The sequence below is a fragment of the Pseudochaenichthys georgianus genome, chromosome 5, assembly GCF_902827115.2.
Source record: "Pseudochaenichthys georgianus chromosome 5, fPseGeo1.2, whole genome shotgun sequence".
Taxonomy (NCBI): domain Eukaryota; kingdom Metazoa; phylum Chordata; class Actinopteri; order Perciformes; family Channichthyidae; genus Pseudochaenichthys; species Pseudochaenichthys georgianus.
The window spans coordinates 28,562,905-28,634,993 of NC_047507.1; the positions used below are offsets into that span (position 1 = coordinate 28,562,905).

Below are 72,089 nucleotides of genomic sequence, written 5' to 3' on the forward strand. Positions count from 1 at the left end.
GTACTGTTACTAGACTACAAAGCATTAGTCAAAAGCTCTTGCAGCAGAAACCTATCTGTTAGTGCTATAGCCACATTTAAGGAAGAGATTCAACCAATACTTAACTCGATAGCATGTCTGCATGTAGGGGAGGAAACTTATACAAAATGTACACCACCCCAAATTGATCATGTTGTTGATAGTGCTATAGATGCGCTGCGAATAAAATTAGACTCTGTTGCTCCTTTGAAAAAGAAGAAAATAAAACAACATAGATTAGCTCCATGGCATAATGCCGAAACCCGCAAAATAAAGCAAAAGTCTAGACAACTTGAAAGGATATGGCGTTCCACTAAACTTGAAGAATCTCGTTTAATTTGGCATATTACTCTCAATGAATATAAGAAAGCACTGCGTAAAGCGAGAGCAGCCTACTACTCTTCATTAATAGATGAGAATAAGAATAATGCAAGATTTCTTTTCAGCACTGTAGCCAGGCTGACAGAGAGCCACAGCTCGATTGAGCCTTCTATTCCCTTAGCACTCAGTAGTAATGATTTGATGTGCTTTTTTAACGATAAAATTGTTACTCTTAGAAACAAAATTAATGACCTCTTGCCTTCGACCAGTATAGTGTTATCAACAGCTCCCGGAATCGTAAGTTCTAATATTACACTAGATAGTAAACTAGAATGCTTTTCAGCCATTAACCTTGAACAATTACATTCAATGATTCTCTCTTCTAAACCATCAACGTGCATGTTAGACCCAATTCCAACTAAGCTGTTGAAGGAAGTTTTTCCATTAATTAGCACTTCTTTATTAAATATTATGAATCTGTCTTTATTATCAGACTATGTTCCACAATCATTCAAAGTAGCAGTGATAAAACCGCTTCTTAAAAAGCACAACCTCGATCCAGAGGTTTTAGCCAACTATAGACCTATTTCTAATCTTCCGTTCCTCTCAAAAATTCTTGAGAAAGCGGTCGCAAAACAGTTGTGTGATTACTTAAAAAACAATGATTTATTTGAAGATTTTCAGTCTGGCTTTAGAACACATCATAGCACAGAGACAGCTCTGGTTAAAGTCACAAATGATATTCTAATAGCCTCAGACAAGGGACTTGTCTCTATTCTTGTTTTGCTCGATCTCAGTGCTGCATTTGATACTATCGACTAGGGTTGCCAGAAACTGACCATGATCAAAATCGATTATTCGGCAGCCCTGGCGAATAATAATCGATATATTTTGGTTGAAACTAAGCCAGAAAAAAAAAAAAAAAACATAAATAATAATAAAACAAATTTAAATAATAAAAAAAATATATATAAATAAAATCGATTTTTAAAAATAATATTCGATTATGGAGACTGTAACGAATATTCGAATAATCGAATAATCGCTGGCATCCCTACTATCGACCATGATATCCTATTGCAAAGACTAGAGCACTTAGTTGGCATACAGGGAACTGCTTTAGGCTGGTTTAGGTCCTATCTATCTGAATGCTCTCAGTGTGTACGTGTTAACGATGAATCTTCCACGCAAACCAAAGTTAGCCATGGAGTGCCACAGGGCTCAGTGCTCGGACCTATTTTGTTCACATTATATATGCTTCCGTTAGGCAATATTATAAGGAATCATTCTGTAAACTTTCATTGTTATGCGGATGATACTCAACTATATTTATCAATCAAGCCTGATGAAATTAATCATCTAAATAAAATTCAAGACTGCCTTAAGGACTTAAAAACGTGGATGACCTTAAACTTTTTGATGTTAAACACGACCAAAACTGAAGTTATTGTACTTGGCCCGAAGAATCTACGAAACAAATTATCTAAAGACATACTAACTATGGATGGCATTAATTTGGCCTCCAGTGAGACTGTAAGGAATCTTGGTGTTATATTTGATCAGGATTTATCCTTTAACGCCCACATAAAATCAATTTCAAGGACCGCCTACTTCCATCTACGTAACATTGCAAAAATCAGGCATATCTTGCCTCAAAACGATGCAGAGAAACTAGTCCATGCATTTGTTACTTCTAGGCTGGATTATTGTAACTCTTTATTATCAGGGAGTACCAAGAAGTCAATCAAGTCGCTTCAGCTGATTCAAAATGCTGCGGCTCGTGTACTAACCAGAGTTAGGAAAAGGGACCACATTACTCCTGTTCTGGCTGCCTTACACTGGCTCCCTATAGAACACAGGATAGAATTTAAAATTCTTCTTCTCGCCTACAAAGCCCTTAATGGGCAGGCGCCATCTTACCTTAAAGAACTCATTATACCCTACTGTCCTACTAGGGCATTGCGTTCCAAGAATGCAGGGTTGTTGGTTGTTCCTAGAATCTTTAAAAGTACAATGGGAGCCAGAGCCTTTTCTTATCAAACTCCACATTTGTGGAATCAGCTTCCAGTTTGTGTTCGGGCGGCAGACACCCTATCCGTTTTTAAGAGTGCGCTTAAGACCTTCCTTTTTGATAAAGCTTATAGTTAGGGCTGATTAGATTCAGCCCCTAGTTTTGCTGATATAGGCTTAGTTTGTCGGGGGACATCTTACTTCTTCCTTCTCTCTGTCTATACCCGTGTACACTCATGTTCCGATTAACCCAGCTTCCCCAAATGTCTTTCTTTTTGGTGTCTATATACGCTGGGATCCGGAGTCATGGATGATCCTGCGGTCCTGTGTCCTGGATCGCGAGCGCTGGATCTTGAGTCGTGGCTGTGGTCCTGGATCATAGGTCCTGGATGGATATCCTCGTGGATTCATCTTCCTATTATACACACATGCATTTCCAAACATTTGGACTACCTATGTTGCAAATGTATTATCTTTTCAATTTACACACGGCATCTATTGCACGTCTGTCCGTCCTGGGAGAGGGATCCCTCCTCTGTTGCTCTCCCTGAGGTTTCTCCCATTTTTCCCTTTAAACTGGGTTTTCTTTGGAAGTTTTTCCTCGTACGATGTGAGGGTCTAAGGACAGAGGGTGTCGTATTGTCATACTGATATTCTGTACACACTGTGAAGACCACTGAGACAAATGTAACATTTGTGATATTGGGCTATATAAATAAACATTGATTGATCGTCTCTCTCTCTCTCTCTCTCTCTCTCTCTCTCTCTCTCTCTCTCTCTCTCTCTCTCTCTCTCTCTCTCTCTCTCTCTCTCTCTCTCTCTCTCTCTCTCTCTCTCTCTCTCTCTCTCTCTCTCTCTCTCTCTCTACACACATAGCAGATCCGCTGCCCGTTTAACAGCCTCATCTTTGTCAAACTTTCTTATGTTCTTTCTCTAACACGTAATGCAGGTTATTAAGCGTTTTAACTCCTATGTTGTTAATATTGACCACCATTTCCTTTATGAAGTAAAGCAGCCTCCCTGTCTGTGTCCTCGCGCTGTCCTCACATCCCCGGACCCCCAGACTCGGAGGAGCACAGGGATGTCAGTATTGTTTATGAAGCAGGGTAAAGAAAGTACATTATTGAAATGAAAATACTATTTATTTACTTTTACAAACCGTGAGCAGCTGGGCAGCTGCAGCATGTGTATTGCAGGACATGTGTAAGCGTGCAAGCGTCTTTGAGTTGTAGAAAAGTGCTAGGCCTATAGACTATACATCTAATGTGTCATTATTATTATTATTATTATTATTATTAGGTTATGTCCTATGTGTTGGACATGTGTGGTTGGACTCTGTCTCACAGGCAGGTTGCAGTGTAACATCAGAGGACACTGGGCCAATTGTACATTCTCAAACTGCACCACTTGGAACTAACTAAACAATGCAGAGATTATTTTTATATAATTGTTTTCAATAACCGTAAGAAATGCAACAGTATGAAGTGATTTGTTTGTTTGTCATGGGACTTATTTACCCTCTCAAAGAATCGGAATCGAGAACCAAAAATAACCTCAATCGAAAAGCAGAACCGGAATCGTTAAAATCCAAACAATACCCAACCCTATGTGTGATGCAGTAAAATCTTACCGCTCGCTTACGTTGAGCGGTGTCGTAAAAACCGTGGGAAAATGTAAAATACGATGACGAAAAAGAAGATGCCAGTGGCCCCAATTTTTGTCCATTCTGGACAAGTGAAAAATGTAAAGTAAAGTAAATTGCCAAACTCACTTGTCCATGGACAAGTACTCTCTAAAAACTTTTTCTCACACTGCACTCAGTGCAGGCAGCTCTGCTGATCTCTACTCCCTGGCTGCAGGCTGATAACAGACAGTTGGGATCGCGGCGAAATTCTCTCTGCAGACCCATTCTCACAGCGTTTATCAACCTTTTTCTTTCTCAATATCAAGCCACACTTATTGTTTTTACTTCGGCTGTGACTTTGTGTGTGCTCAGGATGAGTTTGGCTGTGTTTCGCTGTGTATCGCTAAACAAGGAAATCACACCTCCACGGAGCTTAGCGCGATTCACAACGTCCCGACTGGTCCCGACCAATCGGAGCACACTGGGCTCACAGGGAGGGGGGCAAGAGCTGCAACGAGCCGTTTAGTGGAGAGAGTGAATACACATACTTTACAGAGATGCTGTATGCGGAACCAATGTGAGTTTGGAAAATTGCACAGTATTTTTCTATTTTAGTATACCTCAACAATGGAATTATGATCAGTGGAAATGGCCATGACATGGGACCTTTAAGATTTTAATTTATCACTAATACAGTATGAAAAAAAAGAAAAGTAGGGGAACTCTATTGATCTCACACTGTAACATTAAAGCTGGATTTGATGGCAGGAAAAAACCCAAGAGTTAGCGATTCTGTATTAAACTCAAATGTAAAAACAGTGGTCTGCACATTAAATCGTACCAGTTCCAGAATGATGTATTTATTAAGAATGTCTAACAAGGGTTAACATCGCAACTTCTGTTCATTAGAAACAACATCATCCGAATAAACACACCCACATGTTCATTTCACCTTTAAAGGTGGGGTAGGTAAGTTTGAGAAACCGGCTCGAGATACACTTTTTGTTATATTCCATGGAATGCTCTTAACATCCTGATAGCAATGAATATCTTAAGTGCTTTGACAAAAAATCCATAATAAAATATCATCTGTGGAAGCCGTAGCACTGTAAAAAGCACGACCAATCATTTTAGCTGGCCCGGCTAAAATAATAATAATTAATTCCTTACATTTTATTATAGCGCATTATCAAATAACTGGATGGCCTACCTGCCTGTCAGCCTTCCATCTGTGCACAAACTTATCTCGTGCCCTCATTGGTCATGTGTGTGTTGGAGGAAGGGCTCTGTAAGGAAGTGGCAGATTGTTTCCAGTTGTGTATTTTCAATTTCTAGCGCACTCGAGCTGGTTTCTCCAAAATTACCTACCCCACCTTTAGATAGTCGTAAATGATATATTTGTCTATCATAATCTTAATTTACAGATCATTGCAGAAACATTGTTCTGATAATTATAGTGTAGATATTATAATGTGACATTATTACTAAAGGAACTAAAGTATTATTTATTCGATATTTTCATTTTATTCAACTTTATACTTAAAGGTGGGGTAGGTAAGTTTGAGAAACCGGCTCGAGATCGCTAGAATTTGAAAATACACAACCGGAGAACATCTGCCACTTCCTTATAGAGCCCCTCCTCCAACACACACGAACGCGCACATGACCAATGAGGGCACGAGATAAGTGTACTTGTTGTACTTTTTACAGTATTACGGCTTTTACAGATGACATTTTTTTTATGGATTTTGTGTCAAAGCACTTAAGATATTCATTGCTATCGGGATGTTAAGAGCATTCCATGGAATATAACAAAAAGTGTATCTCGAGCCGGTTTCTGAAACTTACCTACCCCACCTTTAACTAGATTACTAAGGAGATAATGGAGTACTTCATTATTATTATAGATCAGGGGTCTCAAACTCAAGGTCTGGGGGCCAAATCTGGCCCGCGACTTCATTTTATGTGGCCCTGCAAGAGCTTGCAAAGAATATAATATGTTTATTATACGGTTACATGCCACTTTACAGAAGGAGGTTGCCCATAAACTCCATGTCCCACAATGCATCTCGTTTTGTGACATGCACACTGAAGAGACTTGCAATTATTTGCCCTGGACTTCTGCTTTCAGACGTAGTTAATTACTAAGTTATTATCCTATCCGATAATAATCCAATTCAGAGGCAATAATGTAATATAATACATTATTTTATATATATATTATATATTTATATAGTTACAACCGGCCCTCTGAGTGCAACCTTTATGCGAATGTGGCCTGCGATGAAATTGAGTTTGACACCCCTGTTATAGATGTTGTGTATAAAACAATTAATACAATATGATGCATAAACTACTGTCCAGTACATGAGGTGGTTCAAATGAGCTTCACCTTAAACAACTTTAACAATAGAGTCCTGCCTCAATAATTATCATAATATAACACTGACCATTCTAGTAAACCAACCATACTGCGAAACAAGAACGTTTTTCCGTTTATTCTGTACTTTGAGAAACATTTTGAGTAAAGAGCTTTTTATTTTTATTTTAACATTTGGTCTTGCTAGTTTAGCTTGAATACATGAATGAACTGAATACTTTTTCCACAACTCAGCAGCACATGGAGTAGCAGTGGAGGCCTCCTGAATGTTTAAAAAACCTTTAGGCTCATATAGTATGTACTGCACATAGAGGACATTACGGCCCTGCCCCCCCAGCGCCCGGCCCTGCCCCCCCACCACTCTGCAGCCTTGTTCCCTGGAGGCCAGCGTAGCATTATGAGCTATGAGAACAGCTCCTCTCCAGCCATTTGGCTTCCTGCAGAAAGGTTACCACGAATCCTCCACGCGCACAGACTGGAGGAGCTGTGAAGCATGCCTGGCTTTTACAAGAGGGTGGGATTTGTTGATGTTATTGTTGTTTTTTTCTAAATAAATCCTCAGGCTATAAGCTGTTGTCCCATGCATCTTTCCTCTGATGAATATTGCATGGATTCCAACCTGACTGGCCAGCCGCAGCCCTTAATAAAATCACAGCGCAATGGTGAGGTAAATTATGCCCTAACTGCATTGGCAATAATTAATTATTCATCAGGAGCTTTTCAGATAGCAGAGGCCTTTCCTGACAAAGCTTCTGATGTCAGCTCACAATTAGCATTCAGAGAAAGTTCTTTAAGGCAGAAGTAAAGGATTGTATGTACCTGTCATAGGAACAGATGTACGAAATGCAAATAGTAATATATTACAGGCTTCTTCACCTCCTCAGAACTTTGCTTTCATCCTGTTTGTCTACAAATTACCATTTTTATTATCTGAAATGTGGTAAATTAGGATGATGGATGTGTGCTTTGCATGCTACTGCTCTTTAGCTAAAGAGGACAGGAACACACATTGCACACGGAACTGCAGTGTAGATAGGAAAGAGTGGGCTGTTCAAATCAAATGCATCATGGGAATGTGTTGTATATCAGGAATGTGTTTTGTGACAAAAGAAGTACACCTCCGTAGAAGCCAAGCATAACCTGTTTTGTCCTTTCGGGTATGCAACAAATTGCGTTTCAGAAAGAGACTGAGGTAGCGCTTCGGCTGCATAATCCATTATTTTACTCAAGCATACGCAGCATTTTTATGTGTCTCCGCGGACGAGAAGCTGCATCCTAAATTCCTGAACACACCTCAGTACATTAATTCAAGCGAGGAGTGCTGATGGCTTTTATTTGCAGCCCTTGGTGTCCTGCGTCGCTGAAATCCATGCATACCTGCGCCACACTCCGATGCCCTTTGTCTAACCATGTGAGTGGAAGGTGCAGCTACTTTACATGGAGCAATTCTAAGTCAATTTTGCCAACTTCCTCAAGCGTAAAATGAGAAGAGCACGGATAAGATGCGAAGGTGCATTGTCGACTGTGTAGTATATCTGCTTTACGATGGCATACAGTGAACACCCTGTTTAAGCAGGGACCGACTGTAAATCGAATCACATTGCATAAATATTCTTCCATGATCTCCACGGTAATGTGCCCGGCTCATCCAACCATTTCTGGCTCTGATTCTATTTGTTGTGCTTTCATTAGGTATTAGCCAGTATATATATACTTCAGTCTTCAAGCTGACAAAGCTATATAGTCATACATTCATGGATAAATGGATTTACTTAGCTCAGATAAATTATTGAGATGCAGCCGTGGCATTGCAGAGACACTAATGGATGCAGCTACAACCAACACCTAACTAGAATGAATGAGTCATTGACCCAAGCAGTCACACAGTGATGAGATTTAAATAAGATATAAAGGGGTTTTAAACTGTAAATCTACACTTAAAAACTAAAATAGCTACTGAATTAAGTAAAATGTGTTCTTGTGTTTTAAGAATTGTCAGGGTTTTCTCCTTTTTTGCCACGCTACAGGATGAAAATAATTGCCATGAGATTTGCACATTCTATCGAGTTGTGTCCCCTGAGCTTTCATCTACTGTACCGCCACAGGCACGGTTGATATATCCATTTTTAGAAACATGTCTTGATAACTATTGGATAGATTTTCTTGAAATGTAGTTCACACATTCTTTCCCCCCTCAGCCTAATAATGTAGTGTCCACTTCTAAGGTTTCTACACCAAAAGGGCAAGGGATTAACAGGAACACAAATCAGAACACGCAGGCACATTGTTAGGAACCTTGACTCAATAACTTGGAGGACTCAAATGCACGACCCAGAGACAAAAAGGTTTTGAAGAAAAAATAGTCTTTACTTGAAAATAAACAAAATCACTCTTTTAGAGGAATGAACAAACTGACAAACGTAAAGCGCTCTCGTGGAGGGTAAAAAGCAAAACACTGGCTTTCATTAAACAATGGCTTAGATCTTACCTCTTGGAGCAATGAACAAGACGAACCGACAACTAACAAGGGGAGACAGGACAATATATACATGAGGTAAGTGGGCACAGGTGGAAACAATCAGGGGCGGGGCAGACACTGATGATGGCGGGAAAAGGAACCAGAGCAGGAAGTAAAGGGACCTGGAATGAGACAAGGTGAGTACAACATAAAACAGGAAGTGGAACATAAACTAAACTAACATGACAAAACTTAACATAATTGACGGGACACAACACACATGGTGTAAGCATAGCAACTGCAAGCTAAAGACCATAACGAATTATTACAAAACATAATAATAATAATAATAATAATAATGATAATAACAATAATAATAATGATAATAATAATATATTTAAAATTTAAAATAACAAAAATGTGTTTAACAATTATTAAACAAAACCAAATACTTCTATTGCTATCTTAAGATAGTAAAAATGAATACAAAACCTAATAATACGATATAATAATAAAATATATTTATATATAAATATCAAATCATGTACACAATAAATACATAAATAACAGACTAAACAATTATTTAATAAAACGTAATACTTATAGTTTAAAAATAAATGCTGTTTGACAACGTGCTAACTCCCAGTTGCTATCTGTTATAAAGGGGGAAAAGTGGTATCTGGAGGGTAAATATTGGCAGTGACAAGAGAGACATTTTGAGTCACCTGCCAATGACAAACCAAGTGAAGGATTAAGGTAACATGATATACTCCATATTGGAACTGTCTGGTAACACTGACTCAGTGTTAAATATTCTAAATCGTTCTCCATACATTTTGGAAGTATAATTAATACATTGAGTGGCTGCTAGAAATGTAAAATGATCTGCCATATCGAGGAAAAAAATGCAGACCCTGTGATAAGTCTTGCATTATTTCTATTACCTTTATAGGAATTCCTTATTTAATATTTGAAACTACTTCATTTTCTTTTTACTTTAGGATTGAATTAAGATAACATAAGGCCAAGCTACACCCTCCCATGAGTCTGTAAGCAGGTAGTGCTGAGTATAATTGTATCTATCGATGTATTGAAGCTTCCAATTTTCTTTTTTGGAACATCAACATGGTGCAAAATAAACTTTGTCCACAAGATGTCCCCACATAATCATTTAGTTGATGAGCCTTCTTATTGGAATTTACACGAGAAACACCTAATTTCCTACAAAAACAGTCGATTCAGTTTGGAACAAATTGCTTGAGGATGTCCTACATAAGTCTCCATTTGCATTAAATGGACTGGCCACTCTAAAAACTGCAGAGCATATGAGCCGGGCTCAGTCTGTTGGCCGTGCAGGAGGAGAGGATAATGAAGGAGAATTCAAATGTTATGCTGGAGTTATGTTCTCATTCCAGCCTTCACTGAAGCTGGGGCTCGAGCCAAAGAGTCCCGTGGTGTAACAGTGCTCTTGTCTCTCAAATGTTATCACTCAATAGACCTGCCATCTGGCCAGTCTCAGAGGTGCAGAGTGGCTGATCCAAAATAGAAGCAATAGAAAAGGTCAGACACAGAGTCAAGGCATCTGTAAAATTACTCTCTCTTGGCGTAACACTGACAGATTTAGCGCCGATCTTTGATGTATTTTCTATAAAGAGGAGGAAAATGCTTAGGTCGCAAATGGGGGGTGTTCCGTTTTATAGCCGGTAATAATAATAACATTAATGCCTGTATCATCTAGATAATAACCTGTTTCATGTCCTTGATATGTACAATAATTGAAAGGAACATTGGGAAATTGCCTCTTACAAAAGATTTGATTTGGAACAGAGCCAGAGCAGTAAGGCCACAAATAGCAGGAGATAAATCGGCTGAAGCACGTTTTCCTGCATCACAAATCCTCATGATTACCGCAGTCTTCTGTGTTTTGTGTGAATGATTTGCTTCGGCTTGATCAGCAGCTCAGTCATTCAAAAATGGATCCATCCTAACCTCTCCCCGTGAAGGCACGCTCGGGCTCCGAAACTCTGATCTATGGTACTGCAGCAGGAATTGACCCTCATCGGATAAACCGCTCCAAATTGCCTCCCTGATATATAGCTGGCCCTTGTTACCGCGCTCCCCCCTGTCAATTTTCCACATTCCCCTCAAGGTCAGCTCTCTGTGCTGTTGGACAAAGTAGCAGAACAGCTCTCCTCTTACTGCCTGCCTCACATCCAGCTCTGCAGCCCGCACACCTCCACCCCTCTGCACCTGGGCACCAATCACATATCAGATACATTAATGACAACCCCGCCTTCCTGCATCAACACTGGGGTTAGAGGAACATGTTGACATCACTTCAAATCAGTGTGACACAGGGTGTAGAAATACTATTAAAGCCTAAAGGCATTTAACCATCTCTGGAATGCATGTGATTCCCCAGATGAGTTTTACAGTATAATGGCAAGTCACAAAATAAATCACATTAACTTAATAATTTCTTATGTCAGTGTAGTCTATAGGGCTGCGGCTAGTGATTGAAGCAACATTATGACACTTTAGTGTATCCCTGAACGTATTGAACTAAACAAGGGTGTGTTTTATTGCTTATGAGTTTGTTTGTAATAGGGAGAATGTGTTATTTTTGTATTCTCTTGTTTGAAAATGATTTACTATAAAACTAAAAAAGCAGATAACTTCACTGTGGTGTACAAAGGATCGATCAGGAAACAGAACTCAGAAGGGGATTTGTTGCCCACCCACTTGTTCAATCTATTACAGCAGTCCTCGGCTCATTTCCCTCACATGCTCCTTCATCAGACAATAGGACCCCTGTGATGACAGAACATGCCCCGCCATGCTTATTTCATCTGTGTACACAGGAGCTGCAACAGTGTTTGATGTGACACATCTCCACTGGGCTGTACACCCCCCACAATAGATAGATGTTAGATACACTTATTCTAACTTAATTTAACTTTATATCTCTTCCCTGGACAAATATTTGTGTGTGTTGAGATTAGATTAGATTTCAAAATGTTTTCAATGATATTAATCTGTTATGATCCCTGTAGGTAAATTGGGTTGTTGGAGCTGCAGGAAATCTGTTATAGATAACACTGAAGCAAGAACAGAGAATATTGATATTATAATACAGATAAAAGTGGCAAGTAAAAACAAGATATATATTGTGCAGATTAAGGAAGGAAAGAGGGAATCTTTTCTTATAATATGAGTTACACTTATTAGTTTTTTACCCCTAGATGCAAAGAGGAACGTTTTTTTTGTCTGAATCGTGCATGAGTGCATATTCCTGTCCGTGGTTTTATTTCACTGGTTTTAACGGTCTTTGTGAAGAACTGCATTTGATAAAGGGGGTAATGGGGCATACTGCAAGCAAGCATGGATGTAATAACTTTTTTTTAATATGAAAAATCTTTTATATTTATGATATCAACTTTTCAAATGTTTTTAGGTTTGTTTTATTTAGTAAAAATGTGTGTCATATTGCATTTTAAGTCAGAAGTTTCCTAATATACCTTAACTTTGTATGGAATATGAGCCCCTATGAAGAAAACTGCTCTAGACTTTGATAACATGGCAGATGTACAGAGCAAGAGAATAAGGAGAAGTCAGCCCAGCTGGAAACTAATGCACATGCCCTAGGTTCTGCCCAACTTTCAGTGGTTTGAGGTTAAAGGGCCCATGTCATGCTTTTCCGGTTATTTGCCTGTAAACGGTCTGTAGTGTCAAAAACCCTCAAAGTACACCCTGTTGCGAGTACAACTCTAACACAGTCTATGCTGCCCCAAAACGCCTCGTTGGAGATTTCTCATTTTCCATTGTTTACTTCCTGGGTACTCTGACGTGTGAATACTCAGAGGCCACACCCTCTGCCAGCATTTCACGAAACAAAGCTTCCCAAACCTTTCAGCGATTCATGCCGGATATGTACAGCGTAGGGCACTGAAGAACGATGCTGTTCCTACTTTGTTTGGACCAGCGGGAGATTCGGGTACACAACCTGTAAGTATTCATTGTTGTTTGTGTATTTATGATGTTTAAAACAAACAAGGTATCTACTACGACTGTTTAAATGGGTAAACGTTTTTCGGACTACTAAATTGGGATCGCGGAGAAATGCTCTCTGCAGACCCATGCTCACAGCGTTATAAACCTTTTTCTTACTCAATATCAAGCCACACTTATTGTTTTTACTTCGGCTGTGAGTGTTTGTGTGTGCTCAGGATGAGTTTCGCTTGTTCTCGCTGTATCGCCGACCCGGAAGCCTGTCCGCTCCTCGTAGCAACGAGCCTTGCAACTTCAAGACCAATCAGAGCACACTGGGCTCACAGGGAGGGGGGGCAGGAGCTCCAACAAGCCGTTTAGGACAGAGAGTGAATACCGGTGAATACACATACTTTACAGAGATGCACAGTATAAATCTATTCTAGTAGACCTCAACAATGGAATTATGATCAGTAGAAATGGCCATGACATGGGCCCTTTAACACAGGAAGTATTGTGGAGCCTGATACCTGACAGCACAAAGCAGTGCTTGAAGTGCTCCATAAGAGAAGAAGTGTCCTGTTCGTGTTTGATGCAAGGGAAGAGGCTTGTAAACAAACTAAAGATTAAAACAAAGTTCGTGTGACCAGTGTTTTTACCAGAAACCCCTCGAGATTTGAAGCTTCCAAACTTTTCAATGGTCACCTCTTTGCGCCTATCATCACCAGGTCTAAAAAGCTTGCGTGATAACTTTTAAATATGATCTGACACGCAACACAGCTTTCAAAGACTCCCTGGAAAAATGCTTTGTTATTTGATAAAATACCTCCGTGCATTTGCCAGAGGCCAGGCACGGGCCGGTCACATCAGGATGCACAGTGATCCTGAGCCAAACAACATGGAGCAAATTAGAAAATGTAATCGTGTATTAGCGTTAATGCACTCCGGTGTAACCAGAAGAGAACCGAGTGCTGTAGCTGTGGTAATCATTATCCAGGATGCCCCTCTCACTAACCGTTGACACATTTGGCTGTGGCATGATTATACAGTGGCCCACAGGTGCAAACGTGTTTTAACGGCCCAAAACATTTCCATTAGGAGAAATGTGCTGCAGCTTCAAAAACTATGCATATAAAAAAACACAAATGTGCCAAAACACCAACTTGACGATACATACGCAGCGTTTACTAAAAGCATTTACTAAAAACGCTGCAAATACTAAACGCTGCAAATAAAAGAAAGCTGTCACACAACGAAAACAGCGACACTAAGAACTGAAGTGATGCACACAGCTGACCACTGGGATTATACATTTGGCACAGTTAATAATTAGTTAGCCTGTTTTATAAAAGTGTTTTGTCAGTATATTTGAAATGACTAGGATAGCTATGTTAGCTAGCTATCTTACAACATCTGCAATATTATCTGGAAGAAATAATGCGATCAAATTGTTAAAATACCAACAGTGACAGTTGGTCAATTTTATATTCCCCATGTCCCGGTCCCAGCTGTGCGCATACATTTTTAGTGTCCCTGTTTCCATTGTGTTTTGAGCTTCTTGCAGCATTTTGTATTTTCAACGTTTCATATGTGCAGCGCTTTTAGTAAATGCATGTTTCGTGAAGTTGGTGAATGTTTCCTGAATGCTGAGCCTTGTCATGTTGGTGACGACGCTACATTATGTGCATGTGTTTTGGCACATTCGTGTTGATATATTTGCCTCGGTTTTTTAAATGGAGCGTGTTTCTCCTGATGGAAGTGTGTTAGGCCTTTGTAGAGTGCTTGCCCCTGCTGGCCACCGTACTGTATGATCAGGTTAATTCTAAGAAGTATCAGGGGAAGTATTTCGAAATTGTCGTGTAATCTATAGAAACTTTGAAAATAAACAAGTTGGAGTGAGAGTAACAAAGTAAGAAAATAAAGAAGAGGCGTTTCATTATTTACTCAACATGTGTCTTGTTCAACATTATTTAATTATTCAAATATGACTGATATCCCAAATGAATACTCAACATTATGGACAAAGTTAATAGCAGTATAATTATTAAGCCAGCAGCCAGCATATGCATATATTTCCTTAAACCATTAACATCTAAATATGTAGGGACTCTCAAGGATCTATTAAGTGCATTACATCCTGAAGTAGACCATTCAAAAGACTAAAGTCTGCTTTCCTGAGAAAATGATACATTTCTGTCGAGGCCGGAGCTGGATAAACCTTCAGCCTCAGTGTCTCGGTGACTCTGCTGCCTGGCATTGTTCCACAGCAGTAAGTGTCTGCCAAAAACTCTCCTCTGTCCTGAGAAAAACGGGGAGAAACACACATACAGATATGTGAGTGTGCGTTTGAGCTGGAGGTGCAGTAGGTTTTGTTATACACTCCACCTGGTAAAGGCTACAGCCTCTATCTGGAATAGATATTTCCCCCTCCTTGTATGTTTGAGCTAATTGGCTTCTGCAACAGTGTGCCCTCACCCTGACCCTTAATGAAGATCCCGCTCTCTCTCGGTTCAGCACGCCTGGATTTATGCCACTTTCATCTGCACCACCATGCCTGGCAAAAAGGTAATTGCAACTGACTTTTGACCTGCTAGTGTCAGTTTGTAGGACACGGTGCAATTACCTTTAGACCAGTCAAAGCTGGAAGTGGTGCAATGTTTATGTGGTACCTTGTTACTCTGCTGGTGTTGTTTTTGTAAAAATAACTAACCTTTATAAGACACCCGCTCTTATAGGGCAGATTTATTTAGTAATAATCTGAGAAAGAGTAGGGGTACCTGCTGTGCACTTGATGAGGTGGGTATACAGTACAGCAAAGCATTGTGTCTGAGATCAAGGCAGCTCCGTAAGGAACAAAGAGCATGTGGAGTGTGTGCTGAATGTCCTAGTTTGATAGAGACAGTATAGCAGTTTTATAGAAGCTGTGTTGCACATTGCTGAGCTAATCAATTGTAATCCCTCTTGCACTGCTATAAGGTCATTTGTTCCTAACCACAGCGCTGCAGGCTAAAAAAGACCTCTGAACTTTTCCCCTGAGGCAGTACATTTGGTTGTCAACTTATTCCTCTCAACTTTCTTATTCTTGCAACCGGGAAGCTAACATTGTGACCATATATAAAGATGGATGTGCAACTTCTCAAAATATTGACATCATTTTGAACCAGAATTCATGCATTAGGGATCTGGGGGCTGGTAATGTAATATCTAGGTCCCAAACATACATCAGCCTGCACTTATCATGAGCGAAGCAAGGCACAGCCTGTTAGCATGAGCCAGCTAGCTGCTACTTTAGAACCACGATAGCTTTTTGAAAATAGAGTAACCACTAACCATAATATCTCTATAATTATATTTAGCTGCAGTTTGTGGTATAAACTGAATGCTATCATTCTCACAAATATACTAATAAATACAAAGTGCAGCAAAGGCTGATGGGAATTTTTTTCAGGTGGTCATAAACTGCAATGTGCGCAAAATTAAATGTTTATGTCCCAAAATCAATTCCCAATTCACACTAAATACCAGCCCAGGAGAAAAGCCTGAATTATAGGTGGTGCTCCACTGCATCCTCTGTTTGAAAAGCAGTTAAAGTTCTTATTGGAATGGGAAACATGAGGGCAACAACATAAAACAACGTAACAAAGAGACATAATGTTTAGAAGGTGTCGAGAATTTCAAGGCACTTTGCAAGTAGCCTACACACTGTTTCAATAACGTCCTGTAGTGATGGCAGTTTGACACTGAAGCTTCGAAAGGAGCTTCAACCCTGGACTTCCTATTCCATAGAAGCAGTGCTTCGAAGCTTGCTTCAAATCACGTGACATATGACGTCCGAAGCAGCAACTGCTTCAAATCACGTGACATATGACGTCCGAAGCAGCAACTGCTTCAAATCACGTGACATATGACGTCCGAAGCAGCAACTGCTTCATTTCCTGAATGACTGGTTCGCAGTCCATTCACGCGATTCAATGCACTGCCTCGTCTCGATTCTGACAGGTGACAGGTTGAAACAGTTTCAAATTTGAGCGCTTCAACACTTTATGACCGCTCTAAACAATGCGCAATGTGTGGGTTGTTGTCGTAGTTTGCGTTGTTGCTGTTGGTATTGCATTTGAATTGTAGTATCATTATAGAGCAAACCAGGAAGAAAGATAGGTCGTTCTGTCTCGGGAAACACTTCGAAATGTGGAGAAGTTGTGAACAAAAAGACAATTATGAGTAATATAAAAACAGTTCAATAGTTTGAGGAATAGATAGCCCAGTGGGTCGAGCCGGCGGCCCGAATGCGGCGATGTCCTCCGCGCAGCTGGTTCAAAGCCCGGAATGGATATATTTTTAATCATTGCTTTTCAACTTTAATAACTGATAAAAGGCCCTCTCCCCCAAAAAAAATTCCAGCACTCTCTAGTCTCTTCTCAATAACCCAATACACACAATTATCAATCTTTAATTGCAAATAGAACATCATATTCAGTCTTAGTGTGTGTGTGCATCGAATATTTTTCAAGGCAAAGATACGTTAAACCCACTGCAGCCTTGCACTTCGCCAGGAGAGGTCGCTGTAACTGAAGCTTCGAGAAATGAACCTATTTCGGACACAATTGTCCAAGTGGTTCGATGCTTCGTTCAAAGCTTCATTTTGCCATCACTAACGTCCTGTACTCATGCCTTTCCTTTCCCAAGCTCTGATACAGACTCTCTGTCACGATCTGTCTGTGTTGTGTTTTGTCTTTAGATCTGTCTGTGGTTCCCTGTCGTTAGTTTCCCTGGTGTGTCTAATTTACCCGATTGTGTGCACCTGGTGTCCCTGTGTTTTCTCCTCCCTCCTCACCTGTGTCTTGTTTGTATGATTAGTCTTGTGTGTATTTAAGTTCTGGTTTTTCTGTCTGTCTTTGTCGGTTCGTCTTGTGTAATGACTTGGTCTGCGGTGAGTGTTCTGTTCAGTCTTTGTTAATAGTAGTGATGGCAAAATGAAGCTTTGAATGAAACATCGAACCACTTGGACAATTGTGTCGGAAATAGGTTCATTTCTCGAAGCTTCAGTTACAGCGACCTCTCCTGGCGAAGTGCAAGGCTGCAGTGGGTTTAACGTATCTTTGCCTTGAAAAATATTCGATGCACACACACACTAAGACTGAATATCATGTTCTATTTGCAATTAAAGATTGATAATTGTGTGTATTGTGTTATTGAGAAGAGACTAGAGTGTGCTGGACATTTGTTTGGGAGGAGAGGGTCTTTTATCAGTTATTAAAGTTGAAAAGCAATGATTAAAATACATCCATTCCGGGCTTTGAACCAGCTGCGCGGAGGACATCGCCGCATTCGGGCCGCCGTCTCGACCCACTGGGCTATCTATTCCTTGAAATACTGAACTGTTTTTATATTACTGATAATTGTCTTTTTGTTCACAACTTCTTCACATTTCGAAGTGTTTCCCGAGCCAGAACGACCTATCTTTCTTCCTGGCTTGCTCTATAATGATATCAAATGCAATACCAACAACAACTCAATAGCAACAACGCAAACTACGACAACAACCCACACATTGCGCATTGTTTAGAGCGGTCATAAAGTGTTGAAGCACTCAAGTTTGAAACTGTTTCAACCTGTCACCTGTCAGAATCGAGTCGAGGCAGTGCATTGAATCGCGTGAATGGACCGCGAACCAATGCATTCAGGAAATGAAGCAGTTGCTGTTTCGGACGTCACATGTCACGTGATTTGAAGCCAGCTTAGAAGCACTGCTTCTATGGAATAGGAAGTCCAGGGTTGAAGCTCCGTTCGAAGCTTCAGTGTCAAACTGCCATCACTAGTTAATAGTTTAGCCTTGAAATAAAGGAGTTATTTTTGTCACTTTAATCTGCATTTAGGTCCTGCTTCCTACACACACCATAACACACTCAGACTGAGACTATAATAGCACCTCGGGGAGGTTTTGGAGAAAGGCTCAACAATTTCTGTCCCTAAAGTGTTTAGAAATCTTTCTCGTAGGTGGGTGAGGTTAACAAATGATGTGCTGTTTAAGTAAACCAGATTTCTTAAAGTGCTTATAAAACAGCTAATGTGGATAATCAACGTAAGAAGCATCTTATCTGTGAGGGCGCAGACATTATTCGATATCCTCTCAGGTCACATGTACTATAGGGCCGTGCAGTGAACTACCCTGACCTTGTGTGGGACCTCGGCACATGACAGAGGGGTGGAGAAAAAAGAATTGTAGGGGCACGGCACAAAGCCTCCCACAGCCAATAAGAACTTCACTGACCTCAACATTTAGCCCCATAGTGTCCACACAGTTCATCTGTGTGGTCTGGACACTGAATAAACTCAACCTCTCAGCTTCACTTTAGTCACTTTAGATGAAGAGTGAAGCTGAGATGCCACTGGCTACTTTTGGACTGTCACAGTGGATTTAGACCCACAGATAACATCAGGAGTATCTTAGAAACATATAGAGTGTTTTTTTATATTTCGTAAATATTCAAAGACATTCAGTCCCCTTCAATGATGTCTGCAGTTTGTTAACGTGCCGTGGAGACGGGTGTTTATCTTCAAAGCTCATCTGGCCTGTTCGAGAGCTCCTGCCAAGGTAAGACACTTGACACACACACATACTATGCACGATTACCATTTATTACCAGTTATCTCTTTAAAAGTAATTACTTGCATAAGTAGGCTATTTTCAGCTTGATACTCATAAAAGATGTATTGCTTTGTCAGTTATAACAATACATTTTGTGTGAGGGTGAGATTTCCCTCTGCAAATATTTAACAAGCTATTCTCATCCATAATTAATCAGCCAAATTCACTTGATCTAATAAGTAGTATGAGAAGACCTGGGGTCATAAAAGGCTCAGAGCATTGCTGCAGGGAGAATGAATCAAACATATTTAGCTGGAAGCACAACATTTTTGCCAAAGTTGTAAAATGTTATGTTCATTCAACAACGTTTAAACGACTTTTTCTATAATACTTTACAACATTAACTATCTATTTAATTCAGTGTAGTGTTCTATTGATCCAAACCAAAAATAACTCTGAATTCAACAAAGTAAGAGGTTATTTTTAGACCCTAGAATGTACCACATGGAACATATTTGTATTTGTATGCATGTTTATAACATGTTTAATGTTATTCAAGTCCAACAATACACACTGAAATCTAACCGAGTGACCAATGTTAGTTGAATTATTTCCAGAGAAGAACGTATCCTTTTAACAATGACACCTTTTCATTCTGCGTCTCTATTGTCCTCAGACACACCCACCATGCTCTGTGAGGGTATCTCTGTATTGTCAAGTGGCACTTTGACTGCTTTTTTTAGACCTTTACAATGTGATTTGGCTTAGCATCAATGCCTCTGCCCATTCATTGCATTACATTACATGTTACTCGTTTGACGCTTTTATCCAAAGCGACTTGCATACATTCAGTACTGTGGGCATTCCCCACAGGACCAATTTGGGGTGAAGTGTCTTGCCCAGGGACACAACGACATGCTGACTGCAGTGGGACTCGAACTTGCTATCCCCTGATTCAAAGTTCAGCGCATTAAGTTCAGCGCACTATCACTGAGCCACAGCCTCCATTCGTCCCACTTGTTTCATTTTCCACTACCAGGTATAAATGAATAGACTCTGCAGTTTTCACTGAATAATTTGATGCTATTCTCTCCAAATTAGAGCGTAGCAATCGATCAATCAGTATGAAATCATCCAGTTTATTTATTATTCCTGCGATTACGCCGCTTTATCTGGTGTCCTGTCTGTATTAGCTACTTCCTGGATTCATCATCTAAAGCCATACAATGAATGTTTCATTCTTCTAAACCCCAATGCTGTCTCTGCTGTCAGTTCAGAGCACTTCCCCAGCATACTGTCCTATTTCAGAGGCCGCCGGTGAATTTGTGGTGACTTTTCTCAGACAGTGATAATCTTTCAACCAACCGTTCTTGTAAACGTGTTAACCCTAACATTAACAGTGATGAATAAATGTTTTTGCTCATCTAATACCAGGAGTAGGTATTAACTATTAGATTGTTACATATGTTAAGATTAAAACAATAGAAAAACATGGTAATTATTTGATGTGTTTCCCCCACCATTAGCCTTCATGTTAAGCTAGGCCATACACAGGTCCATACAACACGTTTTTGATTTATATCAAGGTTCTCTTCATGCAGTTGAACATTTTTATGAAAACACCATCAATCCAAAAAAGATTTGACTATTTCTTTATCGCTGTCATTAGTAGATATAAACTGTTGCTGAACACTGACCTGAACGTTTCCAAGATATTGAAGTTTGCTTGTTTATTTATGTTGACAAATCACCAATGTGTATATTATTACATTATTAAACAATAATCAGGGGACACATGCCAGATTACACTTCCACCTCCTCTTGATGATGGTTATGTTAACAGCAACATATCCATGAACTCGAGGAGCTGTTACGTGATTGCAGCTTTAACAATTGTTGCGCTTTCTTTCTATATATTCTATATTGCAAATTAGATTCATTACACCTCAGTGCTTATTATCTTATTATTTAAAGTCACCCTTAAGGTCTATTTGAATAAATGAAAGACATAAGTTCTCAAATCTCACCTTCATTGACTATTGAATATGTAGAATAATGCAGGAGGAACATTTACAGCTCCACCGCTGCAGCTAAAATCCCAGCTCAATGATAAAAGTTCTTTAACTCATTAAATATTCACCACTCGCTGCACTCAACTGGCTTCTCCAATACATTTTCAGAGCACTACAACAATTCATCAACAAAATCAAGTCCTCCTTTGCTGAAAAACACTATATCATCACCCACTCCTGAGCGTAGCCCTGAGCTATTGAACAGTGTGAATTCAACCAGTGTTCATGGTCTGATCAATGTTTTCTCTCTGTAGTCTCCCCAGTGTAAACAATACAGTAAGTTGTTTGACTCTGCAGATGGACTCTTATTCATCATCTCTAAAGTGAGACTGTGGGAGATCAGCGGGTGGCCGCTCAGTGAATACATGCAGAGAACAATTCAAAGCCAAAAGAAGGCCAAAAACGGCATCCCTCTTTTATCAAGTTGGGGAAATATTTTAAGACATATTTTATCTCTTTCCAAATACGTACAAATTATCAGGTACTCAGAGGTTTTTATAGGTCAGTGTACAGAGCATGTACTATATTTGGCAGTATATGAAGGTGAAACAAGCAGAAATGAATCACATCTGATCTTTTCTACCATCATGGAGAGCTGCATGTTGACAATAAAAGCTCCTGATATAATCCCAGCCAGACTGTCGCAACAGTATTAGCAAACCTTGCTAATGAAAATACCAAAGTGCATTCAAAGTGCATTTATAATGTTACCAAATAGGACAATGATAAACCAACTGGTTAAAAACCATTTTTAACAATAAATAAAATCTTTTCAAAATATAACACGTTCCATGTTACAAAAAAGTTCCGAGCTGTTAATGTTAAATGTTTCAAAGCAGAGGACAAATCATCAGGTTTGAAAGGACAATTCATCCCAGGATAAATATTGTTCAGCCTACCTGTACGGTGTAATCTAGAAACTATCTCAGTCCATAAAGATGTCTGCCTTCTCTCGAATATAGTGGAAGTAGATGGGACTCAGTTTGAGGTGCAAATAAGCCCCAAAAATTACATTTGAGAAACTTAACAACAATGTCTCCAAAAATCTTGACCTAGTTACTCAAAATAATTCAGTTTTGTTGTGGGCAGTTTCATGTAGGAACTATTTTCTTCCAAAAAAACTTGCCAACAGTGCTAACCGTATCACCGCGCAGAAGAAAGCATAAACTCTTCAATAAGAAGCTCTCCTGCTAACTCTACAGCTCATCTGAGGAAGACCCTTTTCATATTTACATTCCAATGTCATGAGCACGAGACTCTCGTTCATGAGCGACAGGCAAAGTCCTATCTCTTTTCCATAATATTTGAGTGGGCTGATACTCGGCTGATAAAAAGTACATATTTGGAGTCCTTTAAGTAACATTTGTTTTCATTCTCTCCTGAACAGGTCCTTGTATCAGTAAAACGTGATATATTGAAGAGGACTTTTGAGAGTACAAATGGCGCCTGCCGTTGGTGGTCCTGAAGGCTACACACCCCCTGAGGGTGGCTGGGGATGGATGGTGGTGCTTGGGGCCTTCATCTCTATTGGCTTCTCCTATGCATTCCCCAAGTCCATCACTGTCTTCTTTAAAGAGATTGAGGTGATCTTCGACGTGACCAGCAGCCAGGTGTCCTGGATATCTTCCATCATGTTGGCCGTCATGTACGGCGGAGGTGAGCTACAACCCAAAAATACGACCTCCCAAAAATGAGTTTGTTAATACTTGACATTTAGCACAACAAGAAGATGTATACATTAAATCAATCTCTGGCTCTTAGCACAACGGTAAAAGATGTATTCCTGGAGTGTTAAAAGCCGATTAATTGCTCCAGAACAGACTTGCATTGTTGCATTGTAGCCTTTCAGCGTGTCTGTCCACAAAGAGGCCACAAAGAGTCTCAGAATTATAGTGCGGCTTAAATCAAACATTTCATACTGAGATAAAACAAAACTGTAAATCCTCTATTGAAGTGTTGTTTATAAAAGTGCAACATTATCTGTCCCTTGAGCACGTTAATGGGCCGTGTATACCGGCCTATTGCTGTCCCATTGTGCTGTGAGAGCGGGGGACCAGGGGGGGTAGCGTGTGTTCCTGCGCTGATGAGATGAATGAGGCGCTGGGTGATGTTACACAGGTCAGGTGATGATAAGGCTCTTTTCATGTTCGTGATATTCAACACGGCGCGAGCGGAGTTCAAAGGAGCTCTCCTCGTCCCTCAAGACCGTCTGCTCTGAAATCAAAACACTGCAGTTCTCTTTTCTCTTGCATCTGATAAACTGGGGAAATTATGACTACGGCATCTTTTCTATTCTCTAGGAACTTTGAGAAAGTTGCTGTAGAGTGGCTAACTAATCTGAAGTGGAAAATATTACACCATAATATTCTATTCTGGCCTCAGTGTAAAATGTATTTGCAAGATCTAAAAGAAATATAATACAATTAGATATGGTGTTTTATTGCTAGCCTAGTATTTCCTCCCATGCAAAGTGTTGAACATATTACATTTAAACTTATCTTAACATCATATATTTGCGGCACAACCTCTGTAAAACCAATGGGCCAGATGAAGAAAGCAATATAAAGAGTTTGTATAGTTTGTATCCACGATTTGTTCTCAATTGTTTTTCTTTGATTCATGTTATTTATTTTGTATTTCTTTCTTATTTTCTAAGGTAAGAGAAACCTTTACAAGCAGCCGAGAAAACTCTTTACAAAATAAGAAACTGTTTTAGTTTATTCAACATAAACTTGATTTCAATACTGGTGACGACTTTCTTAGAGCATTTTTTTTGGTGGCATCTCCTTGATTCTTGTGCATGTGCACAATGTATGAGTCGTTGCACATGACCTGCCCTTATATTGTGAATACTGGGTGTTTCCGATGCTAATTATATAAAATCGGCCACACGTCTCCAATCTATTATCAAGTGAGATTACAGTAAATGTTTAGAAGGTTTGGTGCGTCGGACTTCTCTTATATTTTTCTCTTTGGAGAACATTAAGAGAACTTGGAAGAGAAAACCATTGGCTGCTTCTAACTTCCAACTGTCACAGCATTACATGTTAAATACGTGCAAAACCTCACATCCAATTTAAAACCCTCAATACAGAACAGCAAAAGTATGTGTAAGGAATCAAAGCTGCTTATTGTTCAGCAACACAATCCCTGCAGTGGTTAAGGGTCACAGGGTAACAATCTAATCATTCTTAATTTTCTTTCACTTTACAATGGGTTCACTCACTGTAGACTCAATATGAACATCCATGTGTAACAATGTTAATTAATGCAAATATTGAGAAGTAAATAAACTCGAATGAAAGCAAGCTATGCATGGTAATTGAAAGTCAGCGAGGAAATGTTTGTCATCAGCGCTAGTAGATGACAGCTGAGTCTGTTGTTGTGTTACACATTCTGAGCACATCGGCAGGAGAAGTTCATTAACAACCTACTGTTGCGTACGTCTGTACTCCTTCAATTTTTCATTCATTACATTCATAATATTCTACATTGGTTTGTCTCCAACCTTTTATCCTAAGCAACTCTCGCTGCACGGCGGACGGAAAGAACTCATTGTTAGTGTGGAGACCGCCTGCATTACAATTTAAAAACCCTTTGTCTTGCACCGGGCTGGCAAATGATTCTGGACAACCTCTAAACAAAAACTGTCACTTTCCATTTAGGCTCATTGGATAGTGCAGGGATTTGGCAGGAAGGGAGAAGTGTCTTCCATGTGGGTCCTCATACTCATTTAGGCTGGTGGTTATAAGCCGTAGATGGAGATGGAAACCTGAACCCTGCATGTAATTTAGTCATTTGTTTACAAGTCACACCAATTTTGCATGAATTGATGTAGAATTCAAGGTGAATGCATATAAATATTACCTGATTCTGTCACTTATACCAATACTGTATGTCAGAAAAGTGTACGTAACAAAGTACCAGTTTATATTTTAACCCCAAACACACAAGTCCCCTTACCCGCCCCCACTCCTCTCATTTAAAAACAACAGACATCCACTTATACTTAGATTATCTGATAATCATTTAAATGTATTTGGAGAGCATTTCTGAAGAATCCACTAACAAATGATCCCTCCCTCTGTCTATGAATATCTGAACCAAATAGATGCTTAATGCACTACAGCCTTCATGGTTTTTCTGACACATCACATTATTAATGGCATGAGAACACATCTACTGCAGTGCAGCACTGACAAAAATGATTGCAGAAGTTGTTGGATTTTTCTGAGCCACAGCCGTGACACTGGAGCCCTCTTGTGGTTAAATATTAAAAAATAAACACCATTGCTTTGATGATTGGAGAGAAATCCCCATCATTCTGCTTCTAATACGTGCATATTGTTATTTTTCTCCTCAGGTCCCATCAGCAGCATCCTTGTGAATAAATATGGGAGTCGTATCGTCATGATGTCGGGAGGACTCCTGTCCGGATTGGGCCTCATTGCTGCGTCTTTCTGCAATTCTGTTCAAGAACTGTACTTTTTTATTGGTGTGGTGGGAGGTACCTATATCAACTTTCTATATTCTGAAGTTTAACAATGAGTCACCCTTTCTTTTCTCTGTCATACAGCACACTGTTGCCCCCTAGTGGTAAATAATAAAAACAACCAGGGAATTTAGAGACATTTTAAAGCACCAACATTTATTCCCAGCCTTTTATTCTTTCATACCAGCAACTACAGAACTTGATCTACTAATGGGATTCTTTCAAATGCCCTACGGTGCGCTCTGAGGTTTTTAAAACTGCTTCTCTTTCTGTGAAACTTGGGCATGGAATGAGATGCAATATATCATCGCCTGAAGTAGTCCTTTATTTTGATACCTTTAAAGGTCTAAATATGTTGCTGTTTAAAAAAAAAACACTTGACTTCTGGAATAATGCTTGTATGGACTGTGATGGTCTCTCTTTTTTTCACTATTTCTCTTGTGTTGCTTTTATATATTGTATGTGTTCTAACTTGTGACAATCAGTTTATATCAAACTGATTACGCTGCAATCCTTACCAGGAGTATCCCTAGAAGAAGAAATGTATCTCAATGCGCTAAACATGGTTCAATCGAGGACAAAAATGCTTCGTTTCTTTTAACTGAATCTCCAAACACTGTTGAATGCTCAAATCCTTCTTTTTCAACTCATATTCATAGAGGTCTAATACATTAACGTATTTATTTCTATTGATTATTTTAGGTTTGGGATTGTCCTTCAACCTCAACCCCTCCCTCACAATGATTGGAAAGTACTTCTACAAGAAGCGACCTATTGCTAATGGAATAGCTATGGCAGGCAGCCCTGTCGTTCTCTGCACCATGGCTCCTATAAACACCTGGCTTTTTGAGAAGTTTGGCTGGAGAGGAAGTTTTTTGATCCTGGGTGGAGTGCTCTTTAATTGCTGTGTCGCTGGTTCCCTCATGCGGCCAATTGGACCCAAACCAAAACCTCCAGAGAAGACCACAGAGAAGAGGACTGTAGTCCAGACCATTAACAGCTTCATCGACCTGTCATTGTTCAAGCACCGCGGCTTCATGCTCTATATTGGAGGAAATGTCATCATGTTTTTCGGTCTCTTTACACCACTTGTGTACCTCAGTAATTATGCAAAGAGTAAAGACGTCCCTAAAGACAAGGCGGCTTTCTTACTGTCTGTGCTGGCTATTGTGGACATGGTGGCCCGGCCATCAATGGGGGCCTTGGCTAACACTAAGTGGGTTCGACCCAGAATACAGTACTTCTTTGCTGTATCTGTTCTATTTAACGGCGTTTGCCACATTTTATCACCATTATCAGTTGACTTCACAGGCTTTGTGATTTATTCCATCTTCTTTGGGTTTGCTTTTGGCTGGCTGAGTGCAATTCTGTTTGAGACGTTGATGGACCTGGTGGGAACTAAGCGCTTCTCCAGTGCTGTTGGGCTGGTCACCATTGTGGAGTGTGGTCCTGTGTTGTTGGGACCCCCTTTGCTCGGTGAGTAAATTGACTTTTATACGAACTTCCAAGTGCATTGGCCCTATTTTTTATTTGTTCCACTTCTCTGCATGTGATTTTATTCGAGTTTATAAACATTAAGTAGCCTACAGTATAAAAAAATGTTTTGAAACAAAAAGCAGCATGAAACAATGCAAAGCATTTCCAAACCTTAATAATATCCATATCCATTACCCAAAAAACAATAAAGAACATTTGAGTTGTATAAATACATATGGGGTGTAGTACAATCCTCTTTTGTGTTGGTGAAATGTTGAGCAGGTCAGTTTCTGTAAAGTCATTAGAGAGAATCTTAGTTTCTCAAGTTCAATATTAATAGGATCATTAAAAACACACACAACAAGCGTGAAGTAGATCGGTCCAAGGGTTGGCTAGATAGTCAAAAGCTGAGATATCCAATAATGTCAACATCTCTGTGGTAATACATACTGTATTACCACAGAGATGATAATGATGTAGAACTTGCCTAATCTATCAATAATGTCAGGGAAAGAAGCTTGCTCCCTTTGAAGTAGAGTAAAAATGTGGACTGGTAAAGTTGTGAAGGCCAGGACTTGTTGTGTAACAACAGAAAGGCACCAATGATGATAGATAAAGACGTATGGGCAATGACCACATTATAAACCTGGTTTAATTGTTCAGATATTTACAACCTGAAGGTAATTCATAGGGAAAAATATCAAAGAATGTATCTGTTCTGTATCGGCAGTGTTACCAATTTCAATGTATTTCTGTGTTGTTAACTGCATCCTAATGTTGACAGTGACTAACAACTATGCAATGCCCTTCTTATTCTCTTCACAGGGAAGTTTAAAGACATCTATCATGATTACAAGTACACATACCAGGGCTGCGGGATCCTCCTCATCGTCTCCAGTGTTATTCTGTTTGCAGGGATGGGACTCAACTATCGACTGCTGGACAAAGAGAACAAAGAGGAAGAGAGACTGGCCAGGGTGGAAAGTGAAGAACAAAAGTGCATCAGGGAAAATACTGCCAAGGGTGTGTCAGAGGCTAGTAACAAGGAAGACACTGTCTAATATTGTGTAATATGTTATGTTACATTTAAGTTCAGTTTTAACAGTGCCTGTGAGGCAAATATGCAGTCGAAGACCACCATAGAAAACCTTACCTTCAATGCAAGTTAAGCTATTTACACACCTATTAAAGGCCTTTTAACTCAAATAAACAATACACATAAAAGGCCTCTTATATTCATAGGGACTGTCACATGAATTTGGTAGACAATTCAAGTGTGCGCTTATAGGAAATATCTGTAACATCTGAGATGGTATCACTAACTTTTCTGTTACTGTTATTGCAGTTCACCATTTTGGGTACTTTAACCTTCTTAAATGTGCCATCAGATTATTAAAGTTATTTTTCAAGAGGGAACATTTGAAGGGTTGTGCTCAATTTAGGACAATACAAAAAACTGATTGCAAACATTCTCTGTCAAAGTGCATCAGTACATCACTATTTTTGACACCATCTTTCAAACACATTGTAAAGGCCTTTTTGCTGTCTACAATTATATTGTAGCTCTCCGCAGTTTTTGAATGTTTGAAAACATCTACTTGTATGGTAAACTATAACTTTACATATTACAAAAACATATTCATAGCCTACTCTCTATTTCTCCTTTTATGTTTTGCTTGGTTCATTTTTGACGATGGATGATGGGAAATATCTATTATACTGAGGGCATTAAACCTTTGAAACTGTGTGTTTGCATAAGAAAGAAAACAAACTACAAGTTCCTATATTGAACAAATCCAATAAACGTTTATTCTTTGATTAGGATAAAAATGTTTCTTTGTATTCAATGTTTTTCATAAATTGGAGTCGAGATAAGACTGAGTATTCATAGATGCACTCAATCTACTTTTCTTAGAAACGACACCAAATCTAATTAACCTTTATTAAGCAGCCTTGGGGGGAAAGTGTAATAGATTTACTGTCCTATAGTCAATTGTTACAAATGTTTCCACATTCTATTTTATTCATGTTCTTGCCATTTAATAACAACCACATTAAAACAAAATCAAACTATAAAAAAGTGGCCCATATAGGCTTAATAGAATATTGCCAGACAATAGACAATATTAACCTCTGACATTTTCGCTGGTTGAACAATGTAAGTGAATTTAGGGGCAACTAGTTATTTGCACGTCAATTTGGCCATAGGCTACCTATTATTCGATGTTATATTTTTCCTACACAAAATGTGTGAGGTTTTTCACAGTGACAGTAATATAATAAACTGTCAGTCTATTATATTACATTAAACATTAAAACAGATGTTTTTGTATGTATGATTATTGTAATAAGTATAAACCCAGACCAAAACAAGCGCCTTCTCTGACTGTCACTTCAGGAATATTATGCTCCTTGTTGTCCGATAATGGAAGTAATGCTCCTCGTGACGGTTGCACAAAGTTTGAAATAAACTGTTGAGGTCACGCCACAGGATTATTGCACGCGCTCGAATACGGTGGTCAGATAAAAACCGTTAACGGACGTTTTGACGTTAAATACGTCATACTCATTACAACCAGGGACCGGAGGACAGGTATGTGACTGCCCGTTTGCCAAATAACTGCTTGTTAAGTCAATTGTTTTCCTGTTAGTTATTGTATTATTGTGTTGTTATTAATGTTCCTGAAGGTAAGTTAGGTTAGACACTTAGTTAGACACAAGAGCTTGCGCAAAGTGCCGTTAAGTTCATAGCTTAACTGAAGTAACAAGCTAACTAGCTTACTTAACTTAGCCAACGGTTTAAACTAACGGCTGGGTGAAATAAATAACGTTTATGTGAAGTTGTATAATATTATCTTTCTCAAACGTTATGTTCCCTGTTGATAAACAATGCATTTCCTTTAAATGTTTAAGCTTAATTAACTGTACTTTAGGTTTAAATATGGACCTACGTGGTGTTATTTCAGGATGGACAGAAACCGGGGATTTAGCTTCAAACTGTTGGTGCCTTCCAGGGTGAGTAACGGTCAAGTGTCTGCTGTTCGACCGCAGGAATTCGAGGAGACCTGTGGGGACTTCATGGTGCAGCAGGTAACTGTTCATTCAACTAGCAAAGTGTTAACTCATTCAAGGCTTAACACATATGCCAGCTCAGCACTGACACGGCCTGTCAGCACAACAATAAGACAAACTTTTTTCAACCAGCAATGAAAGTCTACAACATACACTATCTACTTTTGAATGTACAGAGCCCCCTAGGGGACATGGAGAAGAAAAGAAAAATAATTTGAAAAAAATAAATAAAATGTTTTTGCATATATCGCAAAAGCCCTTCGCAAGATCTCGCAAAACCCCGTTGCAGTTTGTAGACGGTTCCTAAGCACTCCTCTCCCTCCTCCAGCTGCAGATTGTGACCGTTTAGCTCTGATGACAGCGCATATTCTTTCACACACACATACGGGTATTGGGCCGAGGGCGACACCGTACTTCCGGTATCCGCCATTTTACGCGAGGTGCAACCAGGCCGAGGGTTTAGCCGTACACTGTCTAGGTCAGGGGTGTCAAACTCAATTTCATCGCGGGCCGCATTCACATAAAGGTTGCACTCAAAGGGCCGGTTGTAACTATATAAATATATAATTTATATATAAAATGATGTATTATATTACATTATTGCCTCTGAAATGGATTATTATCCAAGTCTCTTCAGTGCGCATGTCACAAAACAAGATGCATTGTGGGACATGTAGTTTATGGGCAACCTGCTTCTGTAAAGTGGCATGTAACCACATAATAAACATATTATATTCTTTGCAAGCTCTTGCGGGGCCACATAAAATGAAGTCGCGGGCCGGATTTGGCCCCCGGGCCTTGAGTTTGAGACCCCTGGTCTAGGTGTTGCTAAGCTTCCTGTACTGAATATCACAGCCTGTCCTCCTACAAAAAACGACCATATAGGTCGATTGTTCAGCAGCTAAATACGACCCAGAGACACGTTTTAAAGTGTAGCCCCTCTAGTGGTCGTGTAAGAAACAACATGCTCCTGTCAATTGCAAACGCTCCGGAGGGTCGTTTATTCACAAATAACCCTCTCTGGAAAATCCTAAATTGTGGAATAGTTTGGCCATTAAAATGCTTTTTTATTAGATTTCTAGCGAGAAGTGTATATTGTACTTTTATAATCCAGGTCCAGTGGATGTGTAGGATCTACAGTTTGATAGATATACGAAGATGATTTGAGGTCTCGCCAGGAGAACGTGTACTGTATATGGGGCAACTTCCATGTAAAGTTAGCGTGGGTGAAAACAGTATTTCCGGTCTCGAAGTTTTCATAATAAAACCGGAAGTATTCCCCACACTGTCAAATGATTACGCAGTGATATCTCCATTACTCATCCACTAAAAAACATCAGTTTATCCTTGTTAATTACACAATATTGATTGGTTTAAATTGTGTACAATGCTTTTGTGTTTTTAACTTTCGATTCGGAGAAACAAATTGTTTTTTCGGAGTTTAGACACTACAGAGTTTCCGAAGACACTACACTACCCAGAATCCCCAGCTATTGTTTGGGACTACAGCATCTGCCTTGCTTTACAAACCCCGTGATTAGCCCTCAAGCTCTGTGATTGGATATTGGAGTGGCAGTGCGACAAGGTTACGCTGAGCGTCAAAGCTCTTTGAAATGGAATGGAACCACGCCAGACTATCCAAAACTGGACTTGGACGGGTCCAGCCCAGCCCTCCCCCCCAGAATTACACTTGCTGGCTATTGTGTGTTTCGCAACATGTTCTATGGCACGTCTCTACTGGGAAATGTAGTTTTAAAAGACGTTTTCGTATTTCCCACAATTAGAAGTTGCCAGTAGACATCCCTGGAGGTTTAGGGGACACGAAACACATTGGTGTTATCAAATTTAAAACATATAATTAATACATGGGTGAAAATTGCTTGTGTCCATAATGGGCAGCATTAATACCACATGACAGCTGGTCTTATGTCTGTGACCCCTCCTGTTGTTAATTGATAAGCCTGAAACATGCACTTGTCAAGGTTCAGATGCACATTTAGCAAATATGGCAGTAGCCATCGATCATCTTAAGATAAGATACTTTATTGATCCCAAGTTGGGAAATGTTTTTGTTACAGCAGCATGTACTACTTTGTTCTACTCCACTACAATTCAGAGGTTAACCTGGTATGTTTACTCTACTACATTTATTTTTGTTACTTTGCAGATTCTGATTAATGATGTGAAATATAAACAACCCTTAAATCAGACTTTAGTTACACCTGAGTAAAATTCAGCCTTATCAGTTTGTCTGTTTTGCACATCCTCCTGTTAATATCTTTGGACGTCCTGCACTAAACTGTTTTATTGTAGAGATCACTACAGTATCTTCTAGATATTTTCCATTCTATATTTCTATCATTGACCCCTATTTTATATGTAGGCTACTCTTAATATTTAAATGTTTTCATCAATAACTAAATAAATATAACTTATTCAACAACTACATTCAATAACGTGCTTTAACCACTAGGAGGTGCGGTTTAGACCAGTGGTCTAGTTAATAAAACATAATAATATCGTACATAATATGACTATTCACTTTATTGTGAGTTTAAAACAGAACGGTAAAGGAAAATACAGTTTCAGTCTCTCGATGTGAAGCTTATGCATTGTACCATGAACCTGTATAGACCTGTAACAGTCAACTGCATGAGGAGTTGGAAAGGTAGTTCAGAAAATCAGTAATATCTTTAAAAACTACAAAAAAATCCCTTTCTATCAGCTGTGCACCGTTATGGTGTAAATACAGACTATCTACTAATTGGATCAAATATAAAAGTCAGCCGAATTAGTGTTGATACTGCAAGGAGACATATTGTGTGAAAAGAAATGGAAGATGTTGTTTAATTGTTGATATATTTATGGTCCACGTCACATATTCAGTTTTGGCGGCATCTCTTCCAGTTTGTCAAAAGGTCTTCTGATCAGGGCTCTATAAATACATATCTAGGGCAGATATGTAATATTTAATGCAGCCGAACCGTGTATTACAATGCCGTTATGTGATGACTTTCAAAGAGAAAAGCAAGAACACTCGGAATAAAGTATTATTTTTTTTTTTAATGTTTTCCGATTTCATATCACATAAACACCATATCCCGACGTGCATTGCGGCGTGATTTTAGCCTATCAAAACCTCTGAAAAAAGAAATGTGTCCAGAATCGAAAGAGAAAAACCTATGGGAAAAACACAAAAGCATTGTACACAATTTAAACCAATTAATGTCGTATAATTAACTAGGATAAACTGATGTTTTTTTAGTGGATGAGTAGTGCAGATATCACTGTTAAATCATTTGATCATTGTTTTATTATGAAAACGGCGAGACCGGAAATACTGTTTTCAACCCGTAACTTTACATGGAAGCTTGCCGCATATACACGTTGTCCTGACGAAATCTCAAATCATCTTCGTAATATCTATCAAACTATAGATCCTACATATCGACTGGACGTGGATTCTAAAAGTACAATATATACTTCTCGCTAGAAATCTAATCATAAAGCGTTTTAATGGCTAAACTATCCTACAATTTAGGATTTTACAGAGAGGGTTATTTGTGAATAAACAACCCTCTGTAACGTTTGCATTCAACGGGAGCACTCGAGGCCGACAATTTTCAAACGTAATTATAGGTCGTATTAAGCGCTTGAACAAACGACATATTTGGTCGTAATAAGGGCTTAAACAATCGACCCATTTGGTCGTATGAGTTGGAGGACTTGTTGGAATATCATAGTCTATTGCCTTAATCAATATCTAGTCAACTCTAAAATACCACATATATGCAATGGCATGATAATATTATTGTGACAAGTGGGGTATTCACCTGGTGTTTCCAGAAATTAGACGTAGATGCAGCCAAAATCGACGGAGGCCACTTTCGAGGGTCGTTTTTCCATACATCTGCAGGCAGTCTGTAAGGGCAATCCGACAACCCACACAGCTCTAGTTTATGCTGGTAACGACCTAGAGCACACCCCTCAAGTCCAGAGATGTAATCCGAAGACATGCAGCGATTTCTTCGGTCGTTAATTCAGAAAAAAAAACTAGTGCGCTCTGCCTGGCTACGTTAGCTAGCTGTTTATATTTGCACCTCCAGGAAAATGGCGTATTTATATGGCGCGCGTTGCATTGTGGGTAGCTCGTGACGTCACTGTGTGTGAAAGAATCGAACTGTTCTGATAAAAAACTACTCTGTAGCTCGTTGTCTACCTTGCTATGATTGTAAAGTCATGTTTGTATTTTAACAACGTTATGTTCATGAGTTATTGATCTACTAAATTCGAATCTGTCAATAACTCAGCTCAGAGTATGCTTTGCGATTGCGACGTGCATGTCCCCTCGCTCTGAGTGTTCTCTTGAGGTGTATTTCACTTATGTGAAACCCGTGCCTATTGCCAAGCACTGATGTTATATCTTTATATTTAAGGCCAAGCTCAAAGTAAAATCTATGAAACGCTCCATTGTTGTGGTTTCTGTGTTGCCGAAGTGACCAGGAAGTACATTGAGCTAAATGACAAGTGTTGCGAGTTCTCGCAAAGGGGTTTTCAGTGTGCGAAAAAGTACACGTCCCACCGTCCGGGACGTGTTATTTACAATATCGGACAAGTAGATCTGTCAATTGACTTGTCCGGCGGACAAGTGACGTTTATTGACAAATTATTGATACATTCAGTTTACAAAAGGCAGAACTCATTCGCAAATTGTACGTGTCCGCCATTGTTCGTTTAGAAATGTTAGTTTCGGTTCTGCTTGTCGATTCCTAAGGAAATGCATCTCGCTGCTTTCTGTACAGTTAGACAGGGGAGGGGCGGGAAGTGTAGCACAGTGGCAGGGTTGGGAAGCAAAACTCGGTTCCGAGTAGGAACAAATAACAATTGTCCGGTACCGGGATTAATAAGAGTTGTGAGGACAGGAGGCGAGGCCGAGCCCCGCGGACTGCAGCTCTCTCATATGCTCCGTATCAGCTGATCGCTGCACGGTGCAGCTCATCGTCTCTCTCTCTCTCTTTCTACACACAGCGGATCCGCTGCCCGTTTAACAGCCTCATCTTTGTCAAACTTTCTTATGTTCTTTCTCTAACATGTAATGAAGGTTATTTAGCATTTTAGCTCCTGTGTTGTTAATATTGACCACCATTTCCTTTATGAAGTGAAGCAGCCTCCCTGACTGTGTCCTCGCGCTGTCCTCACATCCTCGGACCCCCAGACTCAGAGGAGCACAGGGATGTCAGTATTGTTTATGAAGCAGGGTAAAGAAAGTACATTATTGAAATGAAAATACTATTTATTTACTTTTACAAACAGTGAGCAGCTGCAGCATGGGTATTGCAGGACATGTGTAAGCGTGCAAGCGTCTTTGAGTTGTAGAAAAGCGCTAGGCCTATAGGCTATAAATATAATGTATTATTATTATTATTATTAGGTTATGTCCTATGTGTTGGACATGTGTGGTTGGACTCTGTCTCACAGGCAGGTTGCAGTGTAACATCAGAGGACACTGGGCCAATTGTACATTCTCAAACTGCACCACTTAGAACTAACTAAACAATGCATAGATTATTTGTATATAATTGTATTCAATAACTGTACGAAATTAAACAGTATGAAGTGATTTGTAAATAGAAATACAGATTTGACTTAATGTTTTCATAAATATATTTTTCTCCCAGTTTGACTTATTTTTACCCTCTCAAAGAACCGGAATCGAGAACCGAAAATAACCGGAATCGAAAAGCAGAACCGGAATCGTTAAAATCCAAGCGATATCCAACCCTATGTGTGATGCGGTAAAATCTTACCGCTCACTTACGTTAACGGTGTCGTAAAAAACGTGGAAAATGTAAAATACGATGACGAAGAAGAAGATTCCAGTGGCCCCAATTTTTGTCCATCCTGGACAAGTGAAAAATGTATTCGGACAAGTAAATTGCCAAACTCACTTGTCCATGGACAAGTACTCTCTAAAAACTTTTTCTCACACTGATTTTGCGAGATTTCGCAAAGGTTTTGCGAGATCTCGCAAAACATAATATATTTTTTTCCAAATACATTTTTTTTCCTTCTCCATGTCCCCTCGGGCGCAACAGCGGTAATTAAAGTTTAAAAGTCTCAAAATGCTACAACTACTGTCACAAACTGAATGAATGTGAAGTATTTTGTTAAAGGAGGATGAAAGCGTAATTAAGGAGCACTATGGAGTGACTTTGATGGTTATTGGACTCAGGATTAATTCATTTGGATTCCCGCTGTATGAAGAAATTAAAGGACGGCGCAAGTGGAAACAATTCACAAAGGGATGAAACTGTTTAAAACACATGCTCAAAGTAAGCCGGATTTTGCCGATGTGCTTGTGTGGATTCAAAAGTCGTAAATAATCTACAAAATGGAGGAGACCGATCTGATCAGAGAAACTCTGTGACAAATAATCCAACTGAAACCGGCATGGACAATGACTATGTTTTAAAAATGTGCTTATCCAGAAAAGCCTGGTTTGGACACTTTACGGGCAGAAGAAACATTTCTATTAAAGAAAGAATTATACATTTCTGTCTTTTTATGCCTTTAAAGGTGGGGTAGGTAAGTAAAAAAAAAAGTCTAAATATGATATTTTGCCTCAAATCATCTGAGGCCTGGCGCCCCCCCCCTGCAATCTTTGGCGCTCCCCCAAGGGGGGCGCGCCTCCCAGGTTGGGAACCACTGCCCTAGGGGGCTCCGTATTAATGCAATTGTTGTTGTAGCCTGACAATATTTAGTTATTTCTATGAAAAAGCAACATCACTATATCACAATGAATTAGTTCCACTTATTTTTCTTTAAAATGTGTCAAATATGTGTAGCCTAACATATTGCTTAAATTACAGATGAAGGTTTTACAGAATAGTTCACTTAAAATACTTTTTAAAAAACGTTATTGTATATGTGCTTGATCGAGGTAAAAAAATGTTGCCGCATTACGGAAATGGCACATTATTACATACATGGATATCTTTTCATAATAAATACACAAAATAACCAAAGAATGCTGTTTTCCCAGGTTATTAGTAAAGGTTTCGAAAAGGAGCAGACCATGCCATTTCCCAATACAAGCATGGTTGCACCAACTAAACCCACCGGAACAGGTATTTTCTACTAAACAACACTAGCTAGATAAGTTCAGCACACAAATATTTATGTTAAACCTTATACATTGAACATTGTCTCTTCTCTACAGAGTTGCCAAAGATAAAAGCTGTGTCGCCAATGGAAAAAGGCGAGGTAATACTTTCATTGTATAGTGAAGCATAAATAGGATAGATCTGGCGTATGCAACAAGTATTAATTCAACATAATGTCTACCTTACCATCTTTGTGTATATCCCACAGAATAATTGCAATCCTGGACAGCTTTATTCAAAGTTGTTTGATGAAGTTGAGAAAGTGAAGTCTTGGAAGGTCAAAGTTGACTCTGACACTTTGCAAAAGGAAAGGAGACTCCAAGAAAACAAAAGAACAATTGAAACTCAGCGCAAAGCCATCCAAGAATTGCAGGTTTGTGCCTCAGTTCTTGCCTCTCTCTAACACTATTTTCATTTGTATCAGAGGATTATTTTGATGATATTGTTTGTATTGTGTGTTCTGTCTTCACAGTTTGGAAGTGAAAGTCTCAGTGTAAAGCTGGAGGAACAGATCAGCGAAAATGAGGATTTGAGGAACAAGTATGAGTTTTGTTGTAAAAACACAATTTTTAAATGAAATGTTTTGTCTCTATAAAATGTTCTGTTAATAACAGATTTTAATTATAAAAAACAGAAACAACGCAACGAGGAATCTGTGTAATATACTCAAAGACACTTTTCAGCGGTCAGCTGAAAAGATGCATTTATGTAAGTTAAAAGTGCTTTTTCTTCTGTATTCTGTGTCTTCACCAGTCATATCAAGTGTTGAACAAATGGACACATGGCTGCTTATTTGCTGATGTCTTTTTAAATGTTTTAGTTGAATCCGAAAGAGAAGAAACACATCACCTGCTTATGGAAAATAGTTCAAGTATTCAGGTAAACACCTTTAATGTTATTAACTAATAATGTGATGGACAGGAGTAGATTAAACAGCGGGATTAAATGTGTGATTGTCAGTTTATATGGAACTTCTTTTTCTTGCAGAACATGGTTGCAGCATTTGAAAGCCTTCGTGTTCAAGCAGAAGATGATCAACAAGAGATGCAAAAAGGTTTGCTTTGATCTTTTTGTTTGCCGTAGCCTTTTCACTACAGTGGAACCAAATCTTAACTTTGAATGACCTAGGATTAAGAGATAATGTCCAACAGCAAGAAAACATTGCCTTCATGTTTTCAGTCAAAGAGGCATTGCTGCAGTTTGAAGATCTGAAAGAGAAGTACAATCAAGAATATGACGTGAAAGAAAAAGAGGTTAGTAGAAGGAAATGTAGGTCCGTTTATTTAGGAGTTTATGAAACTCAAGGCTTATGGTTTGGCAATCGCAGGTCGCAGAGCTTCAAACTCAAATACGGGATAAGGAACATGAACTACAAAACCTCCTGCTGGACCTCCATGAAAACCAGAAGCACTGCAAACAACTCCAAGAAGCAACAAGTACGATCATTTCTTTTCTGATCATGTGCGCTTGGCTTGTTTCTTTTTAGATTCAGAAAGTTATTTTTTATTAACTTTGTTTTATAAACATTATTTTTTTTACCAAAGCATTTTGGGTTTATATAATCAATGTTTTGTTACGTTCTTGTGAAACAACATTCAATGTCATTTCAACAATGTTTAGAAACATCTCAGCAGTTGTAATAAAGTAGAAATGTTTAAAGATAAATAGGTTTGGATCAAATATAATAATTATAGTGATAATGAAATGATCATCTAGGGAAGAATACCTCATTAAATAAGTGTTTACTTTACAGATGAACAATGTGAACTTCTCAGTAGCTCAAAAACTGAACAAGAGTCCCTGCTTCAGAAACGTCTCACTGCAGAGCAGCGCTGCACAGAAGCCGAGGTGAGTGACATGAAACTGGGCTCTGTTGTGCCTTGTTTGCTTTGATTAAATATAGTTGTCTATCCTTTAGATAAAATGTGAAGCTCTTGCTGCAATTCTGGAACAAACTAAAGAAGAATTTACAGAGATGATTCAAAGCAAAGACTCAAGCTTGCAGGAACTCAGCAAAGTAAAAAATGACCAAGCAGAGACGTTGGAGCAGATTCAGACGAACATTCAGGGGCTCCAGGATTCCCTAGCCTTAGAGACAAAGAGGTATACATGTCATTACATCAAAACATATCGGGGCATGTTCCTTCCTTCCTTCATGTTTCCTATGCCATTATTTTCCTGTTAGGACTAAATATATATAATATCAAATTACCATTTTGGGAACTAATATTGGTATATTTTATTTTCAAGGGCTAAGGAACTTGAGGATAAGCTCATGGCCAACAGTGAGGAACTGGAAAGAAGAAACACACTTTTAGGTAAGCCTGACTTACATGTAGATCACATCACTCCGGTTCTGAGATCATTACACTGGCTTCCAGTCTGCCAAAGTATTGATTTTAAAATACTACTGCTAGTTTTTAAATCACTAAATGGCTTAGGACCGAGGTATATAGACGACCTCCTCCATCACTATGAAGCATCCAGGAGTCTCAGGTCTTCTGGGTCGGCTCTGCTCTCTGTTCCGAGAATAACAACTAAACATGGAAAAGCAGCTTTTAGTTATTATGCCCCAACAATTTGGAACAAACTGCCTAAATCGTGCACGTCTGCCGAAACACTTCCTATTTTTAAAACTAAAAACGCACCTATTTGCCGCTGCTTTTAATTGAGCTGCCCATACTCACACGACAGTATGCCTTTTTAGTCATGTATTCTGTACCTGCTGTGTTTATTTATTTAATTTCATTACCTTTGCTTATTATGCCTGTTTTTAAATGCCTTTTTAATAATGTATTTGTTCTTAAATGTCTTTTGCTTTTAATCTGTAAAGCACTTTGAATCGCCATGTGCTGAAAAGTGCTATATAAATAAAATTGCCTTGCCTTTCATTTGAAGCCTTTTGATGCTGTTTTCATCTACAGGAGAGAACATGGAGCAGATTGCAAAGAAAGAAGGGCAGATCAAAATACTTGAAGATGAACTGGTAGGGTATATTTATATTTTCTAGAAGAGTATATAACTCGTTTCTAAATCATTCATTGTAGCCCGCACTCTTCAGAAGCCCATTTGAAGACACTTACAGTACGTTTGTGTGGTTCTCAGGAAAAAACATCTAAATGTGTCGAGTCCATGAAGGAAAAGATCGAGGTCACTAAAGTCAAAGTGGAGAAACTCACCGCTGAGCTTTCAAGGGAAACCGAAGAAGCCCAGCGGTATAAGGTGAGCCAATAGATCATTCTTCTGGCTTTTAATACTAGTTGAGCATTACATTTTTATATTTGTATGTGTTTTTTATTTATTTATTTATTTATTTGTTATATGTTTCTAGTTATTGTGCTTTTTATTATGTTTTTAATTATTGTTTTTATTATCGTACTCCCATTGGGTTATTCACTATTGTAGTTACTGCCTGCCCTGTACAGCACTTTGGTCAACCGAAGGTTGTTTTAAATGTGCTATATAAATAAATAAAGATTGAGATTGAGATTCTTCTCCCAATGAATAGGGAGTCGATTGTGTGTACCTTCAAAATGTAAGCCCTATTATATTTGTGTTGATACAGAATGATGCAGAGATTGAGAAAGCAGAACATGATCTACTAAAGGAAGCTTGTGAAGCTGCTGAAAAAGCACAAGAAGATTTGAAGGAGAAATCCAGAGTGACTGAGGTGTAGATATCTTTCATTATCTTGCTGCACTCATCATCTCTAACCCACTGAGGGGAATTTGTCTGGGAAGTTGTTTTTATTATGAAAAACAAATGCATTGATATGGTGTACTTTACTCAACACATAGCTTCACCACATTATGTGTTATATACCCTCAGATCAAAGTGCAGCAGCTGGAGGGGAAACTGTTCACAGAAGTAAAGACAAATAAAGAACATACCTTCCAGATGGTGCAACTGAGACAAGACATCCATCAGCATGAGTGAGCTCTTAGTAGCCAGCCAGCACATTATACAGTATAAATACATGTTTGTAATGTTGATGTTTAATTGATGTTATTTCTTAAGGGATAAGTACACGGAGCTATTGGCCAACTTTAATGAGCTGCATTGCGAGAAGACGGTCATTCAGCAGCAGTTTGTGTGCGGATCTTCGAGTGTGAAAGCTGTTGAGGAAAACTTGAAGGTATGAATTACCCAATGTAGATCATTGTCTTGTGTATATCAACTTGTTTGCATTATGACTGGCTGTATCATGAAGGACACATTCTGAAAGTGGGTCTGACTAAACAGGTTAGTGAAAAGAAGGCTGTGAAACTCACAAAACAAATCCAGAGATTGGAAGAAGAAAACCAAGGTCTACGGTGAGTTAGCACGTTGAAGACCTAAGAGGTTAGACGTTGTGTCGTTTTTCAGATAAAATGGTATTTATCTTTGTTAAATAGAGAGGAAGTGAAGTCCATTGAGAACAAGAGCCAAGAGAAATGTCAAGAAACTGAGACTCTGCAGAAGAAGTTTGAAGCAAATGTAAGTATGCCAACAAACCGATGAACAATAGGGTTGTTGTGAAGGTGTTACAGCAGGATGTGCTTGTGATTCCTGTTTATAGTATGAACGTATGGAGGAAGGAATTGCAGAAAAAGAAAAACAGATCAAATCTGTGGAAACCAAGGTGATTGCATTTTGAAAATACTGAACATGAAAAACACTATTATTATTCATTCATTTTTAAAATAACAAGAAATTGTTTTGTTTTTTTAGCTGCGCAGTTTCAGGAAAAAGTTTGAAATCAAACTGAAAGCCCAGGAGGAATACCAGAAAGAGGTTAGTGAGTGCCCTGAACCTGAAGTCAGTCATTCAGCGAACGGCTCAATCGTGTACTTTCACATGTAAGAAACAAATGTCATAGGAGAAGGCACAATCCAGTCAACTTGAAATGGTGCTTTCCCCTACTGGTTCTACACATTGATATAAATGGTATAACCCTGCATTATGTAAATGATTGTTTTTGTCTTAAGATCAACAATCTCCATGAGGAGGCCGAAAGCCTTAGAGCACTGAACGACGAAAACCGGCAGAAATTGCTAAAGGAATTTGAGGCCAAATCAACCTTGGCAGCAGAGCTTGAGATTGAGGTTGCTTATTTATTGTTATGTGATTAACCACATATTCAACTCCTCATAATTCAAAATAAAGAATAAAAACACTTTGTCTAACAGGTACAAAAGCTCAAATCAACAACAGCAGAGGCCACCAAGAACAAAGAAGACACAGAACTGAAGTGTCAGCACCAAATAGCAGATATGGTCGCTCTGATGGAGAAACATAAGGTAACCTCATCAAAAAGCACATGTTGTGCTTTCTAAAAATAGTTTTTTTACAACATGATTGTCACTCCAAACACATGTTGAATTGGAAATGTGTTTGTTATCATTAGAGCCAGTATGACCGGATGGTTGAAGAAAAGGATGCAGAGCTTGATGAGACAAAGAAGAAAGAGATGCAGGCTGTTGCACATCGGAAATCACTGGTATGGTGTTTTTAAAAAATCACAATTTAATACATAATTGAACATATATTTATATACATATTTATATTTATATATATATATATACAATGAGATCAACGATTATTTGATAACAAATTAATTATGTAAAATCTACATTTAAAAAATGAGGACTTGGAACTTGCAAAGCACAAGACGGATAACGATCACCTGAAGCAACAGCTGGTGGCAGGAACAACAGAAAAGGTATGTCCTAGTTACTGCAGTAGTTGGAATCAGGTACATTATATCGTTCCCCTTTCTTTCACTGAAATAGCTTTTGAGAGAGTTCTTTATGAAACACTTTTAATCCTATTAGGAAAAACTGCAGAAGGAGCTGGCTGACTTCAAGAAAGAAATGTCATCTATGAAAATGACTCTGCTGTCAGAGGCAAGGAACAAGCAGGTACAAATATCCGTTCATCTGTGAATATGCTAGCACTGATGAGGTGGTTTGTTCTCACATGTACTTGGCCTTTAACATTCCAGGCACCTGCCTTAAACTGTACCCAAGGGGAACGTTCTGAGACTCCAAGAGAGAGCTCTTCAACGAGACACGTGTTTGACTTCACCAAAACCAGGAGAACTCCCTCCTCCAGCAACAAAGAGGGAAGTTCTGCATTAATGAAGAAAGCTGTGAGTTACCTACCAGATTACTTTAGACAGATAGACTCTTATTTCAGACACATCCCTAATTGTTTAGGTGAGTTAGGAATCAAATCATGAAGTTGTATTAACTCAAAGACACTGCAGATCCTTTCTTCAACTCACCTGTTAGTCCAATGCAGACCATCTTCCTGCCTTGGATGTCAAGTTGTATCCATTCAACAATACAACGCATACTGAAATGATAACTCTCTAGCACATGAATACACATCCAATGCAGTTTCAGGGCTGTGTATTGTGTTCATGTGCCATAATCACTATGGACGGCATGTCCATAGTGATTATGGTCAGTAAGGCTGTTATGGAACGATATTGCGATACATGTTTGGTTGTCAAGGAATCAATTTAACTGCATTAATATTATACATATGTTGTTAAGGAATCCTACACTGAATCCATCAGAAAATCCTCTCGAACAACACCAAAGACCAAGGTAGACAACAGCACATTTACACACAAATGTTTACTGATGATGATGATGATGATGATGATGATGATGATGATGATGATGATGATGATGATGATGATGGTGGTGGTGGTGGTGGTGGTGGTGGTGGTGGTGGTGGTGGTGGTGGTGGTGATGATGATGATGATGATGATGATGATGATGATGATGATGATGATGATGATGATGATGATGATGATGATGATGATGATGATGATGATGGAGAGTCTGTAGTTGCTGTCATTATAACTCAGACTGACCCTGATTTCCCTTTGAAGGAATTTCGTAATGAAGACCTAAAAACCCCAAGAAGTACTACAAACAGACTTGGCGGAACATCAAAGATCAAAGTAATATAGTGGATTATTCTGACATTTTCCATAAAGAAAACAAATATTTGAATGACGTGCGGACATTAACGCTCTGATTTGTTTTATTCAGTCCTACAGAATAAGGACTCCTCCTTCTTCTGAAAAGGCATCAGGCTGGGGAAAGAGCACCTTAGTGCTGTCGGACAAGTCTGACAGCTCTGATCAGCATGATCTCTTGGTGAGTTGTATTGATTGTTGGTTTATTGAATTACACAGTAAGTACATAGTATCATTGTTGTTGTGAGTTGTATCTGTTACAAGTGCATGATTATCTTCTTGGCAGAGCTTTGCTAGTACACCTATACCAGATGTTTCCGCTCCACACCGCAAGTTCAACATCTTCAAAAAGGTAACATGCTATTTAAAAAAGTTGATGCATTGTATATAGAGATGTCCCGATCCGATCACGTGATCGGGGATCGGAGCCGATCACGTGATTTTCAAAAGATCGGGGATCGGGAGAAAAAAATCGGGGATCGGGATTTTTTTTTTTTTTTTTTTAATAAAATATTTTTTTTTTATTTAATGTTACAAAACAAAAATGACCATGTTCACGTCTTAAATTCATCCTGAGGACTTAGTTTTGGTTTAAATTACACAACATCATGTATGTGTTGCTTTCTTTGGGCTTGTTTTCATAAACCTGGTTGCTTATTTCTCTGAAATCTGGCAACAGAGTGGGCACAGTGTCTAATAGTAGCAGTAAGCTATCGAGAGGCTACGTTCAGCTGGTGACTCGGGAGTCGGGACAGAGAAAATGTCAGGAGTTTGGAAGTATTATAAAATTGAAAGCGAAGGCCGTGTAACAGCCAGATGCAATGTTTGCAAGGCAGAGGTTCCGCGTGGTGGAAAGAACAGAGCTACGTTCAACACGACCAATCTAATACGCTACCTGAGAAACAAACACCAACAACAACACGGCGAGTACACAGCGGCCACTCAGGTAACGGCACTGAAACAACCGACACTTTCAGAGACTTTTAAAAGGAAAGAGAAACTGCCCCAGAACAGTGAAAAGGCCAACACAATAACAGCCAAGATAGCTGAATTCATCGCGTTGGATGACCAGCCGTTATCTGTTACCTTTTTTTTCTCTTAATGCATTGCATAAAGATCGGATCGGGAAAAATCGGTATCGGCATATTGTCAAAATCAAATGATCGGAATCGGATCGGGAGCAAAAAAAGGTGATCGGGACATCCCTAATTGTATACATAGACATAAAAACAAACATGTCATTTTTATTTATACAAAAATGGATCATTGTTTTTTCAGATCCAAAGCCCCATCTCTCAGAAATCACCAGGGAACTCCTTGAAGGTAGCAGCAATGAAAAGGATGCGAGATGCTGGTTGGACGGCTGTCACGGGCTGTGACAAAAAGAAGAAGACAACCAATGACAAGATCTTTGCATAAATAGTGCGCTCACAGGACAGATAACCCTTACAAGGTTTTAGTTCAGATGTTCATGTTTCAACTTTGTTATCGTTCACAAATAGCATCGTAAGACTTTAACACACTGTGTCATTAATAACAAAAGGCCAATTTATTTCTTTACATACACAAAAGATTAGATAGGTTGATCAGTTAAACAGTCTTGTTATCAAAAGTGTTCATTGTCCAGCTGTTCAAGCAAGTTTGGCTATAAAGTCATTTAAATGACTGCAGAGTCCCCTTCAATGCGTTTAGGTGCTTTAGAAAGAATCAGTTTGTTGTAGTTCTGCTGTATGTAAAGACTAATCTTTACTGGTGTTCACATGAAATGGATTTGATCTGCACAAGTTGATATTGTTGTTGTGAGAAATAGTATAGTTATGTGTTGCTATCTATATATTTAATGTATTTCTGTATTCTAGTATTGACAGCTTAGGGAGTAAAATTGATGTTCAAATCAATCAGCATTGTCCTTGTTTCAATGTTCTGCCCATCATTGTTGTGGCTGTCCTCTCTGCTGCCAGACTCTTATGAATCATTTTGACATTTCTCATGGGTGAAATGTCAGTCCTGAAGTTCTCTACTCATTTGGAGAAGAGGAAAACACTTTCAATCACCAAAGCTGCAGGAACTCGGTCCTTAATGAAAGAACTGGAGACGGAATTGAGATCGGTCTGCTGCTGGGGCTTCTGGAACGTTGTCGTATATCGGGTGGCCATCATAAAGTCCTCCAGAAATCACGAGTGTGTCATCGTCTGCCACAAATGCATCTGCTGAATACCAGGTATGTTAAACTGGTAATGATAAACAAAACAGAATATACTTATTGTGTGAGGAAGGGAAAGTCCTTACCCGTGTCATCAGTGTTATTGAGAGGTTGATGCAAGTATTGGATGTTATGTTTGCATCTGCGAAACATGAACCCAACCAATGCCAGAGCAAATACTCCGAGTACAACGCTGAAAACAATAGTCATATTCTTTTCTGAAATGTTCAGTCGCAAACCTAACAACAGGGGAAAAGGAACACATTAAAAACCTACAATGAGCAATTCAATCAAAAACTGAAAAACTCAAGCCTGCTTACCGTGTGTGGTTCTGTTCATTGAATCTGACGTTGTGTTGACGGTGTGTGATGAAGTCGCAGTTGTAATTACTGTAGCAGTCGGTGTACTCATGTTACCTGCTGTGGTCTGTGTTGCTGGTGTTGTCTGTGCAGTGAGTGTCGGTGTGCGATTGCCAGGTGTCGTGGTTATTTGTGATGTAGTGTTTGTTAGAGCAGTCGCCTGAGATGGGTGACTTGTGCTCTCATTTGTTGCGGCTGTACTTCCTGTGAATGTCTCATTGTCTCGGGTTGTGCTGGTGAAAGGAGCCGTGTTTCCGGTCAAATTTGAGATAACAGTAGAGTTAGGTGAAGGTACCATTGTTCCGTTTGTCATGTTTGACCTGGAGGTTGGTATTATGGGTCTGATAGTAGTGATATTCTCCGCTTGTACCACAGCAATAGAAAGAGCCAGAAGGCAACAAGTCAGACCAGCAGAGATGGTATCCATGACTATTAAGTCCTGTAATGGTAAACAAAACATGAGCACTTCCAGAAACAGTGTAAAATATGTTTCCTGTATCTTGGTAATCTGTTTAAACCGTAAGCCTGTGAAAACAACATCTTAAACATGGTGGTTGACCTTTTAATAACTAGTTCATATCTACTACATTAATAAATATAATCCAGCAAAGATCAGACACATTCAAACACATAATGGCATACCAACTCTGATTTTATTTAAATATAATCATTTCTAATCTCCCTCTTACTCTATGTAAAAAACTAAGTTCAAATCTTGATCAAGGAAGTAAATGTAAGATCAGACTCACCTTGTGTTGTCGGTGTCAGTGAAAACAAACTGGGCTCACTTCACTGGCAGCGAGTCTGCCTCCATGCTACGGCTGACTCCACTTCCTGTAAACCTTGCGCAGTGGCAGGTGAAAGTGGGCAGGTCAGTGCTTTGTAACCTTCCTCCATTGTATGTTGCCAAGGAGACAAATGACACGTTTATTATCCAGACCACAGCTCACTCTCGGTCTTTTCCTTATTGCTCAGTTCAAACACTTTACAGCCCTGAGTAGAACAGAAACTGCAGAGTACATGTAGTCTTCTTAGTTTCACTGTCATATATACTCACTCTACACACAGAGGTCACACACTCACTGGGGTTTTCTGTATGCTTGTGTACAAGGGTTTATCAAATCTTTAATAATGAGTGGAATTTGTGACAAATTCATATAGGTAGTTACTAAAAAAGTTCACAATTCCCCCCTCCCAAAATAACCAGCCACTTAACAAATACAAACACATGGCCATGTCATCATACATTTTGTAATATCAAACAGTGTTTCATTGTGCCTTTGTCAGCAGGACATGAAGGAGGACAATGTTCAGGTAGAGAACATGGAGCTAGCAGACACCGTGAAAGAGAACAATTGAACAAAGGGCAATGCAACTGCTTAACAGGAAATGAGAGCTGCTCTGTCATAGTGAGAGCAAATATGAGGTGACTGTGTGTGATCTCAAAGCCTATTCTGATGAATGCTAAAACAGCAGAAATGTTAAAATCACCTCAGTAGGGTAGTAACATCCAAAGACAGATTTGGATTTTCTTTATATTCTTAAAGCTCAATTTAAGACAAGTTGTCAAGCTCTTTCTCAATGTAAAATATACATAATGTTTTATTGAAATTCAAGAAACATGTTTATGGATGATTTGTAAAAACAATTGTTTCCACAGATGTAATGCACAGGGGATCAAGCAGCAAAACAATCCTATTAAAATCTCTCCTTTCAGTAAATATGTATGAATAGAGCAGTGTCACAGTTTGGTGGCTCTTTCGGGATCTTTGCTTTTCATTTCAAAGTCTGTGAATGTTGGGTTTTCAGCCCCCGTGTAAAAGTCTGTTGCAGACTTTTCTGTGACTTCTGATACCTGTAATGGAGTGAGAACAAACTATTATTAACACGTGACAAAATATACACATCTGCATTTCATATATCCTTACTTTGTTACTTGTTATATAACAAAGGGGTTATTCTCCTACCTTTGATTTACCACAGCAGCTGAAGCTAAACAGGTCACTCGCCTTCACAAACAGATCAGGGTTCTTTTCATCTTGCTTACATCCACCTAAACACAAGTGGAAACATATTCCCATAACAGTTCTAATTGTAGATTTACATTATACTGTTAAATATTTCACCAACATAAGAATGTATGTGTATTTGGAGGTAATGGTAAAGGAGATGTCTCACCTGTGGCCATGCTCACCAGCAGACCAACCACCATCGTGGTGAGCGTACCCAGGAGACAGAAGTAGAGGTAGGACAGAGAGTACCAGGAGTCAGCCAGAGGCGGCCTCACACTGAAACACAGAGGACATCATTGCATTATGTCCTCATCCTATTCTGCACTCCTTACGCCAACATGACACTTTTCTTCTGATTGCATACAGCATGAACCTCAGTTACAACTATCGTTTATCCTTATTATCGATTATTCATCTTTTAATAGATTTGTCCAACGTACAGTCCAAATTCCTAACATATTTTAATAAACAATAATCAGGGTTCATACACTTTTTCACCAATGATTTTCAATGACTTTTCCATAACTTCTCAATGACCTTTACCTCATTTTCCATGACCAAACAAAAATTACCACTGAAAATGGTTTATTTTAACATGGAACAGGAAAATAAGGTCTGCATATGAAACATGTAGTGCCTATCTAAAACAAATCAAATAATAGGCTTACTAGCTTCTACACGCTGAAGCAACTGAAGTCAGGGAAGCAAACTCATCAGGTATGAAAAAGGTGACAAGGATCCGAGTCCTGACGGAATATCGGCTTTAAAATAATGAATAACAGATGATGTTAGCAGTCAGAACAACTAAAGCAGCAGGTAATAACAGAAACGCCAAAGAGTCACATCTAATAGAAATATATAAAAGCATTTATTTTAATTGTGTAGCAGTCAGTTTATAATTCTGGCAGCACTGTTGAGCATTTTGAAAATGTATTTTCATGCCTCTGTGCAAGGCTTAGTCTTTCTATCTTTATAGCCAGTGGTGTAACTAAGTTCATAAACTCAACAAGTACTATACGGGGGTACAGTTTTGAGATACTTGTACTTTATTAAGTATTTCAATGTTTTGCTACTTTGTACTTCTACTCCACTACAGTTCAGAGGTACATGGTGTACTTCTACTCACTACAGTTCAGAGGTACATGGTGTACTTCGACTCCACTACAGTTCAGAGGTACATGGTGTACTTCAACTCACTACAGTTCAGAAGTACATGGTGTACTTATACTCACTACAGTTCAGAGGTACATGGTGTACTTCTACTCACTACAGTTCAGAGGTACATGGTGTACTTCGACTCCACTACAGTTCAGAGGTACATGGTGTACTTCTACTCACTACAGTTCAGAGGTACATGGTGTACTTCTACTCCACTACAGTTCAGCGGTACATGGTGTACTTCTACTCACTACAGTTCAGAGGTACATGGTGTACTTCGACTCCACTACAGTTCAGAGGTACATGGTGTACTTCTACTCACTACAGTTCAGAGGTACATGGTGTACTTCGACTCCACTACAGTTCAGAGGTACATGGTGTACTTCTACTCACTACAGTTCAGAGGTACATGGTGTACTTCTACTCCACTACAGTTCAGAGGTACATGGTGTACTTCTACTCACTACAGTTCAGAGGTACATGGTGTACTTCGACTCCACTACAGTTCAGAAGTACATGGTGTACTTCGACTCCACTCCAGTTCAGAGGTACATGGTGTACTTCGACTCCACTACAGTTCAGAGGTACATGGTGTACTTCTACTGCACTACATGTATTTAATACCTTTAGTTACTTCACAGATCTGGATGAATGATGTGAAATATAATCAAGTGTTAAATCAGACTTTAGTTCCACCTGGAGTAAATCCACAAGCTACCCTGCAGTATACAAAGTCATTCATACTAGCTGCACCTTCACCAGCTTTGAGAACACTTTCATGATCAATCATTATAAAACATATCATATATATTATTCTGAAATGGACCAATCTGCACAACGACTACTTTTACTGTCGCTACTTTTACTATATTTTGATGAGAATACTTTTCTACTTTTACTTGAGGAACATTTTGAATGCAGGACTTTTACTGAAACAGAGTATTCCTACACTCTGGTACTTTTAATCAAGTACAAGATCTGAGTACTTCTACTTTTACTCAAGTTCAAGATCTGAGTACTTCTATTTTTACTAAAGTACAAGATCTGAGTACTTCTACTTTTATTAAGTACAAGATCTGAGTACTTAGCGATTAGATTAAATGTAAATTATATTTGACGCAACTTTAGTTACATTTCCATGACTTTTCCAAAACTTTGGGAAAAATATTGTTTTCCATAACTTTTCCAGGGCCTGGAATTTGCATTTTCAATTTCCATGACTTTTCCAGGTTTTCAATGACCGTACGAACCCTGAATAATATAAAACAGAGAAACATCCGCAAATGATCACTTTAAGAAACTGGAACATGTGAAAAGTTGCTTTCCTGAGGAATTAATAGCTTGTTGAAATAGTTGATTTTCTCTCAATTGACGTATTAATAAAGCAAGTAACTGCTGCTCAAGTATATATATAAATCTAGACTGAGGTTCTTTGGATATAGTCTCTATCAATGTGCATTTTGTATTTCAGAAATTATTTTGAAAAGCATCAAAACCCTGTATAAAAATCCATTTCTGAAATGTAGTCCAGAAAAGTGGTGGGTTCAGCATATATTATCAAGTTTAAAGACATGTATTAATATAGTGATACAGCATTCAAGCATTCCCTCTGATAGCATTCATCCTTGACAACTAAATCATTTTATTTTTTATTTATATGTCTTTAGAGTTTTTACTTTTGGTAATAAACCGGAAAATTAAAGTCTTTGCGGGTCAGATATGAAGCTTGGAAACATTTCTATAATTTGTATACATTTGCAAAATGAAAATGCTAATGTTGCTTTGGCTCTGCTCATGTCATGTGAGTGGCAGCAGACGCCCCCTGAGTGTCATGAATAACTCACTGGGGCTCTGAGGTCACGGGACTGGTCCATGGAGCTGGGGTTGTGACGTTGTGACTCATTGTGCTGTTGCAGTCCACAGTGGAGAATGGGAGAGGGTTTGTCTTTTCAGCTGTGGGGGGGTAGATCTGGCTTCCAATCCCCACCCACAGAGTCAAAACCAGGCCAATGATCATTCCCACGAGCCCGCCCTGCAAAGTAAACATGGTGCAGTCAAATACCTCCTGGATGCGTCACATTCAAAAAGAATGCTAGGGTAAAAGGAAATACTCACTGTTGAATTCGATGTGCGGAATAGCATGCCTAATAGGTAAATACCCAGAAGAGGCCCGCTGATCATGCCAAATATGGACAGAGCTGCCTGTGAAAAGAAAACGATCAGAAGGCTTGTAGTTCATGGTGTTCAGCTCTTGGTGGGGCAGTAGAGCAATGTAGAGTAGAGTGCATGGTGTTCACCTGCAAAATGCTTCCCATGGCTGATGCAACTCCAGCCATCCCAATGCACACGGCACCAAAGAAAACACCTGGGAGGTGTTCAAATCAGCATTGTAAAGATCAAAGAAAGGATCTAAACACAGCTTTCAGAGACAAATGTTTTTTTATAATTTAGCGGTTTTTGGTCTCAATGTATTTTTGAATGTTGTCTTGTATTGTATCTGTTCTTGAAAAGTCATGCAAAAGCATTGCATTTAGTTAATAATGTCAGTGGCGTTGATGTTATTTCAAAAATAATTCCACATATGAGTGTGGGTGTCAGGAGACGTTACACATAAATTACATTAGGAAAGAAACACATAAGGGCACGTGTCAGTTTGAGCTAAATTAATGTGTCACTAACTACTGTAGTCATTCATCACTAGTTTTTTTGTAATCATTAACACTTGGTTATGTAACCTGTATTAAATATCTCCTATGGGTAACTAATAAAGGGTTTAACTTCAAAGTAATAATGTAAACCACAACTTTGATCCGAGTTGACCTACATGTTTCAACCATTGCAGGGTTTTTTCAGCCAATTGACCACTGTTTGTACATGGAGCTTTGCGAAATCTGCTTCTAGAAGCTTTTCTCCAATGATGGTTTCATTTATTTTATTACCACATTCCTGGTCATGTCGTAACTTGAAAAGTGCAACTGGAACCAATTATATTTCTTTGGAAGAATAACATGAGATAATGGTTATCTCTGTAACTACTAGTATCTTATGAGCTTCAAGGAGTCACTGTAAGATAATTACTGTGGTATTTGTGGTCAGAACTGACTGTATCTCTTTAGATAATGAGATATGTAAGGTTGTATCGCAAAACTGTCTTCATAAAACATTTTCTTGTGAGTAGTTTAGTCTTTATCACACTTTTTCTGATACTTGCTCATTTTTGTGCTGACGTGAAAGTATATTGAACTTACTGAGGCCCATGTTCATCCAGGAAACTTGCTTCTCTGTGAGGTTTTTGAACACTGGAAGAATAAAGTCCTCCACAGTGACAGCAACAAGAGCATTAATGCTTGAAGACACTGTGCTGAAAAATATACAACAGTTAGCTTTTAGCCTTTTAGAATAGAACAGGATGACTTATGCATTTAGATGGCCATTTAGATTACAGGTAGGATTAGTCTCAGATGGCATGCAGACGGTCGTTTCGTGCGTCATGCGTACATAAAATGGCTAGAACCCAACAATGACTTTCTCATTGGTCAGAAAAACAATGACATGGAGTTAGGAAGAAACATAACCCAGGTACTGCCAGCTCATTTTGACTCATCATCATCAGTATCTTATCTACAAGATCCTTTCCTTATTCCTTTTAAACTATAACAAATGTTCCATGTTTGTGTCAGGCCTCACCTAAGGGTACCACTGTATGCAGCAGCCACAAACAAGCCAGGGATTCCAGGGTAGGCTGCCAGGATATCCATCACAAGGTACGGCAGCATCTGGTTTCCAAAGAAGAGCCATTTTACAGTTAACAATAATGCTTTGTGACACACAGCATGATGACCATGAGATGATGAGACTATAACAGCTGTGGTTACCTGGTCAGGTGTGCCGATGTCACCGTTTTCAAGTGGGTCACAGTTCTTGTAAATGGAGAACATGGTGAGGCCGGAAAACACAGCGAGACTCAAAGTTAGCCACAGGCCCACCAGGTTCACATACAAAGACCTGAGATGAAGAAGACGCGTCAGTGCACAAACCTTTGCTCACATCTAACAATATACTTTTGGCATTGCAGGAACGCTCACATCTTGGCGTGTCGCAAGGTTTTGCAGGAGATGTAGCGTTGCACCTGGGACTGGTTGATGGAGTATATGGACACCCACATGACGCTGCCACCGACTACGATAGTCCAGAAAGTGTGTCGCTTCAGAGGGTCCGGGTCAAAGCTAAAAGTCAACAACATGTGTAAGGTTTGATTGTTTGGGGACATCAACAGCACAAACATTATGTCAACAAATTACTGATAATTGTATTAGGTAAGTTAAAAGCAATAATATTAAGTTTGAATAAAAACAGTATATTGTTGCTTTCAGCTAACCCAATAGGCATAATACAGTCAACGTTTATGTTTTTCCAGTGAATAAACATAAATGATTGATATTTAATCAACAGTTTTCAGAGAACCTTCCTTTCGTGTATACACAAGCAGTTAGTCACAGGAAACAATTGGTTTTTCTGTCACTGCAGTCTAATTGATCTGATTATGGAAGCCCCGCCCATCTGACATCATAATCTGTTTACAACAAAACAACAACAAATACTATCCTCCACAACTCTGCTGGTGTACTTACTCAAACGCATCTAGTCGGCCTCCTTTGCCAGCATCTTCCCAAATATTGGTCAGGCCTCCCTGCAGAACGGCTCCTTGAGCTATAACCGCCACAAACCCTGCCAGCATGATCACCATCTGTATTACGTCCGTCCAGATCACTGCTTTCAGACCGCCCTGAAACAAATCCAAGTTCCTGTCAGCTTATCATTTCCAAGTAATGTTGAAGATCTTTCCAATGTAGTGCTAGTTGAGGCTTCATGCTGTGAATTTCAAATGTGTACAATTATAAATCAACTTTGACAACTTTAGTTTCACAAGCAGATCTGACGGTGTAATTAACCGCACACCTAAATAGGTGTGTACAATCTGTAAAAATAAGTTTAGTTTGAAACATTTTTTTTATTTTTTGCGCTTTTATTGTCAGTACAGGTACTATGTAACGACATGGTTCCTCTGCATTTGACCCATCCTAGTGTTAGGAGCAGTGCGGGCTGCCATTAGGAACGGCGCCCGGGTTGGTATGCAGATCATGTATTTACTACAATAAATATTATATGAAATGCAGAATACTGACCAAAGTGCAGTAGACGATGCACACTGCTCCTGTGGCCACCAGCACTCCCCATAGATCCAGCCCTGTGACTGAGTAACCACAGAAAAACTCCTTTATGATTTCAGAACAAATGCATTGAGACATAACACCATGAGACATTTCAGTTAATCCGAGCCGCTCTCATAACCTCCTAAAAATGTTGTATTTAAAAGGAAAACACATACTCAGCTTTTTAGTTTTAGGTTAAATCTGTGTTGAAGTTAAACATGAGACAGAGAAACCATCTGTCCTATCTATCAGTATTGAACAGTATAAACTCTGTTTTCAGGCCAAATCAAATCTAACACAGGTTACCTCTGGACGACTGAAGAACTCTTTATTCATAACTGCTGCAGCAGACTTACTTTGATTTAGTGCAAGAGCTGGGGCGTAGATGACCATGCCGGTGTACAGGATCTGAAAAAAAATGCTCCCATTAGCTGATTAGTTGGAAACACATCAAACGTGATTCATATTCATCTTGAAATTGGTATCAAGAATCCATTTTACATGAAGCAAAACAGGTGCTTTTCACCATGTTACATTTATCATGTTATTTTGAATAACTAAATACATAGCAACAATGAATACGTTTGAAAAGCATGTTTTAGTTACCGTCTGAGCAATGTACATTGTTGTCCCAATTAGACGAACGGGCCGGCTGAAGCGCAGCTCCAGGTACTAGAAATGGAAGGAAAACAGACAGTCACACTTCAGTAAACTGTTCATTTGATTTATATATCCATATTTACACAATATGCAAAGTGTTTTTTATTCACTCCAATGTCTGCCCAATTATCGGAGGAAATGCTTTTATGGCAGATTTTGTACAGCAATGGATAACAGTAAAACCCTTTAAACAAGCTACAGCCATGTTGCGAAATAAAGTGCAGCCACATTAACTTGTCAAAGTGCCCATCAATAAAGCATGCATGCTCCAATTATTGTTATATTCCAAGGTATTTAGTACCAGCTTTTGTAATATTTTAATCATTTCCGTACCTCATAGGCACTGGTGATTGCCAGTCTGTAGAATAGTGGGACAAAGACCTCAGCGGTGATAACAGACATGATGGCATAGGAGAAGCCGAAGAGCCAGAAGGCAGCTCCAAAGCGGTAGGCCTCAGCCGGTGTGCCGATGACCGTGATGCCAGACATGAAGCTGGCAGTGAGCGACATGGCAACAGGCACAGCTGTCATTTGTCGTCCACCAAGCAAGAACTCAGAACTGCTGGTCTCTTTGCGGCTTCGGATGGCCTGGAAAAGGCCAATGCCGGCTGAAGCCAAGATAGTTCCCGCAAACACCACATAATCCCAAATGGAGAAAGTGGCCACTGGACCACCTGCACCAGTCATGGTTAGTTTAGCAGCTTTCACCAACACTTCTCTCTGAACTCTTGTTATGAATGCTTCTGAATTATTTGTTGTTTCTAACGTTGAAGGATCTTCCCTTTAATTTAGCCTGAAACTGTCTTAAACTCCAGTTGTACTCAAACCAAAACATAAGTAGAAGTCAGAGAAAGCCAGCTGTGTCAAATGTGAGACGGGTGTAAATAAACTGCACTCATCCTTAAAACGTCCTTTCAACAAAGAATAGAAAAATCCAGAGTTTGAGGCGTTAGTCCAACGCTGTTTTCCACTTTGTAATCCAACTATCAGAGTTGCTCCAGCTGATAGTAGAGGTATAAGACACTTTAACCACTCTTCATCCCCCGCAGGTGTTTTAGCCACTCTGAAGTTTTCTGCAGACTATAAAGATTAGCTTACTTTAGTTAATAATCCATCAAGGACACATGGTACTCAAGTCAGCCTTCCAGTGATTGTAAAAGGTGGTGCTCCTAGGGTTTGTGCTGATGGCAGACAAGATATTCTTTATTATCTATTGGAATGACAAAAAGAATGTACCAGAGAGACTTTAACTACCCTTGACAATCATTAAACAAAAATAAGGAAATCCATGCAGCTTTGGCTCAAGTGAACATACCGACTTGTCAGTAGCTCGAAGCCTCTATCTCTGACTTTAGAGCAGGGGTGCCCAACCTTTTTTGAACCGAGAGCTACTTTTAAAGTAGCCAGTCTGCCGAGATCTACCCGTCCAAATAGAGAGGTGTATTTACCTGGCCTACTGCCAGGTAAATACACACTACTTGTATAAAACTGACATTTGTACGATGAATACTTCATAAAATACTGCAGATCCTTTATCTTACCTCTTTCTAATCTACACACAAACAAGTATTTAACTGAAGTTACACAACAGTGTTGTTGATACAGAGTTGGAGTTTATTCACACGTCACATACTACAGTGGGTAATGTTTTCAAGAAGCATTGAACAGTGCTGCCACATGACACAGGGAAAAAAGAAAAGACTCTGAACCCTTTCTTTGCCATTATATACAAATAGAGTTGCAACAAAAGTATAAATGAGGCTTACTAATAAGACAACTCAGATCTGAAGCTACTCAGGAATCTGCTGCCAAAGTGCAATAAAAAAGACAAAATTAATAGAATCAAACCCTTTTTTTGTTGCATTTTAGTAGAGTATAAAAATAAATGCCTTTAGGATGCAAGCAACACTAGTTTGTTAACCTGAATTGATAATAGACTATAATCAATTTAAGTTTGAATTATTATACCATTTTGTACAATAATTATAATGAATAAGTTCAAACAAACTCAAACTTACAGCTGATTAATAACGGTATCTAACTTGAGTTTTTATTATATCAAAAACCTGTTGAAATGCTACTTTTATTTGTATTACGCATTGGCAGCCTCCAGGCATGCTTCTTTCACAACTTCGCCGTCTTTGAAAGACTTCATGTGTTTCGCAAGACAACCCTGTCTCCTAAAAATTACGTTCCCACAGAACTAAACTGCATTCTCAATTACGTTTAGCTAGAAACGTATTTACTCCCACGTTACGTTTGTTATGAACGTATCTCAAATACGTTTATTTTCTACATATCTTCTAGAAACATGTTTTCTCCCAGGTTACGTTCCTTATGAACGTATCTGAAATACGTTTATTTTCTACATATCTTTGCCATTTATTGTCTTGCTTATAATAATGATAATAGTCATTTATAAATATCATTTTAGAGCACACCTTTGAAATCGACAATCGGGCTCGATATATGGTTAAATTAAAATCAGTAGGCGAGGCTGTAATTTCGCCAGCTGTTACTCTCATGTGCGAGGCAGAACATAATAGTTTTAACATGCCAAAAAGCTGCTGTGTCGTTCATTGCACCTCAAACATTAAAACAAATCCAGAGTTACGTGTTTCTGTACTTCCTCTAAGAAGAAAGGACAGTAACAGAAGATCTCTGTGGCTTCAGGCTTGATCGCCGTTCAAATGACAGCGTTGGTTTCCCCAAAAGTGGGCGGGGCTGTAAAGTGAAGTAGATTTTACTGTCATCTATTATTCAAAACCATTATATTTATTCTAACGTATTACATGCCAGTGTTTTATCTTTTTATTTATTTGTTTTTATTTTAAATCGTATAATGTCGGACTTTTTTTGTCGTCTTTGAGGAAAAGAAATGGGGTTTAGAGATTCAAAATACTGAAATCTGTATTTTTTTAAAATCTCTTTAAAATTTGTTATTCTTTTCTAAATAACACACTGTTATTTACTCAAGAATAGCACACAATTATCCTTGTTTTTATTTATTCGTTTAATTCTATAATCTTGGGCATTTTAGCATGCTTTTTAGCCGTAAATAAAGTCACCAGAAACAGACGGGACATTTCGAGATTTAGGATGGCCCAAGACACTACACTACCCATAATCCCCAGCTATCGTTTGGGACTACAGTCCCGTTGACAAACCCCGTGATGTTGCGCCAAGGTTACGCCGAGCGTCAAGCTCTTTGAAATGGAACGAAACCACGGCAGACTATTCAAAACTGGACTCGAACGCCCCCCCCAGAACTACACATGCTGGCTATTGTGTTTCGCAACATGTTCTCTATGGCACGTCTCTACTGGGAATTGTAGTTTTAAAAGACGTTTTTTCCCAAATGTAGAAGTTGACAGTATTAAACTGTGTACAGCCCTGGAGGTTTAGGCGATAGGAAACACATTGGTGTGTACACATTTAAAACATGTAATTACTAAATGGGTGAAAATCGCTTGTATCCATAATGGGCAGCATTAATATATACCCACACGACAGCTCATTGTTACTTTGTTATTCTACTCCACTACAATTCAGAGGTTAACCTGGTATTTTTACTCCACTACATTTAGTTTAGTTACTTTGCAGATTCTGATTAATGATGTGGAATATAAACAACCCTTAAAGCAGACTTTAGTTACACCTGAATACAATTCAGGGAAGGTGATTGTCAAGTGCCAACAATCAGGAGAGATATTTGATAGTTGGTGCTTGAGAAGACTAAACATTTATCTGCAGATCTTTATAAAGTATATTCATTACTCGTTATTCTCTACTAATAGTTAATTAAAAACTGTATAATGGCTATTTTGCATATCCCTTTCAAGATTTCAAGGTTTTCTAAGGTGTATTGATCTTATACACAACTTGGGTCGCAGGTTCCTCAACAGACATCTATCAATATGTGTGTACTGTATACCTCCACCATTAAACTGTCATATTCTGCACATTTCTTATTCTATCTACATACATAAGAGTATAATAATGTGTATAATATCATTTAAAATAAGTGTTTCAACATAGTTAACATTGCAGGAAAGCAATATTTTAGACGTTAAGTACTTTGTCAGGCTTAATATTCATCTGTAGATAGATACCCCCAGAGCTTTTTTCTTGTTTAAAAGAAGACCTTAACCTAAAGTATTTTTTAATGTGTTAATAAAGGTTAATTCGTTTTTCTGTTTTGCACATCCTCCTATTAATATCTTTGAACATCCAGCACTAAACTGTTTTATTGTAGAGATCACTTAGTATCTTCTTGACTTTTTATATTCTATATTTCTATTATTGACCTTCTACTTTCCCCCTATGAAAGTATGTACTCTTAATATTGTTTTGATCAAATAAGATTATTCAACAAAAATAATTCAATAACATGCTTTAACCACTAGGCGGTGCACACAAGGTACACACAGCATACTAATAATAACTTTGTATTATTAGTGTAGACACTTATGTATAACATCTGAAGATGTGTAATTTTATTCATGTTTTTACATAATTTTACAGGATATTGCTATACTATTTCTCTTGTTTTACTTCTTCACATTAATATCTGATTTGTAAAACATCACAGACAGAAAGGCATAGGCTATCCTTCATTTAATAGTAAGCTATTGAAATTGTGATTCCATAGATGTGTCTCCCATCACCCAAATCCCCTGACTATTCTCTCAACTCAGTATTTAGATTCTTATATTCAAAGAAAATCAGTAATATCTTTAAAAACTACAAGTCCTTTTTTATCAGCTGTGCACCGTTATGGTGTAAATATAACCAATATACCAATTGGATCAAATATAAAAGTCAGCCGAATTACTATTGATACTGCAAGGAGACGTATTTTGTGAAAAGAAATTGAAGATGTTGTTTAATTGTTGATATATTTATGATCCACGTCAAGTATTCAGTTTTGGCAGCAGTTCTCCTGTTTGTCTCTCTCTATAAATAAAGAATTACGGCAGATGTGTAATATTTAATGCAGCCGAACCGTGTATTACAATGCCGTTATGTGATGACTTCCAAAGAGAAAAGCAAGCACACTCTGAATTAGGTATTATTTTATTTTTCGTTGTCGGATATCATATCTCCATATCATATCAACACCATATCCCAGCGTGCATTGCGGCTAAAACATCCAATCAACAAGCTTCAAGCTGAGGATCTTGGGTAATCAGTTTAGTGGGTTTGTGGTGTGTATCGCTCAAAATGTCCCGTCTGTTTCCGGTGACTTTATTTACGGCTAAAAAGCCCAAGATTATAGAATTAAATGAATAAATAAAAACAAGGATAATTGTGTGTTATTGTTGAGTAAATAACAGTGTGTTATTTAGAAAAGAATAATAAATGAGAAGGAAAAGATTTTAAAAAATACAGATTTCAGTATTTTGAGGCTCTGAGCCCCATTTCTTTTCCTCACAGACGGAAAAAAAGTCAGACATTATACGATTTAAAATAAAAACAAATAAATAAAAGATAAAACACTGGCATGTAATTTACGTTAGAATAAATAGAATGGTTTTGAATAATAGATGAGAGTAAATCTACTTCACTTTACAGCCCCGCCCACTTTTGGGGAAACCAGCGCTGTCATTTGAACGGCGATCAAGCCTGAAGTCACAGAGCTCTTCTGTTCTGATACTGTCCTTTCTTCTTAGAGGAAGTACAGAAACACGTAACTCTGGATTTGTTTTAATGTTTGAGGTGCAATAAACGACACAGCAGCTTTTTGGCATGTTAAAACTATTATGTTCTGCCTCGCTCATGAGAGTAACAGCTGGCGAAATTACAGCCTCGCCTACTGATTTTAATTTAACTATATATCGAGCCCGATTGTCGATTTCAAAGGTGTGCTCTAAAATGATATTTATAAATAACGAATTATCATTATTATAAGCAAGACAATAAATGGCAAAGATATGTAGAAAATAAACGTATTTAAGTTACATTCATAACTAACGTAACGTGGAAGAAAATATGCTTCTAGAAGATATGTAGAAAATAAACGTATTTGAGATACGTTCATAACAAACGTAACGTGGGAGAAAATACGTTTCTAGAAGATATGTAGAAAATAAACGTATTTGAGATACGTTCATAACTAACGTAACGTGTGAGAAAATACGTTTCTAGCTAAACGTAATTGAGAATGCAGTTTAGTTCTGTGGGAACGTAATTTTTAGGAGACAGGGTTGCGCAAGAACGTGACTGACACGATAAGATGCTCTGGTAGCAGCCTTGCTCTTGTTGTTGGGCCTGGTGAAAATGGACTGCTGTGCATTTAGCTGTCCTTTCAGGCCCCTCCCCTTTTGGGAGCGTAGGGCAGAATTCGAAAATGCATTTCCTGCAGAAAATGCGTGCGAATGCTGTAAACTGTGAACATTTATGGCTGAATTTAGCTGAAAATGCAGAAAAAGCTGAATATGTTATTAGCTGAATGGTAGCTGCTTTTAGCTAAAAAAAATGCAAAAAAAGCTTCATATTTAAAAGAAAAGGTTTAAAAAAAGGTATAAACAACAACATGTATAGCCTTGATGTCCTGAAATAGCTGAATAATGTAATAGTTGAATGGGTTCTGCAGCTGAAAATAGGCTGAAGGAGTTAAATATCAGATGTAAGTAGTAGTGAAAGAATTTGTATTACAGTTTTTCTCAATTGCTAAACCCACTATTTAGAATCAAAATGCATTTCTTCAAAACAAGAACATAGCCATCTAAACAGAAACACACTCGCAATAACTCTGAATATCTTTTGCAAAATGCACTTACATGACCAAAACTGAAAATACTGGTCACAAAAAAGAATAAGTCGATCGAAACAGAACAAATTGTCCTCTAATGAGACAAATGTGTTTTCATAACTGAAACTCCGGTCACCATAATAACACATTCTACCATAACAATATACATTTCTTGCAAAGTGCTCGAAGGCACTCAAAACTAAAAATACCCCTTCCAAAACCAGATACCTTCTCCAAAAACAAACATTTGTCAGCTCATTAGAAGACTATTTGAACAGTCAAGTGGCACACTAAATACTGACTACAATCATCAATACACAAACCTCAAGCTATTGATATTGGAAACTGAACGGAAAACTGACAAGTTGGGAGAAACAAACTTACATATAGGAAAAACAGTATGTTACTGTAACTATGTCATTGTTTTTATTGTCTCATTTTCAGAAGAGCACCGTAACAGAAACAAAAGATGAATAGCAATACACTGGAAAAAAAATAACATGGGTAAATGATGTAAATCAGCAGTAAAGCAGAGAATGAGATCTATATAGCTTTACTGATCTGCTCTTTGGCCTCTGTCTGGCTACATAGCCTCATCTACGTCACAGCGTATGTCTTCCCTTGCAAGGCAGCGTGGGAAATATCTCCTTGCGTGTCGACACCACCCTTGACAGGATTCCGCAGAGATGTCCCGACAGCCAGCATTCATTGTGTCCAAAAGGGGCATTCTGTCATGAGGATGATGGTCATAAACCTTCCATCTCCAGGCAGAGAAGAACTCCTCAATGGGGTTTAGAAATAGGGAGTATGGAGGGAGCAACTCCATGGCCATGTGTGGATGAGCCTCAAACCATGCCCTCACGTCACGAGAGTGGTGGAATGCCACATTGTCCCATATGACCACGTGAACCGACCTCACTTGATCCCTCTCTTCTGGTGGCACAAGTCGGTCATACAGGACATCTAGGAAGGCAAGGACACGTTGCGTGTTATATGCCCCCACAGGGATGTGAGCAAGGACGCCTTTTGTCGAGATAGCCGCACACCATGTTATGTTTCCTCCCCTTTGGCCTGGAACAAAGACTGTTGCTCTTTGCCCAATAAGGTTCCTCCCACGTCTCCTCACTTTGGAGAGGTTGAAGCCTGCTTCATCCACATATACAAACACATGTGGTAATGCATTGCCTTCCAGCTCCATCATTCACTAAAGAAAATGAAGCAAACAGAGGACCGTTTTACATTACTGTAAGCAGTCCGACATACTAAAAATATAGGCAAGCCATCACTGTGATTGAGGTCCTTACCTGTACATACCGGTGCCTTAACTCCTTCACACGGTCAGAGTTGCGTTCAAAAGGAACCTTATAGATCTGTTTCATTCTGAGGTGGTGCCTCTTTAACACCCGGTCAATGGTTGCAACACTTATAGATGGAATGTTACTGAAGACATCCTAGTCTGCAATTATTCTGGCCTGAATCTCCCTTCAGCGGATTTCATTGTTGGCCACAACCATATCAACAATGGCAGACTCTTGTTCTGGAGTAAAGGCCTTTCCTCTGCCACCAGAGCGGGGTGCTCTTTCAGTTCTATCAATAAATATTTGAGAATGTTATGTACTGTAATATAAAAACAGTGATCGAAACCTACATAAAAATAGAAATGCATGAAGTGCTGTAAAAAAGGGTTACAGTCGCTTACCTATTTTCGTGCCTGAAGATCCTAATAATGGATGCCACTGTTGATCTCCGTATATTGGGCTGAACCCTTTGGCCAGCCTCACTGAGGGACATGCCATGGTTTATGACGTGGTCCACAATAGTTGCACGGGTGTTGTCCGAAACTACTGTTCGCATTGGTCCCCTTTCAACTCTTCCACCACGCATACGTACAGCCCTCCCTCTTCCTCTCTGAACATCAGGGTTCCCTCTTCCTCGCTGAACAACAGGGTTCCTTCTTCCTCTCAGAGCTCCTCTACCTACTCGATCAGCCATTTTGTTCACACAAACATCTTACTGAAGTGAGGGACGTCTTTTATAGGATTCTCACTAATTACAATTACGATAGGAAAGTCATTGATATCAGCTAACAGTAACATCATTACTGTAAGGTATACAGTACATTCCATTCAGTTACCTTTTTCAATGGGGTGATTGACTGATAACAAGTGTTAATATTTTGCACATCAAGTGTCAATTAGTGTAGCTATGGTCCACGTTTATGAGGAGTAAGTGTTATCCACTGTGAGAAGATTATTTTGTTTTGTAGACATGAGTTACACAAAAGATTTTTGATGTTTGTGTAGAGAATTGTAACTTCAGTTAGAGAATCGTGTGATCTGTTTTGCAAAACACTGCTTAGCATCTGCATTTTGTGATATCAATGATAAATGGTATACTGTTGTAGAGAAATGGTTTTCTGTTTTTCGATGGCTGTGCTGTTGGTTTGATGAAAGGAATTTTGATTCTAAATAGTGGGTTTAGCGATTGAGAAAAACTGTAAGATGAGAAAAGAAATTAAAAAGGCTTGGGAAAGCAGCAGAATATTTTGACTGCAAACTTTTCGACTAAAACCATACGTCACCAATAATGTATAACATATGTGGATACCTGTTGAAGTCTGTATGAAGTCTCCATCAGACAGAAAAGAATAGGCTGAGACAGTCTGTTAAAGTCCAGTCTTTCAGTATTTGTTTCTGTTCCTGAGCACCTACTCATAACACCTGTGTGTGTGTGTGTGTGTGTGTGTGTGTGTGTGTGTGTGTGTGTGTGTGTGTGTGTGTGTGTGTGTGTGTGTGTGTGTGTGTGTGTGTGTGTGTGTGTGTGTGTGTGTGTGTGTGTGTGTGTGTGTGTCCAGAGATTTAAGACGACCAACTGCAGCACTGCGTCCCATAAGAATGCATTGAGTTGTATATCTGACCACCCGTTCAAACACTAGAGAGAGAGAGAGAGAGAGTGTGTGTTTGAGAGAGTGTTTGTGTGTGTGTGTGTGTGTGTGTGTGTGTGTGTGTGTGTGTGTGTGTGTGTGTGTGTGTGTGTGTGTGTGTGTGTGTGTGTGTGTGTGTGTGTGTGTGTGTGTGTGTGTGTGTGTGTGTGTGTGTGTGTGTGTGTGGATAAATATAATGTATAATGTCCTTTATTGTTTTATGTTTCATGTGGAACCTATTTGCTGCAGGTCTCCCTTGAAAAAGAGATCTATGATCTCAATGGGACCAATCTGGTTAAATAAAGGTTTGAAATGAAATGAAATGAAGTGTGTTTTTCTCTAATGAATTGTTATCCAAATGAGGGACAGATTAGGTTTGTTTTGGAAAAACAAGTACAACTCTGGTTAAAATGTAAAAGTGCTTTAGAAAATATGCATCCTTCGAAGAATGTATGCTTTTAGGCATTTTGTGACATCTATTGGACACTGAACAAGCCCAGGATCTTCAGTTCATTTAGAATCAATTGCGTCACTTTGCTTTGACGCATAAACTTTGATCATTCAAATAATTATTAATTCATGTCACTCAACTAATGGACTAAACACTAAGTCCATTAGTTCGTCACAGATAGAAGATAACTGCTACCTTGGATACGAAAAAGTTTGCATAAATACTGTTCATGAGGGATTCACAGCATCATCAGGTCCTGCATCTCTGGAGCAGGTGACTCTCACATGCAAAAAGGAGCAAATCATAATGAAGATACTACGCTTTATGTCCTTGCTGATCTCTGGTTGACAATCTGTGTCTTTATATTTCCTTTCCATGCAGATCCCAAGTTTATTTGGGAATTAAATCCCTTTGCTTGACATGGAGAGTGCAGTGTTCACCAGATGGCTCCTTTTCCTGATGTTCAGCCCAGCTGTTCCCATGTGCTTACCCACAGACTTCACCCTGTATGTGGAACGGCCAGAGTGTGGCTACTGTGTGGCGATCAACACAACCATCTGCATGGGATTCTGCTACTCAAAGGTATGTCTGATTCTCATTCATTTCTTCTGCTGGAAAAATAAAGAATGTCATATAGGAAAGTGATTGATGCAAAGGTTTATTGTTTCACCATGGCCAATACAAATGATTAACTGTGAATGGTTTCAAGTTGTAAATCCACTTTAAGAAATATTGGTTTTCAGTCAAAACACATTTCCGTTTGATCGTTAACCATTGTAAATAGAAGGTAGATTCCAAAGTATTTAAGGAAATAAAAAACACAAAAGGGTCAGAAACAAATGAAAAACAAACAGATGTAATTGTAGTATTTTCAAATGTAGTTTTAATGTAACTGAATATGTTTCATAATAACATTTAAATGTATTCAATGTGCAAAGTCCTTAGGGAAAGGAACAGTCAAATAAAAAACAAAAATATTTAAATAGGTGATCTTTTAGAAAGACTGTGACATTTAACCAACACACTTGTTGCATTATTTATTTACCTAGAAAAGTGTACATTAATCAACAATTCAGTTTCAACCTCAATGTAAATATGTCTGTTGGCAATTGTTCAAGGGGCCTAAGGGGGCCTTGACCTCAACCCTGACAAAGAGACAGAGCCACGGCTGGATTTATCCAATTTTAAGATAAAAATCTACAAAAAGTTGTTTGTTTTCAAGGATTTGAAATGTATAATGAGTTGATGATGTGTTTGTGTACTGTATGTTGAGCAGGACAGTAACCTGAAGCACCCACTCCGCACACGCTTCCTGATCCAGCGAGGCTGTACCTATGACAAGGTGGAATACCGTGCGGCCGTACTGCCCGGCTGCCCCGTGGACTCCAACCCCGTCTTCACCTACCCCGTGGCCCTCAGCTGCCACTGTGGGGCCTGCAGGACGGACAGCAATGAGTGCATACAGAGGGCCGGCCCTGACAGAGCTCGCTGTACCAAACCAGAGAGAAGTCTCTACCCGTACCCTGGCCAGAGAAACTACATGATCCCTTTCTGATTCTCCTGGTATCAGCTTATCTATTTTTACTGTTAAAACGACCCAGCAGCTGCATAAGTCATGAATGTTTTTAGATGAAACAAACACCATCCTTTAGTTGGTGATGGATACAGAGTTATCTATACTCTCTGTTCTGGTACCTATTGTTCCCGACTGTTTATTGTGTCTTTGTTGCCAAGCGTGCCTGTGCTGCAGCCCTGCTACTCACTTTACAATGCAGGGTTGATCCTGGCACACATTTTAGACAGCGTCATTATGTACCCTCCTGCACCCTTGTGTGTGTGTGTGTGTGTGTGTGTGTGTGTGTGTGTGTGTGTGTGTGTGTGTGTGTGTGTGTGTGTGTGTGTGTGTGTGTGTGTGTGTGTGTGTGTGTGTGTGTGTGTGTGTGTGTGTGTGTGTGTGTGTGTGTGTGTGTGTGTGTGTGTGTGTGTGTGTGTGTGTGTGACTCCCAGACGTATTATGTTTACTCTGAGTGGGATACTCTGAATTCAACTCAATTAAAGCTGATGTCTCTAAATAGCTCTCTGACTAAGCTGTGTTTGACTTAATCACATCCTGTACAGAGCCCCTTCCACATCACAATCACAAGGCCATGACGCTCCACAATGTCACCTCAGGATATATTTGCCACATCCGTCATTCTGAAGGCACATGATCGTTAACTCACCTCTTCTTACCAAATGGATTATCAGTGAGCGTGTTGGTCCACAAAGATAAGGCAGAATAATTACCAATCTCCAAAATGACAGTATGACAATTGTCTTTACCAATTTGTTGAGTAGATATGTCTATAACAGTACAGCATCAATGTGTTGTTTCCCGTTGTCACCGTGAATTCTGGAGGGAGACAGCTGGAGCTTATTAATAGCACAGCAGTTCAAAGTTGAAACTGACTATGAAGTCCATCGTGTGGAACTCTGTTACATTGCTCTTTCCTCACCTTAGGTTATATTCATCTCACTTCTATATTTACAACATTCCTCCGTCAGTGTACATTTAATTTTCTTATTCAAGTGTCTCTTTGTTTGTTATCTTGTAAGGCTCAGATTCTAACTGTATGTATCAGAGCATTATAAGTGTTATTCATGGTGTTGCAGCTCTATAGCAGCTTTTCAGATATTGAGATATTTAATAAAATATCAAATTTAACAGGAAGCTGGTGAACTGAAGGCCAAAAAAAAGATGTTAAATGAATGGCAGAAAGTTAATTTCTGTTTCACTTTCATCAGTGAACAATAGTTAAGCTTTGACTCTGCGCCACTTATCCCTGACACATATCATAAAGTTAGAAACCTTATATTTTTGGGGCAGAGGTGGAACAAACCAAATGTGGTCTAGCTAAGTGTGGGAAATTATGAATGTAAACCGGTTTTTAATGCTGAACCCTTGAGCCCATAACCTTGAGGAAGCTTCTTCAACTTCTCACAGACCGGCACTGTTTGCACTCTGCTGTCAAATTGAACATTCCTGTATGTATGGTCCATTGTTTATGTCTTTGTTTTTCAGTTTCAATATTGCTACTTATCCTGTAACCAACATAACAACAACAAATGGTTTCCTGAGTTCAATGAATCTATATGATCTAGCCTGACTTTACTCATAAACCCACCTCACTAGAGGGTTAATTATGCTGTATACCTTATACAAAAAGTTGACCAGACATAACTCTACAATCATCAGACTGGAAAAAGCAGTGGAGGAATTGGAATTTGCTTCCATCAGCAGTCCAGGAAAACAGCCATGTGACGCACATACCGACCACTCTTTCATTGAGACAAACCACACAGTTTTGTTTGTGTTGTGTTTATTCAACTAAAACAAATGTGACCTTTTTTCAGTCTAGACTGAAATATCTCAATGGTTATTGAATGGATTAAGATGTTTTTAGTACTCACATTCATGTTCCCTTCAAGATGAACTGTAACAAATATTATGACACCTTATCGTTTCTACTATAGCGCCTATATCTAGTCAGAATTTCCACTTCTGCAATACTTTAATTGATGACATAATCACTGCTAATAGGTAAATGATTGCATGCTTGCTAACATGCTAAACTGTGAGCATTTCGCTCCTTAAATCACTGTGCGTAAGTACACCTTAACAAAGCTATAGCGTGGCATACAATTATAGATGTTTACTGTGCCTTCGTACTGTGACACGTTTACATAACTGATGGCTTTTATCATAAGACACATGCGCACACACACACACACACACACACACACACACACACACACACACACACACACACACACACACACACACACACACACACACACACACACACACACACACACACACACACACACACACACACACACACACACACACACACACACACACACACACAGGGGCGCCGTAAGGGGGTGAAAAGTTAGGACAATGCCTAGGGCCCGTGACTGACAGGGGCCCCAAACAATTTTAGAACATTAAAAAAATATGTTTAAGTAACCAATTGTGATATCTTTTCATGGGGCCCAAAATCCCTAGCGGCGCCCCTGCGCACACACACACACACACACACACACACACACACACACACACACACACACACACACACACACACACACACACACACACAACACACACACACACACACACACACACACACACACACACACACACACACACACACACACACACACACACACACACGAATATGGAGGGGGACTCTTGAGGACAAAAGTAATGGTAATGCAACTTTTATTGTCACATTTAATAGTTTAAGCAATGTTTTTGATCAAAATAAAAGACAAAACAACCAGTGCTCGTTCATGTTCTTCAGTAGCAATCTTGTTAGATATTTGTTATTGAACTCAATATAATGTTGTCCCATGCAGCTTATATTAGGACCCTGAACTTCCTAAAACGTGTAAGAAAGCTGTCAATGAAAAAAACCCGACCTTCAGGGGAAGCACACGCTGATGCAACACTTCTATAAGTCATGCCTTGGTCTTCTTTGCCTTGCACACCAACCTCTTCGAGAAACCAGTTTACATTTAAACAAGAGCCCTCTTGCCTTCAGCATATTTACCTTGTAATTTTCTATGGCACATACCAGTTTGTGGGTGCGGTGCATTTGGATAATCTGCAATTTAAACCTATTCAGTAGAATTTACTAGATGCTCATGCAACAACACCCCTTTGAGTAATTCAATAGACATTAGTTCCTGATTTAACCTTAGCAACAGATGGACATTGTTTCATTTAATACATCAATATTCAAAAATTAAAAACTTTTAAGGTGAAGCCATTGGCTGTGCTTCTCTTTTTTTGCAAAACCTTCTTGGTATGGCCTGCATGATGAACAGATCGGATCAAATATGTAAATTAAGTAGTACCTGCCAGAGCATACAACATGACCTAGCAGATTCTTTGGTTTCCCTGACAATGTATTATACACACAATCACACCTGTGAGTTTAGGGTTTTTATTCATGCTCAGTCTCAATTGTTCCCCACACCATGTCTGTCCTGCTTAAGTTACATGGCCTATATTGTTTTTATTTTATGCATTATATCATTATGATTGTTACTAATGCAATTATATGAAGGCAGGTAAAAAACTGCATGGAGCCAATTGTAACTGTTGCATCCTGTAGGGTAGTTCCTGGTAACAATGCACTGTATTGTTTAAACTTGTGATATATGGTTTGTATGGAGAAATATGTATATGTAGTTGGTTATAGCAACTGTGTCTGTCAGATGTATGTAGTTGGAGAAAAAAAAGTTATGTTAAAATGTTACATTCATGCGTTTAGTTACTTTAACCCCAACATAGCATCAATTAGAATAAGGTAATTAGGATCGTTCTAGTTAACCAGGTAGTTACAACAAGCCCAAACAAGTTCACCAGAATGTTCCAGGATGATCTTAAGGCCAGGGTGATCTTAACACAGAGACAATGGATCATCTAGTAAAGGTCTTTTAGTAAACCGCGTCTTAACCCTTCACCGACATTCGGGATTACCACTCCAAAAGATTTATCATGATTAAATAGCTGCTAAGTGTTTGTTTACTTCTATTTTTAACAATACTAATTCAAAAGAATGTTCGCCGAACAATGGTTTATTTTATCTTCTCTTCACTCCTTACCCATTTGTAGAAGCATGATTGGTGCATTGGTCGATTGATTGGTAGAACTTCCAATTAAAATAGAGAAGG

General features: G+C 38.9%; 4 protein-coding genes across 6 annotated transcripts; 3 read left to right on the top strand and 1 right to left on the bottom strand.

Moving 5' to 3' along the window:
* Positions 1-19,086: 19,086 nt before the first annotated feature.
* Positions 19,087-29,749, top strand: slc16a1a (solute carrier family 16 member 1a). Its single transcript, XM_034082195.2, has 5 exons — positions 19,087-19,393; positions 22,847-23,115; positions 25,823-25,966; positions 26,654-27,427; positions 28,253-29,749. Exons 2-5 carry the CDS (start codon positions 22,899-22,901, stop codon positions 28,486-28,488), a joined length of 1,371 nt encoding a protein of 456 aa, XP_033938086.1. The 5' UTR covers positions 19,087-19,393; positions 22,847-22,898; the 3' UTR covers positions 28,489-29,749.
* Positions 29,750-29,911: 162 nt separating this feature from the next.
* sycp1 (synaptonemal complex protein 1) lies at positions 29,912-46,533 on the top strand. Its single transcript, XM_034083544.2, has 34 exons — positions 29,912-30,020; positions 30,394-30,517; positions 37,542-37,626; positions 37,719-37,762; positions 37,871-38,035; positions 38,135-38,202; positions 38,297-38,370; positions 38,483-38,541; positions 38,650-38,716; positions 38,842-38,915; positions 38,990-39,098; positions 39,416-39,510; positions 39,581-39,765; positions 39,913-39,980; positions 40,587-40,648; positions 40,768-40,884; positions 41,228-41,332; positions 41,491-41,594; positions 41,680-41,797; positions 41,905-41,975; positions 42,057-42,138; positions 42,221-42,283; positions 42,373-42,435; positions 42,630-42,746; positions 42,831-42,941; positions 43,049-43,141; positions 43,289-43,363; positions 43,476-43,562; positions 43,646-43,792; positions 44,202-44,255; positions 44,546-44,617; positions 44,709-44,816; positions 44,922-44,987; positions 45,914-46,533. Exons 2-34 carry the CDS (start codon positions 30,395-30,397, stop codon positions 46,052-46,054), a joined length of 3,072 nt encoding a protein of 1,023 aa, XP_033939435.1. The 5' UTR covers positions 29,912-30,020; position 30,394; the 3' UTR covers positions 46,055-46,533.
* On the bottom strand, positions 46,163-57,591 carry slc5a8l (solute carrier family 5 member 8, like). 3 transcript variants are annotated; one of them, XM_034083546.2, is made up of 18 exons: positions 56,574-57,591; positions 56,187-56,252; positions 55,937-55,988; positions 55,554-55,621; positions 54,999-55,153; positions 54,453-54,593; positions 54,243-54,372; positions 54,055-54,143; positions 53,616-53,728; positions 52,665-52,732; positions 52,483-52,569; positions 52,212-52,399; positions 49,376-49,485; positions 49,165-49,250; positions 47,947-49,052; positions 47,159-47,636; positions 46,925-47,077; positions 46,163-46,842 (listed from the first exon to the last, which is right to left on the bottom strand). In XM_034083546.2, the coding sequence occupies exons 1-15, from the start codon at positions 56,925-56,927 to the stop codon at positions 48,939-48,941; spliced, it is 1,821 nt and encodes a 606-aa protein (XP_033939437.1). In that variant the 5' UTR covers positions 56,928-57,591; the 3' UTR covers positions 46,163-46,842; positions 46,925-47,077; positions 47,159-47,636; positions 47,947-48,938. The 3 variants fall into 3 exon arrangements, with proteins under 3 accessions (XP_033939437.1, XP_033939436.1, XP_071059282.1); XM_034083545.2 differs by having other exon boundaries at positions 46,163-46,845; XM_071203181.1 differs by lacking the exons at positions 46,163-46,842; positions 46,925-47,077; positions 47,159-47,636; ... (1 more) ...; positions 49,165-49,250; positions 49,376-49,485 and adding an exon at positions 49,862-49,970.
* A 9,188-nt stretch (positions 57,592-66,779) lies between these two features.
* On the top strand, positions 66,780-67,923 carry tshba (thyroid stimulating hormone subunit beta a). Its single transcript, XM_034083870.1, has 2 exons — positions 66,780-66,950; positions 67,645-67,923. Exons 1-2 carry the CDS (start codon positions 66,789-66,791, stop codon positions 67,921-67,923), a joined length of 441 nt encoding a protein of 146 aa, XP_033939761.1. The 5' UTR covers positions 66,780-66,788.
* Positions 67,924-72,089: the final 4,166 nt, after the last annotated feature.

Bases quoted from the DNA above. Each gene is read 5' to 3' on its own strand.
- slc16a1a (XM_034082195.2), top strand. From the start codon at position 22,899: ATGGCGCCTGCCGTTGGTGGTCCTGAAGGCTACACACCCCCTGAGGGT. The intron at 23,116-25,822 runs GTGAGCTACAAC...TTTTCTCCTCAG, and splicing joins GGCCGTCATGTACGGCGGAG to GTCCCATCAGCAGCATCCTT. The intron at 27,428-28,252 runs GTGAGTAAATTG...TTCTCTTCACAG, and splicing joins GTTGGGACCCCCTTTGCTCG to GGAAGTTTAAAGACATCTAT.
- sycp1 (XM_034083544.2), top strand. From the start codon at position 30,395: ATGGACAGAAACCGGGGATTTAGCTTCAAACTGTTGGTGCCTTCCAGG. The intron at 38,542-38,649 runs GTAAACACCTTT...TTTTTCTTGCAG, and splicing joins AAAATAGTTCAAGTATTCAG to AACATGGTTGCAGCATTTGA. The intron at 44,988-45,913 runs GTAACATGCTAT...TTGTTTTTTCAG, and splicing joins AGTTCAACATCTTCAAAAAG to ATCCAAAGCCCCATCTCTCA.
- slc5a8l (XM_034083546.2), bottom strand. From the start codon at position 56,927: ATGACTGGTGCAGGTGGTCCAGTGGCCACTTTCTCCATTTGGGATTAT. The intron at 56,253-56,573 runs GTACGGAAATGA...TTCCATTTCTAG, and splicing joins CAATCACCAGTGCCTATGAG to TACCTGGAGCTGCGCTTCAG. The intron at 55,622-55,936 runs GTAAGTCTGCTG...GTGGTTACTCAG, and splicing joins AGCTCTTGCACTAAATCAAA to TCACAGGGCTGGATCTATGG.
- tshba (XM_034083870.1), top strand. From the start codon at position 66,789: ATGGAGAGTGCAGTGTTCACCAGATGGCTCCTTTTCCTGATGTTCAGC. The intron at 66,951-67,644 runs GTATGTCTGATT...TATGTTGAGCAG, and splicing joins TGGGATTCTGCTACTCAAAG to GACAGTAACCTGAAGCACCC.